Source organism: Terrapene carolina, unplaced genomic scaffold (assembly GCF_002925995.2).
Source record: "Terrapene carolina triunguis isolate 2854851 unplaced genomic scaffold, T_m_triunguis-2.0 Scaffold583, whole genome shotgun sequence".
Taxonomy (NCBI): Eukaryota; Metazoa; Chordata; order Testudines; family Emydidae; genus Terrapene; species Terrapene triunguis.
In genome coordinates, this window is record NW_020664934.1 from 650768 (window position 1) to 722278 (window position 71511).

Below are 71511 nucleotides of genomic sequence, written 5' to 3' on the forward strand. Positions count from 1 at the left end.
CCCGTAGCAGGGTAAAGTGGAGTGACAGTACAACAGTGTAGGACTGATGAGAGTGCAAGCACAATCAGGTGCTGCTTCCTCAGAGTGCCCAGAGCTGTCTGGGGAGTAGAGATCCTGCCTACAGCCTTACCTTTGGGACTCTTCTGGGTGCTCATTGATATCTACTCATTTCCCAGTATACATGGGCAACTTTTTCCTCCTTCATCCCTGGGCTGTAACAGTGAAGCCTCAGAATTTCATCGATCCAGAGATTTTAAGGCCATTGTAAGCATCTAGTCTGACCTCCTGCACAACACAGGCCAGAGAACTTCACCCAGAACTTGGGTTTGGGCTCGATCATATCCTTTAGAAAGACTTCCAGTCTCTAAAGATGCCAGGTGGTGCAGAATGTGCCCAACCCTTTGAGTTATTCCCAAGGTAATGAACCCAATTCAATGAATTGTCAAGAAAAACAGAGATGATTTCAATGAGACAGAAAACTGTTTATTAAGCCTCAGCCCATGGGAAAATCAATACTATTTAAAAGTTTAGACAAAGAAAAAGTGTGAGCTTTTTTTAAAGAAACAATTATAAAATGAAAATATGATTCAGTCTGTAATCATAACAGGAGATGATGTACCAAGGAAGAGAGATTCTTTCTTTTGGAGAATTTTAGTAAATCAGTAGTGTTTTCTGTTTGCTATTTAACTACTTTTGAATGTTAATGAATCACTTAGGTATTCACTGGGGATTTTTGATCTTTACAGAACCCCAACTCATGCAGGCTATGGAGGTGAAATGGTCACGAAGTGCCAGGTTTCTCCTCTCTCACTGTGGTGTAAATCAGGAGTCACCTCACCGAAGTCACTGTAGGTACATGTAAGTGAAAGGACAATCAGGCCCAGTCCCAGCATTGGTTCACAATCACCCGTCCATTGCCTTATTTGTAATCTTTGACTTGTGGCACGCCTGCCATTTACTTTCCCCCTTTGGGGCCCTTGTTGAGATGATGCACAATCCAGTCACTAAAAGGTGGGGGGAGCTCCTTCTTGAGCCCAACAATGATGTTCCAAGCACGAGCCAGAGATGACCTGAGCCCCTCCCTCCCCTTCCTCCCTGGAATTCCCCGCCCCTGCCTGCTGACCACCACAGATCCACCCCAAGCCAGAGCATTGCTCAGTTTTAATATCCCACAGCTCCTCTCCTGAGCTCCTCACAACACTTTCCCTCGGCCCAGACACTCCACATGTACCTCCCTGTGCAGTCCATGTCAGTCTCTACACTGGTCAGGAGAGGGCAAGGGTGACATATGCAGGGCCATCAGTCTCCAGCAGCCTAGCATGAGGCTGCTGGCCTTTTACTGCTGCCAATCATTTCCTTAGCTGGCATTGCTGGTTGCACTTGAATTTGTCCTTCGATATTCCCTGTACCCTCAAAGCCATCCCACGGTACCAGGGTCTGTGAGTGTTTGTGCAGAGGGCAGCCCATTGGCAGGTTCAGCTCCATCTGGATCTTTCCACAGTGTTTAAAGTCACGCTATGCAAACAACAAATCATGGGAGATTTTCCTGCCAGAGATGGAATAGCTAATCCTCACCTGTTCGCACAGCAAAGGAGGATGGGCTGGGGTGGAGGGGATAGGTGGAGAGCTTCTTGTTTAAGAGATGGCAGCTGGCTTGAAAAGAAGAGGCATCCCACATCTTAACAGCTGAAAAGGCAGAGAGGAAGAATCTCGGAGTAGATTGTCAAAGGCACAATGGGAGCTGGGTGCCTAATTCCCATTTGTGCCTTGGAAAATCTTCCTACTGGTTCCGAAATCTCTCCCTCAGGCCAGGCAACCTGCTTCATGAAAAATTTCTGAGCCCTTCTAGGCATATTCCTTGCAGTATCTGAGAGATGGGGAGGAGGAACAACCAGCATCCCGGAGCAATCCAGCCCCCAAACTCCCATTCACACAAGGCCAAGGGAAGGCAGTTCCAACATGGCCAAAAGAGCTCACTCCTCAAAGTTGAATATCTCGGCTTCTTTCTCCTTCCAGAAGGCAAAGCTGCGGTCAATGTACCTGCAGATCTCATCATTGTTGAAGCTGCCTAGCTCAGAACAGTTTCCTGGATCATGTCCAGCCTGCTCAAGAGCAGCGCTCCGAACCCTAACTCTGGACACTGGCTTTAGAGTGCTTTCTGCTGATGCTCTGCTTGGTTCCAGCTCCCTGACTGGGTCCTTGGTGTTACCAAAAAACCTGAACTTAATGTCCTCAAAACCGTCTTTCCAGCCTCGCTTGCCAGCACTGATTTCATCAGTCACTGCCTTGTGGAAGGCTCGCACGGTCTCCCAGGGGTATCTGCCCAAGTGGTCGAACACCTCGAAGCAGAGGAGGTGCCTCATCTTGCGTTCCTCCTGAGGAAGGTCCAGCTCCAGGATGTGGAAGTAGCCAAGCATAAAGAGGTCAAGGGTGAGGCTGTTGTAATTGGTGGGCACCCCATTGACGTGGGGCAGGAACTGCTCTGGGGAATAGATAGCCTGCTGGCGGTTCAGGCGCCGGATCTGTCGTGAGGGCACCTGAGAGATGATGTCCTTCCAGTTGCCAATCAGGTTCTTGATGGTGCTCCTTTGCTGAATTAAATAGCCCAGTTTGCTCATTTCCACCACCGGCTTCTCCTCAGGAATCTGTTCCTTTCTGACCTCGGCAGCAGCCTCCACCTCTCTTATTTTCCTGACTCTCTGGGACTCAAGCGTTTTTCTGGCCGTGATTTTCAAGGAAGGCATGTAAGCAGATTTCTTCCAGTGGCTGAGAAAGAGCATCACTATTCGTTCTTTCCTGAGGCTAGTGGGCTCTGCCACTGGAACAAGAGACCTGCTCATATCCGAGGAAGCCTCTTTGCAGCTGATCCCAGAGTCACTGGCATTCTCCATATCTCCAAACGCATGTTCTTCACAGACTAGTTTTCTCTGGCTCTTACTGGTGCTCCACTGCTTTTGAGAAACAAGATCCTCGCCTGACCAGCACCTTCCTGAGTGTTCCCAAGGCATGGCCTCCACCCCTCGGAGCTCCAAGGCCATTCTTTGTCCTGGGAGAACATGTTTCTCAAAATTACCTCTCAGCTTCCTGACAGAGACGCCACACTCCAGGATCTCCCTCTCTGCACTGCCTCCAGCAGGGCACTTCCACTCACCAGACCCGGATGGTTCTTTAGGGGATGGCATCTCCGCCTCCTTCCTCAGGCCGTTTACATTAGTGAGCAGCACAGACATGCTCTTCACCATGCCAGAGATGCGGCTGCACCAGATAGGGAGTGCCTGGCCATCCTGGTGCAGGAGCTGGCTGTTGACAGTGATATGGACAATGGGGGCAGGAAGGATGGTCTGTAGCTCCTCCACCAGGCGCCCCAGCTCTCTCTCACACTCCTGACATCTCTTCCTCAGCTGCAGATTCTCAATCTGCTTCTCCAAGTAAAGTAGGTCGTCCTCGGTCAGCAGCTCCCCGAAGGGGCCCAGTATACCATTGTGGGCCTGTGAATACCTCCAGTCCCCCATCTCCACCGAACTGCCTCCACTGCTCTGCATGCGGGAGACAGAAAGTGAGAGACTGCAGGAGGTCATTAATGTAATCTTCTAGAGCCAGGGCTGATTCCCTCCCCCCACACACACACACACTGGTGTGAAACAAGGGCACTGATACCCCAGCAATATGATGAACGTGCACAGGATTTGGCTTCCACAGCTCCTGTGGTGATTAGAGAGGTCGTGACTGCTAAAGCATAGAGAAGGCTCCCTAACACACAGGTCCAGGGCTCCCCCTTGCTTTGAGAAGGCTTCTGTGTCTATTGTTCTAAGGGGCACGTTGGCTTGAAAGTCATTTGCATTGTCTGAGTGCACAGTCCTTGCTCTGGCACCACGTAGCTTTCATTGGGTCTGCACTGGAGCTGGACAACATGGTTTTGACTGACAGTTTTTTTTTCATTGAAATAAGCATTTTCGGGTCCTGAAACCTATTTGTCAAGTTGGAGTCAAATTCAGTGAAAGATTTTGGTTGAACTTTTTTTTCAAAAGAGTTGAAAAGTTTGTTTGTGACCGTTTTGTTTCAAAATGTTTCATTTCAGCTCTTCAATTTGAAATGGCCTTTTGAATTGACATTTGGCCGTTAAAAAACAAACACACCAAAAAAGGGTGAAACACTTCAAAAACGGCTGATTCAAAGCACAAACAAACAAAAATCATTTCAAGTTGACTCTAAACATCTCAAGTCAACTAAAACAACTCTTTTACTTGAATTTTCATTTTGAAAAAACTTTGGGGAAAGAAAGATTTTGGTTTGAATCAAACTGGACTTTTCCTCAGAAATGTTGGTTCGGGCCCCCCTCAAACCAAAAATTTGCGAGGCCCTTGTCTGCACTGAGCTTCAAGAATAGACAAAGGCCTGAACCCTGCCCTGCACTAGGACTGTGGGTTGGACCCCCATGTCGTTCTACTGAGGTAACTATACCAGTGATGGAAAACCAGGAGTGCAATGATCTCATGACATTAGAATTCAGGACTGAGGTAAGGCATGACATAGCTGAGAGAAAGTTAGGGAGTGAGCTGGGAAGAAGCAAAGAGGAACAAGCAAAGCAAGGAGAAGCCTATAAAGACTTTCTAACCCAGCCTAAAACAGCCAGTTCTCCTTCAGTCAGCTCAGTACCATACCTTCCTGCCCTTGCCCTCTTCTGCTTCCAGCCGAGCCTGCAGCTTCCTCACCATCACTTGCCGCTTCCACTCAGGAATCGAGTGGCCTTGTTCATCATGGGTGGGCACCAGGGCATCGAGGTCTGATGGGTACAGCTCATCCAGTGTTGGGGAGATGCAGCTGCTCTGCACAGGATCAGCTGGTGCAGTCTTCTCGCCCTGCACAATGATAGGAGTCACAGCTCATGTTTTTCCAGTATAGCTGTTTTTTAAGAGGACTTCATGCAATGTACCAAAGGGAGGTGAGGTAAGAGCACATTGGGTCAGACCCTCCTGCCTATGCTGGCTGGGTTGCTCTGCTCAGACAGGCAAAGCAACTTTGTGTAGGGGCGGCTGTCACCTATTCCTATATAGGAAAGGTGCTGGGGTAGGTCAGGGGGTGGCCTGGGATGGAAGGGACTATGTCTGGAGCGTATTGCAATTCTGGACCAGCAGAGCGGCCACCAGGAGCTGTTCCAGCCACTAGGAGCTGTTCCAGTCAGCATAGCTTAGACTGGCCTCGAGGCTGCTCTAAGATACTCTGAAGGTAAAACTGACCGCTATGTGCACTCCTGACTGAAGGGTATATAGAGGGATTTAAGACACCACCTTGCCCCCTCAGCACAGCTCAGCCAGATTTGGGGCTCTAGCCCAAGATCCAATTCCAAGAGTCTGTCTTGGAGAAATTTGCTCTCTGAATTTCACACAATGAGTGTGCGTTTACACACCCAACCCCTCCAGCCACTCATCAGCACTCCAGACTGGGAGCCCAAGGTATGGAGTGCCCGCCTACTGCCAGGCTGAATTGCTGAGAGCTGGAGTATGTGCAGATAACTAAAGGGCAAGGCTGTGACATGCACTAGCACCATCCAGAGGCCCTGGCAGATGGAACATGCTCAGGTTGTGAGGGACAGGAGCCTCAGGAGCAAAGCATCCTCTCCAGCCACATTTGGGTGTGTTCAGAGCAGGGCAGCACCTTCAGCAGCACAGCAGCCACTAACGCTCTGCTTAAGCACAGATGTTCACAAGCAGGGCCGGCTCCAGGCACCAGCTTGCCAAGCAGGTGCTTGGGGCGGCCACTCCGGAGAGGGGCGGCAGGTCCAGCTATTTGGCGGCAATTCGGCTGACGGTCCCTCACTCCCGCTCGGAGCGAAGGACCTTCCGCCGAATTGCCGCCGCAGATCGCGATTGCGATCGCGGCTTTTTCTTTGGGGGGGGGCCTCTTGGGGCGGCCAAACCCCTGGAGCCGGCCCTGTTCACAAGGGCCGGCAGGAGTTAGGTGCCAAACTCCTCCCGGCACCAGGCCACGGCACCAGCTATGTCCTGGTCAGCACGTCAGCCCTCTGATGTGCTGTGACAACCAGGGTTTGGGGGGATGGAAATGGCCAGTAATGGTTTTGATCATTTTCTTAACACAAATTTTGAAAATAAAATATTGAATGAGGCACAAAAGTGTTTGTGAAACATGTTGACTGTCGAAAGGACAAATGTCTCACATGCCACAACTTCATTCATTCTCCTGATTTCTAGAAGCAATCCAAATAGCCTTGGGGGTGTGGGGGGAGAGGCAAGGAACCTGAGTAAATACTTCGCCAGCGCTGTCCCCTGGGGTTTGTTCTATTGGCTGCTAACACAGATTGCCGCAGTGGTAACTATAATGGGATGTTAGTGTGGCTTTGTGCTATTCCACAGCCAGTCTATGCAGCTGCTGGAGGATCTACCCTCCTTAGGCAGAATCCTCTGGTGGTATAGAGCCACCATAATGGCTTCTACACCACTCCCCAGCCTGCAGCCAGCAGAGGGGCTGGGGCTGGGAGAAAGGGAGTATCCAACTCAGGAAAGATGGGTGATGTCGCCACAGACAACAAATTGTAGCTGAATGGGGATTGTTGCCTTGAGAACTGATCAGAAACCTGGGAAGTTCTGCTGAAGAGGCATCCCTGAAGAGCAAAGGAGAGGCCAAGTGGAAATAGACAGAAAGGGAGAGAAAGTCCAAAGGGAGCTGCGGGGATGAGTGAGCGACATACGGAGTGTGCGAACAAAGCTGTGATCCTGGCCTTCTGCAGGGATTTGCTGAGCTTCGGCTCTGCTATGAGTGGTTTGCTGGGCTCACTGGGTTTCAGCATGTTGAAGGACCTTGTGGCTGGAAGGGAGAGAAGAAATACAGGCTTATGTAAAAGAGGTTCAGGGTAATGGGAAGAGTAGGGGATGCAGTTCTCCATTGAATGGCGACCCTGTCCTTTACAGGCTGTATGCTTGGGGACAGAGAGCAAGTGAGAACAATTTTAAGGGGGTATTTCGCTTTAGCCCTACAGTGATTTGCATTATTAAGAATACAGACTGAGTAATGGTATTCATCAGCAAGGGAAGTCAATACTCTATTAGCCCTCTAGCAAAACCCAGTCACCCTAGAGAACACATTTTAAATTATTACAACATTTACAGCCATTTCCAATTTCGCTGTAAAATGTTTGAAAATATAATACAAACACTTTGGGGCAGTCTTCAGCTGGCGTAGATGATACAGTTCCATGGAAGTCAATTTTCAGTTTTACTGAAGTCAATGGCTTGAGGCCAGTTGACACCAGCTGAGGATCTGACCCATACAGTGCATAAATATTTGCTATTTTACAGTTCCTGTGAACACGGATAGTCACTAGTATATACCACTGAAATACTACAGAATTGCCCCTGGCCATTTAACAGCAGAACAGCCAGGAAGCTCTGACACTCACATCTGTCGCTGAGAGTTTCAGAAGAAATACGAGAGCCTGTACTCACTAGCTATATTCTGGTGTGTGTGGATAATTCCTTCTTTCACCATGGCTAGTGTGTGGCTTACTCCCATCGGCAGAGGATTCACTGGTGCCCGAGCCTAGAAAGACACAGAGAAAGAAGGGCTCTTTCACCTCTGAAAATGTGAAACACCTTTCAGTGTCTACATCTTCCAGTATAACATGGAGCCTTTCTACTGCTTTTCCTTTTGACTCCACCAATTAGAGCAGCTTCATGGCCACTTACTGGTAGTGCCAGTTAGCACAGCAGCACTGTGAGTGTCCCCACAGCTCTTGCCTTCCCAATGTCAGCTGGCATCAAGCATACATAGCTCTGCCAATGTTAGGGGTTATGCACACCCACACAGCACTGCCCTGTGATGAATGTCCACGAAGATTCCAGTCAGGTGAGATTCCTCACTGCTCCTTACTGGGAGATTCAGGACTTGAGTTGATACTCACAGAAAAACAACAAACAACCCACACTTTGATGTTTTTGCCCCTTTTTTTGTTCTCAAATTATCCCTGAACAGAGTTAGATTTTTACAGATGTGTTTCATTATCTGAAATTATGTGTTGAATTATGTGTTCAACTTAAAGATTCCTTGTAAATTACTGGATGAGACTTCTGGTATTTGCCATTTGTAATTCGCTCACATGTCCTGAGTTACTTGCTAGTGTTCCTGTGACCTGATTGGATATTTGCCAGTCCCTCGGCTACTTCTTTTCAGTTTCAGCTCAAGCAGTTGCGCCAATACGTGTTGGCACAAGTATTTGCGAAACTCTCCTGTTCCACAAATGTTCTTGGGAAGAAAATTCCCTACGAAAATGTTCAGGAAAGACAAATATAAAAGGTTGTGAATACTATGGAAGGAAATTCATGGGGCTAGATTCTGCTGTCATTTACACCGGAAGTTCAGGGAGCCGTGCCAGTGTAAAACAGACATAAGCAAGAGGAAAATCAGGTCTAGTGTTGTCATTCAAATAAATGTTTGCAGAATTTGCCCAGCTCTAGTTAAGCAGTTTCTTTTAAGATACCTTTCCACTATTCATTTCTCCAGTTGTGTGCCAGAGAGATACCTATTTCATTATGACACATTCAAACAACAGGAAAGTTGATCCCCTCCAGGAACCTTCCAAAGAAGCAAAGATGAGCTCTGTCTTACACCAACCCCCCCGCAGGCTGTGGGGTACCTTGCCATTCTCCATCCTCGCAATGGCCTCACTTGACATTCTGAGGCGTGCTTGTCCACTCTCCGGTCGGTAGTAGTCACCAGTGTGCTGGCTCTTTATTACTGGGATCTTGGCCATTTGACCCTCCTGGCTGCTAGAAGTCCTCCGCTGAGCAGACTACTGGGACACAGACAGTTGTGAAAGAGGAAACACAGGGAAGCGCAACACCTAACCGTCTATTTGCCCAGTGCAGGGGAGAATGAACAATTATCCCCCAAGGAGGAGTTTGGGAGTGATCCGTCTGTTAGTTTGGCCTCTTCCACAATGGCCTCCCTTAAACCATAGGTTACTGCTGTGAGACAGATCTCATTCTCCTCAGGGGAAGGAACCAGTGCACCTGTCACAATAATGCCACATGGACATTGGTTCTAATCCTGCTTGTCCTCATTTGGAAGGACCGTTATAAAAAAAAAAGCCACAGAGATGGAGTAGCAGAAAACCTCCTGCTCAGCAACACTGATCCCCTGCATAAAGAAAGGACCCTGCACCACACTATAACTCTGACTGATTTCAGCGTGCAGCACAACAGAGCAAGAATGGCAGGTTTTCTGAGAGGGGTGGGAGGGATGTGGGGGGATGTTCCAAAGCTCTGATACCAAAAGGAACATAGTAACAGACACAGAGACACACGCGCCGTTATCCATGTCCCTTCACATCATCAGCGCCAGCAGGTTTAGGCACTAGCCTGTCACTGACTACAGACCTGTCTCTCACTACAGCCCAAATGAATATAGAGTAATTGCTCTAGTGGTCCCTTCAACTCATCACAGGCCATCAGCACCACCCAGCACCTGCACACTGGACCGAACAACCAAAATGAGACCAAAGTCTCACAGCCCCAGGAGACCAGACTATTACATGCCACAGGCAGAGAACAGGAGGACCCAAGGTGTCCCAGTGCCAGAGGACCCCACAGTGCAGGGAAATGATTAAGTGAGATACACCCAGATAATCTGGCAAGTGACCTGCACCCACACGCTGCTGAGGAAGGTGAAAACTCCAAGGTCAAGGCCAGTCTGAGCTGGGGGGAAATTCCTTCCCGACCCCACACATAGCGATCGGTTAGACCCTGAGCATGTGATCAAGAACCAGCCAGCCACACAGCTGAGAGAGAGAATACTCAGTGTCTCCACAGAGTCCTGGCCCATTCCACCGAGTGTCCCATCTCCAGCTGTGGCTGTACTTAATGCTTCAGAGGAAGAAGATAAAAAACTCTCCCAGAATACATGGGGGGGGGGGGGGGATCCCTTCCTGACTCCTGCAGGTGGCTGGCAGAAGTCCTGAAGCATGAGCTTTAGGAACATAAGGCATAAATTGGAAGTGACCCCCCCCAGGGCTGCCAAGCCCTGCCTCGCACCATAACAAACAATCCCATCATGCAATTGCACTCATAAATTTGTCCAAGTCTCTCTCAAAACTGGTTAAGTTATTTGTCCCCATAACTCCTACTGGGAGTCTGTTCCAGAACCTCACCTCTCTGCTGGTTAGAAGCCTTCTTCTAATTTCCAGCATGAATTTATTTGTGGCCAGTTTATACCACTTTGTTCTTGTGCCAACATTACCCTTTAGCTTAAATAAGCTTCACCCTCCCTGGTATTTACCCTATAATGAATTTATAGAAAGCAATCGTATCCCCTCTCAGCCTCCTTTTTGTGAGGCTAAACAAGCCAAGCTCTTCCAGTCTCCTCTCAGATGATAGATCCTCTGTTCCCTTGATCATCTAGTAACTCTTCTCTGCATCTGTTCCACCATCACAAAAGATGGATTTAAACTGTGTGACCAGAACAGTTCACAGTATTCCAAATGAGGTATCCCCAATGCTGTATACTGTGGCATTACCACTTCCCTATCTCAACTGGAAATGTCTTACCTGATACCCCATTTGCCTTTTTTACAGCTGCATCACATTGGTGGCTCACAGTCATCCTGTGATGGACCCCCACACCCAGGTCTCTCTCCTCCTCGGTCACTCCCAACTGATGAGCCCCCCAGCTTGTAGCATAAATTTTTATTAGACCCTAAGTGCATGACCATGCACAGTAGAGCTTTGGAGGGCACCGTAAATCACTACTTGAATCTTTCTGCTGTTCTAATGTATCTTTTCTGCCAGCTGTGCAGTGTTCCAGGCCATGGGCACCCACCCCAGCTCCTACTGGGACTCTCATTGAAGGAGATGGGAGGGGCAGAGGGTACGAAGGACACTGACTGGCTGGTACACAGAGGTACAAATTGCAGAAGCCCTGCGACCCTTTGCATAGCAGTTGCCAATGGGCTCCATCAGTGGCACATTAAGGTCAAGAGATTACCTTGCACAGATTTTTTTGCACAGAATATTCATTTCTATTACCCCAGGTTCTAAGCAGTGATGTAAGACCCCATCTAAGTGTTAGCTAGAAGCAGCACCTGGGGATGAGCCATCCTCCAAGGAAGGAAAGCCAACCTCAGGGAAAGAGCAGTAGGTACCTGAGTCATAGCAAAATGTGGAAAGACTCTAAAACAAAGTCTCATCACACTCGTTGCTTAGCATAGAGTGACACCAACCACAGTGCCTTACTAATGTACCTACCAGGCAATAGACTGTCTGGGCTCTTGACACAATGCAATAAAGTGTGTTTAATTCAGGAAGTAAATGTAGGGTTTTGAACAAATGTCTGGTCCTCATTTTCAGCCAATTGAATGCCTAGAAGTTTCAGTCTTCTGGCCAGGTCTCAGCGTGAAATGTTAATTTGATCAAGTGAACTGTTTGATTGTAACGCACATACAGTTCTGCTACACTAACGAAGCCCTTAGGAGAATACACCACCTGTATCAGGAGTGCTCCAAACCATGATCTGTTATCTGCTAGTGTAGTAACCCTCTGAGGTAGGACATTATGGGTTTGACTCCCTCCAGTGCTGCAGGGGCTGCAATCTGCACCCTCCTGCACCAGCAGGGCAGTTCTAACAGAAGGGTAGAATTCACCCTCTGCCATTCTCTGGCCATTCCACTGTGAATTTATGCATGGGGCACCACAGGAGCATCCAATACTGACACCGACTGGCCAGAGCGCTGGGAGGAGGGCGGAGAGCCCAGCCGGGGCCCCGCTCTCCCCAACCGGCCGGAGCGTCGGGAGGAGGGCGGAGAGCCGGCCGCGGCCCCGCTCTCCCCAGCCGGCCGGAGCGCCGGGGGAGGGCGGCGAGCCCGCTGCGGCTCCGCTCTCCCCGGCGGCCGGAGCGCCGCGGGGAGGGCGGCGAGCCCAGTCGCGGCCCCGCTCTTGGGCCTGAGCGCCGCCCCCCTCCAGGTGCCGCCCCAAGTGCATGCTTGGTAGGCTGGTGCCTGGAGCCGGCCCTGAATTCAGGATAGTGTCCCAGGCAGCATTGGCCCGGCTAAACGTACTTCCTGTCTAAATAAAAAAAAGTGATACATCCTCATAGCTAGGTCCTGAGCAATGCAGTTATAGACATTTTTACATCATCATCATAGACTATCAGGGTTGGAAGGGACCTCAGGAGGTCATCTAGTCCAACCCGCTGCTCAAAGCAGGACCAATCCCCAGACAGATTTTTGCCCCAGATCCCTAAATGGCCCCCTCAAGGATTGAACTCACAACTCTGGGTTTAGCAGGCCACTGAGCTAGCTCTCCCCCTGTCTTTTAAAAGACATGAATCACTATTTGACAAATGTGTTAGACTGAGCTTGTAACTCACCTGAGTTTTTGTAGCAGCAGAGATCTCTCTGATAAGAGTCCTGTAGTATCAGTCAAAATGATGCACTACCGTACTAGGTCAATAAACTCATTAACTATATGATTGACAAGGAACATTCATAATAACCCTTACAATGAACTAAACATGTAAACATGCAGTCTGCTCTTTTCTAGGGCACTAGCCCTTACATGGGGATCAGTATTTACATTGCTTCGTCATCAACTCTTTATAATCTATTGGAGAAGCATGATTATCCCAAAAGGACTGGGAGATCAATTCCTAACATAGTATGCTGAGTGCCCCCTCCCACTCCTCTATGCGGTTTACCTCTGCTGGGAGTTGTGTGCATGTATCCACACACTGTACAGTGTTCTGATTAGACTCCCTTTTAGGCTAGCATTTGGAGTGTTTGTAGAGTCCAAAGAGCTGAGCTGGCGGGCAGAGCACAGAAAACTATGCTGAATAGAAGACTAATCCTGCACAAGAGAGCTCAGCTTGATCAACTAGCTGCTGTCTTTCCTTCTTTCCTTTTACTTTCTATTTCATCCTGTCAGCTTTGGCGCATTTTGTTCTTGTTGCAAAGGAATCAGTATGAACTTTTTTGGTAACATTAGGACCCGCAGTGTCTCAGCTCCAAGATTCAGAGAATTCAAGGCCAGAAGGGACTGTTACGATCATCTAGTCTGAGCCCTTGTTGACCCAGTCCATAGAACGTCATCCTGTGATTCCTGTACCAAGCCCATTACTTTCTCATTCAGCTAGAGCAACTCTTCTAGAAAGATGTCCAGCTGTTCTGGAGCTCAGCTCCCAGTAAGCCCAGAGCAGCTTAGTCACTCCTTCATGTTTGCAGTATGTCACTGAATTTAGAAAGTAGAGATGGAGGAGCAAGGTCCTGTGAACTGCTGGATTATGACGCTCTCTGCCAGTTACTATCCTTTACTGATCAACTAGGAGAGATTTAGCAGGAGTGGGACTCTTTGGAGTACAGAAAAAGCCCTGAAGGTACTAGTCCTGACAAGAACATGCTTCTATTCTCCACTGTGTTTTCAGGTTGAGAACAACCTGATATCAGTGATTCATGTCTGGATCCCGGACAGCACATCCAGAGCACAAAGACCACACTCACACATAACCTGCTTAGGCTGAAGTACAGAAGGCAAACAGTCAAGGCTCTGTCCATGGGTGGGTTGGCAAGATTTTCCTTCTCCCTGGGGCAAGCTAACGGCAGGAATGCAGTCTCACTCAACCAATAGGGGGCACCGTGGCAACAGAGATAAAGAGGAATCTGGTTTAGTGAGGGCCCCTGAGCCAAAACTACAGCCTAAAACTAAATCTGTATGAGAAGATGCTTACCAGTGCCACCCCTCCAGTCCTGTCCAGAGTTCATCTGAAGCACCCTCCACAGGGGAGGAGAGGGTAAATTCTGCTGTGGATCCAGAGCTTTGGAAGCTCAGAATTGGGATGGCCGAGGAATCATTGCTGGTCCCAGGTGGCTTCCTGACAGGAGAAACTGGCGCTCCCAGCCCTTTAGCCTGGAGACAGTCAGAGACTGTATTGTGCAGCAAGAGGAGGTGGCAGGAGCGGAGGTCAGAGCGTCACAATTAGCATTGCATTAATATTTGAAGACTAGGAGTCAAGTGGCAAGCAGCTTGGGATGGGAGGGGCCTGGATCTTTTACCTGAGGCCATTATGGGAAAGATTTGCTTGGCTGCCTCCACTCCCTCCCCTCTGGCTCCCCACTGCTATTTCTGAAAGCTCCTGACTCTACGAAGGGAGGCAGTGCTGCTCTGCCATGCTGGCTGCCGGCTCAGTAGATCCAAGACAGGGAGAGCAGTGATGGGAAGTCAGCCAACAGGACCGATATTTGGAAAAGAGGGAGCAGCCAAGAGGGCTGGGCTCCAGGCACAGGCACCAACACTTGGAGGATGTTGGTTCTTTAACAAAAATCTAAAACAAAGAAAAATAGCAGTCTAAGGGGCGGAACAGAGGAGCAAAGCATGGAGGGTATGCTGAGGACAGAGGCGAGCTCTGGGCTCAATACACCTTTGGCTATCAGCAAGAAGTGAAGGACAGCTGGGGTCATGTGTCCTGTTTATACCCCAGAACCAGTGCCGGCTCCAGGCACCAGCGAACCAAGCAGGTGCTTGGGGCGGCCAATGAAAAGGGGTGGCACGTCCGGGTCTTTGGCGGCAATTTGGCAGCAGGTCCCTCAGTCCCTGTTGGAGGGAATGAACCACCGCCGAATTGCCACTGAAGAATGAAGCTTTATCTTTTCTCCTCCCCCCCCCCCGCTTCGCCGCTTGTGGCGGCAAAAAAGCTGGAGCCGGCCCTGCCCAGAACCCTGTGTGAGGACAAGGGCGAGTGATGGCAAGGCCGCTGCTTTCCAGAAGATGCTGAACTTGCATGCTTGGGCGCATTAATCCAAAGAGTGGGGATCTGCAGGGGCACCTCTCAAAGGAAACAGGTTGGTAACCTGTCCTGTCCCTGGTGCTGATTCCCCCGTTTGCTTTGCCCCAGCCATGCACCAGCTGCAGTCTCAATTCTTCATCTGACCATCGCTGTTGACTTTGCCCTTGATCAGTGTTCCAGTGTCAGATTTCAACAGGCACACAAATCTTGCCATTTGCTATAACAATATTGCATTGACTTCAAGGGGGGAGGGATAGCTCAGTGGTTCAAGCATTGGCCTGCTAAACCCAGGGTTGTGAGCTCAATCCTTAAGGGGGCCACTTAGGGATCTGGGGCAAAAATCAGTACTTGGTCCTGCTAGTGAAGGCAGCAGGCTGGACTCGATGACCTTTTGAGGTCCCTTCCAGCTCTATGAGATAGGTATATCTCCATAGAAGCGAACATTTCAGTGAGGAGCAAAGGGCACTGTGACACCAGATCATCTATTTACTGCAAAATTCAGACCTGCTGTGTGTGGATCATCTGTGGGGAGGGAAGTCAGAGGGTGTTCTCCCTCCCACAGCACACAAAGGGCCAACATGGGGCAGGATACAGACCTAGCACTCAAGCAGCAGGCCCAGATAACATACCTATTCTATTCTCATTTCCAGCTGTGACTAACATCTCTCTCATGTTTGTGCTCTCATCCTCTCCCCAGGGGGAGAACTGAGCATGCAATGGAGTGTTTTGTTTCACCAGGAATGGGTCAGATTCACAGGTGTTGGGTTGAGACTCCTTTAGCATACCCAGGACTTCTTGAATGTGCTGAACTCTGGTTGCTTGGTGGGTTTAGAAGGGGAGCAGATCCATGATGCTTTTTGCTGGGTTCTATTGCAGGCTATAGGCACTTGAGATTGATGAAATGTTTGAGCTCTCTGGCAGCATGGATGGAAGCTGAGAGGAAGGTTCTCTTGATCTGCAGTATAGTTACACTCCTCATCATTCCAGAGCCTTTGCAGGGCATGTTCACCTGGCTACGGAGGGTAGCCCCCAGTGGACATCCTGTCTCTGGCAGTTGGCACAGAGGAGGAACACATGGTGAAGAGTGTTGCTGCGGTGAAGAGTGTTGCAGGATGTTGGTCTCTTAGCCCCCTGAGCCATCCTGCCCTACAGATGCAGGATAGGGGAGAGACTTCCCTATTGCTGCTCCGCTTCCCCTGAAGAGCATCTCGCACTTGCAGGAGCATAATTTTGTCCTGAGGAAGGAATGAGCTGCCGTCCGAACATATGCTACAGAAAGCCAAGACCAATGCTGGCAGGTAACAATGGAAAAGAATCAGAGTCACTTTCTTCTAACACTGAACAAGGAACTTTGTTAGAATAAGGGTAACAATGTTCTCCCTATGGCCCCTCTCTCTTTCTCTGCTTCACCACAGAGGTTCTACCTCTCTTGTTTTGCACTGAAAATACCCATCAGAGATGGAAGTTATGCTGCTTTTTGACAGAGTCTCAGGTGTTAAGATCAGATGAGACCATTATGATCATCTAGTCTGACCCAGGCCAGAGAACCTCACCCAGTAATTTGTGCATCAAGCCCATAGCTGCTTGTTGAACTCCAGTATGCCTTTTAGAAAGACGTTGCCTGCCAATTTGCCGCTTCAGAACCCAACCCCCTAAAATGAGGCTATTATTATAGGTTAACACAAGAACTTGGAGAACACCTGTAACCAAATAACACACACTTAGGAAATCAGAGCTGACATGTCTGTATCTGGAACTTTAACTCGGCATGATATTTGCCTATCTGAGTAATGCCAGGTCCAGCTTTGCTCACACTGCCATCAGTGGGCGTTTTGCCAATACAATAGACCATACAGAATGATATCAGTTGGAGCAGAATCACGTCCTTCGAGACAAAACTGCTTTTATTCCCCGTCCCCCTAAGTGCAGGATTCTTGGAGGGGCTTTCCCCTAACAATGCTCACTGAACTGGAGCTGCCTGCTTACCTGAGTCCTGCTCCTACATACACACGGGAGTAACTTCACTCATAGAAGCAGCCGTATTGACTTCAAGGAGAGCTCTTCCCTGCATCACATTACTCACATGTGTGAATGCTGGCAGGATCAGCCCCTTACAAGGCTCCCATCTTTCTGGAACTGTATCCATTGCTATTTCATCAGAGGGTTATATGTGCTGGTTGGCATTTTCAAAAGAACCCAAGGGAGTTAGGCACCCAGCTCCCATTGAAAGTCAATGAGTGTTGACTCCCATTTGTGCCTTTGAAAATCTCCCCCATGGCCCAGGACAATAGTGAAATCAGCGTTATCACTGTCCTACAGTGTTTGCCTTTTGTTACTGCTACTCTGTGCCTCTTCTCCAGGCCTCCATACATTATACATGGATATAATGGATGTGCAGAGATAGGTTACAAATGTGTAATTCAATCGAGAGGTTAGGGTACAATCATGACCCATGAGATCAAAGCACTCAGAGCAATTATCAGCATGCTGAGATTCAATTACAGATTCAGGTACCAACCTCTCTCCTCCCTGCCACAGGTTAATGCTTTTACAGCATTATTCTAACAGAAGACTCTCCTCCACTCCCTTTGCACAGAACTCTTAGTATATTAGCAGGAGTGGTGTTCTTCAATCGCAGAGATTGGGATGTTCACACTACATCAAAGAGAGTATGTAAAGAACAAGGGTGGTTTGAGATGAGGGGCCAGATCCAAGTCCCAGCTGCCTTGTGCTGTTCAAGCAGCTGGAAAGCACGTGGCTCCAGATCCCTGAGGATGCTCCCTGTTTGGAGAAATCTTTGGGTGGCTTAGAGGCACCTTCCTGCTCTTATACATTCCTTCTCAGCCCCCACACAAGGGGAAGTGGCCAGGCCAATGGCGGCATGGCTAGGCTATCCCTTCACCCCAGCTGCTTCCCGGCTGCTGGAATGGCCTGATCTCCAAAAAGATACGTTAGAACTGGAAAAGGTACAGGGAAGGGCAACAGAAATGACTAGGGGTGTGGAACAGCTTCCATATGAGGAGAGATTAATAAGACTGGTACTTTTCAGCTTGGAAAAGAGATGACTAAGGGGTGATATGACAGGATCTATACAATCATGACTGGTGTGGAGAAAGTAAATAAGGAAGTGCTATTTACTCCTTCTCATAACACAAGAACTAGGGGTCACCCAATGAAATTAATAGGCAGCAGGTTTAAAACAAACAAAAGGAAGTATTTCTTCACACAATGCACAGTCAACCTGTGAAACTCATTGCCAGGGGATGTTGTGAAAGCCAAGACTATAACAGGATTCAAAAAAGAACTAGATAAGTTCATGGAGGATAGGTCTATCAATGGCTATTAGCCAAGATGGTCAGGGACACAACCCCATGCTTTAGATGTCCCTAAACCTCTGACTGTCAGCTCCTAGGACTAGAGAACAGGATGGATCACTCAATGATTGCCTGTTCTGTTCATTCCCTTTGAAGCATCCGGCACCGGCCACTGTCGGAAGATAGGATACTGGGCTAGATGGACCACTGGTCTGACCCAGTAGGGCCATTCTTATGTTCTTACTGTAGCCTGGAGACTGTTCTAATTTATGCTGAGACCTGGATTGCCCCCCTCTGGCTGTGCCCCTTACCAGCTCCAGGAGTGAAGGAGTGTAAATGATGGCTTAATTCTCCCTTCCTTCCTCCCAACCACCAGATCTTTCATTCATATTCCAGTCTGGAACCACTAATAGCACTAGAGAAAATACGCTAGAAGGGTGAGCAGTGCATTAGACATCAGGATTAGAAATCATATGACAAGGCCAGGGCCTCAGCCATCCCAGCAGGGGGCACGCTAGGGAGTAGGCCATTCACTGTAACTCTAGTCCCAAATTCTCAGCCTGAAGGAGCCATAGGTGCTGGAACGAAGGGTGCGGGGGGTGCTGCAGCACCCCATGACTTGAAGTGGTTTCCATTATATCCAGGGTTTACTGTTTGGTTCAATGGCTCTCAGCACCCCCACTATACACATTATTACAGCACCCCTGGAAGGAGCTGCTCTAGGGAATAGCATAGGAAAGCTGGCTGCAGCTGGCACCCAAACCACCTCGTGCCACAGTCTGCCAGTTCAGACATGATGGTAAGGGATGGTGCCTGAGGGCTGGCTGAGAAGGCTTTATAAATACACAAGAAATAAATGGCACAGAGTGGAACAAAGACAGTGCCAGCAAAGAGGAAACAGGAGGGAAGAGGGTGCCAAAGGTACTGAAAAGAACATGTAATTCTAGCACAGGAGGCTGGTGAACAATCCTGTCAGTACACACAGACACATATGTCCTGCGGGTCTAATTACAGCAAGGCCAGAGAGCAGGGCACAACAGCCACACAGCAGCTACCTGCCAATGCACAGCTCTGCAGCCTGTCGCTGAGCTACCTGGACTGCTGCTTGGGAAGCTCTCTTCACTCCACCCTACATTTACAGAGTACATGCTGGTAGCTGCTGGCCCAGACATTCCAGTCACATGCAGGTCCACAGCATTAGACAAGACCTAGATATTGTTATTATTTATTATTATTGCTGGTGCTTCCAAGTAGTACAGGATGGGGTAAATGGAGACATGCTCTCAAACCTACAAGCAAAATCACCACAGATGTGTGTGTGGCACCAGTGGTTGGCACTTCCCATGCCCAGACTTTGTGATCTTTAGTAACAATGCAGCGATGGGGCGGGGGTGCCATCACCCATTTCTCCCCACATCTCCAGATGGAACTTAAACACTCCATGGCTCTGTTTGGAAAGATTAGCTGGTACCAGGGCCAGCTCTAGGCACCAGCCCTAGGCACCAGCCCTCCAAGTATGTGCTTGGGGTGGCACTTTCTAAGGGGCGGCACTCCACCCCCCCCCTTTTTTATTTTTAATTTTAATTTTTTTGCTTCGGGCGGCATTGCCGGGAGCCTGCCCTGGCCCAGCCACTCGCCCTGTCAGCGCACGAGCTGGGATCCGCGCCCCCTGCCCAGCCCGGCGGTGCCCTGCACAGCCCACTCAGGGAAACACCACGCCGCCCTGGGGAGACTTGGAGCGGCAGCGGCAGCAGGACCCCTCCTCCCTCCCTGCATCCCAGGCCCCGCTTCCCTCCCTCCCCGGCTCCTCACTCACTCCAGGAGCTCCTCTCACTGCCGCCGCCACAGCCCGGGCTGTGGCGGCGGCGAGAGGGGCTCCTAGAGTCAGGGCCACCCAGAAGGGGGGGGGGGCAAGTGGGGCAATTTGCCCTGGGCCCCTCAGGGGCCCCCACAAGTATGTCGGAAGCTCCCCCCACCTCCGTCTTCCCCCATCCCCTGGCATCTCAGCTGCGAGCTGCGGCTGAGCGGCGGGAACTCAGGCCCCGCTGGAGACACCACGCCGCTGCAGCGCTGTCCGGGAGAGGGGGTAAGCGGCATGGTAAGGGGCCGAGGCCGGGCACCCCCCCGACCTCATCCCCCACAGCCCTGACCCCCCGCCCCGCGCCCAGCCCCTCTGGGCTGGGGACCCCCCCCCCCCATCACCCCCCCAGCCCTGACCCCCAGCTCCGAGCCCAGCCTCTCTGAGCCGGACACCCTCTGACCCCATAGCCCTGAGCCCAGCCCCTGTGAGCCGGGCACTCCCCAACCCAGAGCCCAGCTCCCCACCCAGCCCTGGGCAACAGCAGCACCACCCCCAGGCAGCGACAGCCCATTGGCACCAACCATCACCATCACCCAGCAACAGCCCATTATGTAATTGCAAATGTATACATACAATTAAAGCATTTAATGTTTTTAAATAATGTATTTAGTGTATTTTCAAATTATTACAAATTAATTTTTGAATGTATTTCACTAGTTATTTTTTACATTTCCAAATATATGTTACTATAGTATTGCAACTTTTTTTTATGGAAGGGGCCCCCGAAATTGCTTTGCCCCAGGCCCCCTGAATCCTCTGGGCAGCCCTGCCCAGAGTGTGTGAGGAGCCGGGGAGGGAGGGAAGACGGGTCCCCTGTAGCTGAGCCCGGGCTGCGGCGGTGGCGAGAGGGGCTCCTGGAGTGTGTGAGGAGCCGGGGAGGGAGGGAAGTGGGGTCCCCTGGAGCTGAGCCCGGGCTGCGGCGGCGGCAAGAGGGGCTCCCGGAGCGTGTGAGGAGGTGAGCGGCCGGCTGGGCTCGTCAGTGCTGAGCAGGTAGCCCCACAGCCGGAGATCCTCGCCTTCCCGCCCGCCGGGGCTGGGCCAGGGCATGGTGAGGCTGAAGAGGAGCAGGTCCAGGGGGCTCTCCAGGTCCTCGGCCGCCAGCATGTCGGGGGTGAGGGCGGTGAGCACGAACTGATCCACCTCGGCCACCAGCAGTGCCGCAAAGCCCAGGGAGGGGGCTGTGTTCTCCGCGCCGCCCCGCAGCCGCACCGCCACCTGGAAGTACTCCCGCTCCACGCTGCCCAGCAGCTCCACCCGCATGGGGACAGAGTCGCGGCTGGGCCAGGGCTCGGCCGCCGTGTGCTGGTAGCGGATCCCACGTTTGTGGGGGAGCCCAGTGCTGGGGCGGCAGGGGGTGTGGGTGGGGGGAGGAGAGAGAGCCCAGTGCTGGGGCGGCAGGGGGTGTGGGGGGGCACTGGTGGGCGGGGGGGGAGAGCTCAGGGCTGGGGGGTGGGCAGCCAAAAAATTTTTTGCTTGGGGCAGCAAAAAACCTAGAGCTGGCCCTGGCTGGTACCCCAATCTCCAACTCCTTGGGCCTCATCCTGTTGTCCTTACTCAGTTGGGAGCTTGGCCAAGGAAGGATGGCCCAATATTTACACTGGTGTGCTGTCCAATACTTTTTGGGACAGTGACAGCAACAGTGATACCAGTAACTATCCATTTACACTGAGGAGTGAGACAGTCAGAGTCCCCTCCAGGATCCTGCACAGCTCAACTGGTCCATGATTCCAGCACAGCAAACACACTGTGAATAAAAATATGTTCCACGAAATGCTAGTGGTATGATCAGAAGGGCTGACGGGGAACCACAGCCAACATTTTGAAACTTATGTTCCTAAAGGCTGGCACCTAAACAAATGACTTGATTTTCAAAGATGCTGAGCACCTGCCTTAAGGAGCTTGGCTTGTTTAGCCTGTCTAAAGGAAGGCTGAGGCAAGATATGATTGCTCTATATAAGTACATCAGAGGGATAAACACCAGAGGAGTTATTTAAGTTAAGGGCAATTGTGATGGGTTGGATCACAGAAACCCCCTTGGGAGCTGCCACCCAATGTACCAAGACTACCCCTGCTCCTGTTTTCCCTGCCAGCTCAGGACTCCAGCACCCTGTCTTGCTGAGCCAGACACTCCCGTCTGGCTCCAGACACAGACCCAGGGTCTGAATCACTTGTCCCAAAACTGCAAGTTTACCTGAAAACAGCTCACAGGAGTGTGCTTGTCTTTAGCACTCAGATGCCCAACTCCCAATGGGGTCTAAACCCAGATAAATCCGTTTTACCCTGCATAAAGTTTATGCAGGGCAAACTCATAAATTGTTCGCCCTCTATAACACTGATAGAGAGATATGCACAGTTGTTTGCTCCCCCAGGTATTAATACATACTCTGAGTAAATTACTAAATAAAAAGTGATTTTATTAAATACAGACAGTAGGATTTAAGTGGTTCCAAGTAGTAACAGACAGAACAAAGTAAGTCACCAAGCAAAATAAAATAAAATGCGCAAATCTATGTCTAATCAAACTAAATACAGATAATCTCACCCTCAGAGATGCTTCAGTAAGTTTTTCTCAGACTGGACACCTTCCAGGCCTGGGCACAATTCTTTCCTCTGGTACAGCTCTTGTTCCAGCTCAGGTGGTAGCTAGGGGATTCTTCATGATGGCTCCTCTCTCCCTCTGTTCTCTTCCACCCCTTTATATATCTTTTGCATAAGGCGGGAACCCTTTGTCCCTCTGGGTTTCCACCCCCCCTCACTGGAAAAGCACCAGGTTAAAGATGGATTCCAGTTCAGGTGACATGATCACATGTCACTGCAAGACTTCATTGCCCACTTGCCAGCACACACATATACAGGAAGACTAACAGGTAAACACAACCATCTGCAGACAATGGTTCTGGTTAATGGGAGTCATCAAGATTCCAAACCATCATTAATGGCCCACACTTTACATAATTACAATAGGCCCTCAGAGTTACATTTTAAATTTCTAGTTTTAGATACAAGAGTGGTACATTTATACAAATCAGATGATCATACTCAGTAGATTATAAGCTTTGTAATGATACCTTACAAGAGACCTTTTGCATGAAGCATATCCCAGTTACATTATATTCACTTATTACCATATTCTCTCTAAAACTATCCCAGTTACATTATATTGACTTATTATCAAGTTGTTATAAAACCATATAGACTGCACAACGTCACAGCAATGTTGGCACAAGATGAGAGGGTTACTCAGCCTGTGCAGTAACTGAGGTTCTTCGAGCTGTGTCCCTGTGGGTGCTTCACTGTAGGAGCGGCAGTGCCCCCTGCACCTGGGATCAGAGATCTTCATCAATAGCGCCCGTCGGACAGAACATAGAGTCATAGAATATTAGGGTTGGAAGAGACCTCAGGAGGTCATCCAGTCCAACACCCTGCTCAAAGCAGGACCAACACAAACTAAATCATCCCAGCCAGGGCTTTGTCAAGCCGGGCCTTAAAAACCTCTAAGGATGGAGATTCCATCACCTCCCTAGGTAACACATTCCAGTGCTTAACCACCCTCCTAGTGAAATAGTGTTTCCTAATATCCAACCTAGACCTCCCACACTGCAACTTGAGACCATTGCTTCTTGTTCTGTCATCTGCCACCACTGAGAACAGCCGAGCTCCATCCACTTTGGAACCCCCCTTCAGGTAGGATCATAGATTATTAGGGTTGGAAGGGACCTCAGGAGATCATCTAGTCCAACCCCCTGCTCAAAGCAGGATCAATCTCCAACTAAATCCCCAAATGGCCCCCTCAAGGATTGAACTCACAACCCTGGGTTTAGCAGGCCAATGCTCAAACCACTGAGCTATCCCTCCCCCCCAGGTAGTTGAAGGCTGCTATCAAATCCCCTCTTACTCTTCTCTTCTGCAGACTAAGCAAGCCCAATTCCCTCAGCCTCTCCTCATAAGTTATGTGTCCCAGTCCCCTGATCATTTTCGTTGCCCTCTGCTGGACTCTCTCCCATTTGTCCACATCCTTTCTGTAGTGGGGGTCCCAAAACTGGACGCAATACTCCAGATGTGGCCTCACCAGTGCCAAATAGAGGGGAATAATCACTTCCCTCGATCTGCTGGCAATGCTCCTACTAATGCAGCCCAATATGCCATTAGCCTTCTTGGCAGCAAGGGCACACTGCTGACTCATATCCACCTTCTCATCCATTGTAATCCCCAGGTCCTTTTCTGCAGAACTACTGCTTAGCCAGTCAGTCCCCAGCTTGTAGCGGTGCATGGGATTCTTCCGTCCTAAGTGCAGGACTCTGCACTTGTCCTTGTTGAACCTCATCAGATTTCTTTTGGCCCAATCCTCCAATTTGTCTAGGTCACTCTGGACCCTATCTCTACACTCCAGCTTATCTACCTCTCCTCCCAGCTTAGTGTCATCTGCGAACTTGCTGAGGGTGCAATCCATCCCATCACCTAGATCATTAATAAAGACATTGAACAAAACTGGCACCAGGACCAACCCCTGGGGCACTCCACTTGATACCGGCTGCCAACTAGACATTGAACTGTTGATCACTACCCGTTGAGCCCGACAATCTAGACAGCTTTCTATCCACCTTATAGTCCATTCATGCAATCCATACTTTTTTAGCTTGCTGGCAAGAATACTGTGGGAAACTGTATCAAAAGCTTTGCTAAAGTCAAGATATATCATGTCCACTGCTTTCTCCATATCCACAGAGCCGGTTATCTCATTATAGAAGGCAATCAGGTTGGTCAGGCATGACTTGCCCATGGTGAATCCATGTTTACTATTCCTGATCACCTTCCACTCCTCCAAGTGCTTCAAAATGGTTTCCTTGAGGACCTGCTCCATGATTTTTCCAGGGAGTAAGGTGAGGCTGACCGGTCTGTAGTGCCCTGGGTTCTCCTTCTTCCCCTTTTAAAATATGGGCACTATATTTGCCTTTTTCCAATCATCTGGGACCTCCCCTGATCACCACAAGTTTTCAAAGATAATGACCAATGGCTCTGTAATCACATCAGCCAATTTCCTCAGCACCCTCGGATGCATTAGATCTGGACCCATGGACTTGTGCATGTCCAGTTTTTCTAAATAGTCCTTAACCTGTTCTTTCACTACTGAGGGCTGCTCACCTCCTTCCCATACTGTGTTGCCCAGGACAGCAATGTGGGAGCTGACCTTGTCTGTGAAGACTGAGGCAAAAAAAGCATTGAGTACTTCAGCTTTTTCCACATCATCTGTCACTAGGTTGCCTCCCCCATTCAATAAGGGTCCCACACTTTCCCTGACCTTCTCGACTTGATGGGAGATGCACCAGGATTGGAATCTAATCCATTTGTGGAGGTAAGTGCATCTAGTCATGTCGCCTCTGCTATTCAAGAGTACTTGTTTAATTGCTTCTGAACAGGTTATTTCTGAATCCAAGAACCATGAAGTAGTCATGCTTTCAGGTGGAGCACTTGTGGATTGGGATGAAGGATGCGATCCATGTCCTGTGAAAGGAGTCACGGAGTCGAATGGAGAGAGATCAGAGGGCATACCTTCATGCGAATGAGGTAAGTCTACCAGATCTGTCATGGCCATGTCAGAGCTATAAGGATGACATGGGCTCAATCCCCTTGTATCTTGTGGAGTACTCAGAACAGAAATGGGAAGGGAGGAAAGACATAGAGTAGCGGCGCATCCCATGTGATGAGGAATGCATCTCCTAGGGATCCATGTCCCAGTCCCACTCTCGAGCAGAATTGAGGGCAACAGGTGTTCTCTGGTGTGGCAAAGATGTCTATGGTGGGGAATCCCCAGCAGTTGAAGATGTAGTGAAGGGCTCGCGTATCTAGTTCCCACTCATGATCGTGGGAAAATCTCCTGCTCAAGGAGTTTGCAGTGGTGTTCTGGTGTCCAGGGAAGTATGTAGCTGAGATGGTGATGCCATGTTGGATACATCAGTTCCATAATTTCAGTGCCTCTGAGCATAGAGAGTGGGACCTCGCTCTGGCCTGCCTGTTGACGTAGAACATGCAGGCGATATTGTCCGTCATGACTCTGGTGCAATGTGCGATCAGTGGGAGAAAGTGTCGGCAGGCATTGCAGACTGCTCGTAGCTCTAGGAGGTTGATGTGCAGAATGGATTTGGTTAAGGACCATATGCCCTGCACTGTATGAGTGTGAAGGTGCACTCCCAAACCAATTTAGGAGGCATTGGTTGTTAGAATCATAGACGGTGCTGGCTGAAGGAAAGGAACCCTGACACAGATGTTCGGGGGCTGTGCCCACCAGAGTAGTGAGTCCTTGACTGTCATAGGCATGGATAGGAGTTTGTGCATGCTGTGTCTCTGAGGAACATAGACTGCACTTAGCCACTCCTGAAGACACTGCATGTGTAACCGGGTGAACTTGACCATGAACATGGCCACTGCTATGTGGAGACATGTTGTCACGGTTCCCTCCACCACGCTGAACTCTGGGGTACAGATGTGGGGACCTGCATGAAAGACCCCCTAAGCTTATATTCTACCAGCTTAGGTTAAAACTTCTCCAAGGCAAAAATTCCTTTCCTTGTCCTTGGACGGTATTGCTGCCACCACCAAGTGATTTACAGAAAAATTCAGGGAAGGGTCACTTGGAATCCCTATCCCCCCAAAATATCCCCCCAAAGCCCTTCACCCCCTTTCCTGGGGAGACTTAAGAATAATATACCAACCAGTTGCCTTAGCAATGTGAGCACAGACCAGACCCTTTATCTTCAGGACACTGAAGATCAATCAGGTTCTTAAAAGAAGAACTTTATTTATAAAGAAAAAAATAAAAGAATCACACCTGAAAAATCAGGATGTAAGGTAACTTTACAGGGTAATAAAAAGATTTAAAACACAGAGTATTCCCCTCTGGGCTCAGCTTCACAGTACAAAAACAGGAATAAAACGTCCTCTGTAGCATAGGAAAATTCACAAGCCAAAACAAAAGATAACCTAATGCATTTCTTTGCCCTACTCACAGTTTCTGTGGTTTCAGATGGATTATTCCAGATATATTTTTAGGAGGTATTGTACCTGCTTGGCTTCTCCCTCCATCCGAAGAGGGAACAACACACAGAACAAAAACAAATCTCCCCCCCCCAGATTTGAAAGTATTTTCTTTACTCATTGGTCCTTCTGGTCAGGTGCCAACTAGGTTATTTGAACTGCTTAACCCTTTACAGGTAAGGCAATCCAGTACAGCTGACAAGGATACATAAAGTTTGCTACTCTTCCCCCTATATCCATGACACATGTCCTGGCTTAGATTTTGGGGTGGGTTCTCACTGTGGATACAAGATCAACTGTAGTCAAAAATCTGTGAGCTGGGAGGAAGGCTCTGGCTTGTATTGCATTCAGTTGTGCCCCAATAAACTCCAGGTGTTGCACTGGTGTCAGTGTAGATTTCTCCAAGTTTATGCGAAGGCCAAGGCTTGAGAAAAAGTCCATTATTATTCAAACGGTGTGAAGGGCATTGGTTTCAGATGAGGCCTTGAGAAGATAGTCGTTGAAGTATGGAAAGATGACAATGCCCTCTTTTGATAGGTAGGCAGCAACTACCTCAAGGACTTTGGAGAACACGTGAGGTGCTGTCGACAGTCCGAAGGGTAGTACCTTCGACTGATAGTGATCAGTCCCCATTATGAACTGGAGAAACCATCTGTGGGCAGGATGTATTTTGATATGAAAATATGTGTCTTGGAGGTCAAGGGCCTAGAACCAGTCCCCCTGGTCCAGTGCTGGGATAATTATGGAGAGGGTAACCATCTTGAAGTGTTGCAGTTTGATGAACTTGTTTAGGTTTCAAAGGTCCAGGATTGGTCTCCACCCACTGGATTTCTTTTGGACCAGAAAATGGGAGTAAAAACCCTTCCCTCTATGCTGGGAGGGGACCTGTTCTATGGCTACCAGTTGCAGAAGGTGATTTATGTCTTCTCGTAGGATGGGTTCATGAGAAGGGTCCCTGAAGAGGGATGGGGAGGAAGGTGTGGCAGGGTGGGATAGATAGGAAAGGGATGGAGTGTCCTTCCTTGATGATCTCTAGAACCCACTTGTTCAAGGTAATCAGCCACCATGATGGAAAGAAAGGGCTAAGCAGTCACCAAACTGCTGGGATGTCGGAGATGGTTGATGTGACTGGAACAGGGGGAGGCTTCTCAGGGCCTTGACCACACCTTCAAAATTGTTGTTTGGTTGACAGCGTGTGAGAGGTAGCCCCTTGAGGAGTCATATGCCTGTGTTTGGTAGAGGGCTTCTGGCGACAGCACTGGGTATCGTATTGCTTCTGGGGAGTGTATTCTGGTGGTCGGAATCATGGGGGAAGTTGGTATATCCCTAGGCATCTCTTCGGTGTTGGTGTGTACATGCTGAGAGAGTGGAGAGTTGCTTGGAAATCATTAAGGGAGTGTAGGGATTCATCCATACATTCAGCAAATAATTTGGGGTCCTCAAAGGGTAGGTCTTTGAGGGTGGTTTGTACCTCCTTAGGAAGGCCGACTTAGCAGAGCGTGAGAGCCATGCAGGGTCCAATGCTGGATGCAGTGATTTCTCCATGAGGAGAAGTTGCAACTGAATGTCCCTATCTTTTCTGGCCCTGGTAGTGAGGTTGTGGCAGTGAGCACACTTTTGGGGGACGTGTCCCTCTCCCAGGAAGTGAATGCACAGTGGCTGAACATCTGTTACCAGGAAGGATATCTGGCAGGAAATGCACCTCTTAAACCCAGGACATCTGGGCATAAGGATGAGGGGAAAAATCTTCCCAGTTCGGAAGGGCAGGAAGTGGGAAAATGAAAACCTACAAACTAATGGAAAGGGTAAGAAGGTGTAAAAGCGGATTTTTTTTTATAGGGAGAGGACAAAAAGGGAGGAATTAACTATTAAACTATAATAAAAGGTAACAGGTAAGGCACTATCTAACAGGGCAAAAGGAGAAGCGGGCTCTGCTGCGGACTCTGTCCCAGACCAAAGGCAGTAGAGAAGAAACTGGGGGGTGGTCAGACCACACAATGCTATATATATGTCCTGCTCATGGCGTGAGACGGGGGAGGTGCGCATGCGCGGTCTGACAAGCACGGCTGATGAAAATCTCCAATCCCAGGCGCAGGAGGCGCTGCCACACGTACTGTGGAACATCCATAGGGACATCACTTGAAGAAGAACAAATGGATATAAGCTGGCCATCAACAAGTTTAGGCTTGAAATTAGATGAAGGTTTCTTACCATTAGAGGAGTGAAGTTCTGGAGCTGGGGGAAAAACCTAACTTGTTTCAAGACTGAGCCTGATAACTTAAGTTTATGGAGGGGATGGTATGGGAGGTTGTCTACAAGGGTATATGGCCCCTCTATGACTACAATTAGCAAATATCTCCAGTGGCTGGTTATGGAACACTAGATGAGGAGGGCTCTGAGTTACTACAGAGAATTCTTTCCCAGGTGCCTGGCTGGTGGATCTCATCCACATGCTCAGCGTCTAATTTATCGCCATATTTTGGGTCGGGAAGGAATTTTTCCCCAGCTCAGATTGGCAGAGATCCTGGGTTTTTCTCGCTTTCCTCTGCAGTGTGGGGCATGGGTCACTTGCAGGTTTAAACTAGTGTAAATGGTGGATTCTGTGTAACTTGAAGTTTTTAAATCGTGATTTGAGGACTTCAGTAACTCAGCCAAAGGTTAGAGGTCTATTACAGGAGTGGGTGGGTGAGGTTATGTGGTCTGCGATGTGCAGGAGGTCAGACTAGATGATCATGATAGTCTCTTCTGGACTTAGAGTCTATAAACTCTTATTGAAGTCTGTGGGATCTGCAGCTGCCTCTGAAAAATCACTTATTTACAAGCTTAAATACAGATTTAGGTACTTAATGTTTGCATCTGACTATGAAATTTTTGACCTGTAATTTTTGATGTTTGTCGTGCAGCTCTTTGGTGATGTAAATCAGCATAGTTACACTGGTTTCAATAGAGCTACCCTGATTTATTCCAGCTGGGGAGCTGGCCCTGTACATCTAAAACCTTACCCATAATGTTACCTTTATATGAATTTTTGCACCAAACTTAGAGAAGTATCCCGAGAATTGGGCCCGGGGCACCAACACTACTTAGCTGATTTCCCCTCACACTTCCCTCCTGTGCCCGGGTCTATCTCTGATAGGGACATTTTAGAGGTATTTAGGCATTGCTGTACTCCATGCTGCAGCACTTAATTGATTTAGGAGCCAAAATCTCATTTTCAAAAGGGATTTAACCACTCGCCCTCCCCTCAGCTTACTGCTGGTTCTCCAAATATTTCATTCTGCAGACCAACAGGAAAGACTCTGTGGTCCACTGGTGTGATCTGTGTCCCACACTTTGAGAACCTCTTCTGCACAGAACCTCGGTGCTTATCCTGGTACAGAGTCTCCCGGCTGGAAGTGTTGTAAGGAATGGGATAAGCTGTGGAGCAGTCACAGTCTCCTCCAGTCACAACCACTCTCATCAGAAAGCAATGTGTGCTGTACAAGTACCGGCTATGGGGAAGCTCAAAGCTCGTTCAAACACAGCTTTTTCCAACAGGAGCCTTAGGGAACAATGTGAGAGCCCTGGTTCTGTGATGGGGCATCCTTGAAGAAGGTGACAGATGAGGAGCTCAATCTTGTGGAACATGTACAGATCGAGTCGGGGCAGGGGAGGTCACATTAAGAATTTGGTAGCACTGTCTGATGCACGTCAAGACCCACTTAAAAGAGTCTTTGAGCTGATATTGCTGAGCCCTTGGATCTTTCCACGACAGAGATGAAAAGTCTAGGGGACTTCCGGAAGGCCTTTGTCCTATCAAGGGAGAAGGACATGGATCTTCTGACATCTAGGGTATGTAGTATAACCTCCCTATTGTCTTGGTGAGGCTTGGTGTAGAAGACTGGAAAGTGAATTGATTGATTCATGTGAAATGGGGAGGTTACCTTAGGGATGCACTTTGGATGTGGTCTCATTGTAATCTTGCCTGGAAAGAATAACGGGGGGCGGGGAGGAGGATGCACCATCAGAGCTCCTATTCTCCTAGCTGAGGTAATCGCTATCAGGAAGGCCATTTACATTGATAGATACATAAGTGAACAGGTGGCCAATGGTTCAAAGGGCCTAGTCAATCCTTTCAGTACCAGGTTGAGGTCCCATGAGGGAGTAGGGAGTCGAGGTTGCAGGAAGAGATACTTCTTAGTGGTTGGGTGTGACAGCACTGATTATCCCTCAACAGGTTGGTGATGTGACATTGCACTCCATAATGTTTTATGGAAATATGCTTATGAGTGTAAATATGATGTAACTGGTATATGCTTTATGCAAAAGGTCTCTTGTAAGGTATCATTACAAAGCTTATAATCTACTGAGTGTGTTCATTCTATTTGTATGCATGTATCATTCTTGTATCTGGAGCTAGAAATATAACATATAACTCTGAGGTACTATTGTAATTATGCAAAGTGTGGGTCATTGATGATGGTTTAGAATCTTGATGGCTCCCATTGACTAGGACAATTAGTTGTAAATGGCTCTGTTTACTTGCAAGCCTTCCTGTGTTCATGTAAGCTAGCACAGGAAGAATGGTGGAATCCATCTGAAATCTGGTGCTTTTCCATTTAGATGGAGGGGTGGGGATCCAGAGAGACAAAAGATTCCCACCTTGTGCCAAAGCTATAAAAGGGAGTGAAAGAGAACAAAGGGGGTTCCAGTAATGAGAAAGCCCCTGCTTTTCACCTAAGATGCCTGCCAGAACTAACAAGGACTGTACCACGGGAAAGGATTGGGCCCAGGCTAGGAAGGAGTCTAGTCTGTGAAAGAAGCTTATTGGAACATCTCTGAGGGTGAGATTTACCTGTAATCTGTTTCTTAATGTATTAGGCTTAGACTTGTGTGTTTTGTTTTATTTTGCTTGGTAACTTACTTTGTGCTGTCTTTTATTACTTGAAACCACTTAAATCCTACTTTTTATACTTAAAATCACTTTTGTTTATTAATGAACCCAGAGTAAGTGATTAATACCTGGGGGAGCAAACAGCTGTGCATATCTCTCTATCAGTGTTATAGAGGGCGGACAATTCATGAGTTTACCCCGTATAAGCATTATACAGAGTAAACCGGATTTATTTGGGGTTTGGATCCCATTGGGAGCTGGGTGTCTGGGTGCTGGAGGCAAGTAACCTGCTGAGCAGTTTTTGGTTAAAGTCTGCAGCTTTGGGGGCATGGACCAGACTCTGGGTCTGGGTTGCAGCAGGCTAGTGTGTCTGGCTCAACAAGGCATGGTTCTGGAGTCCCAAGCTGCCAGGGAAAATGGGCTCAGAGGTAATCTCGGCATGTCAGGTGACAGTCCCAAGGGGGTCTCTGTGACCAAACCCATCACAGGTGAAAAGCTGTAATAGCTGCTAGGTGGACCCTGAGAGAGCTTACAGATAGACCCAGTCTCTTTGGGTCAATGCCAAGGGAATGCTGACCCATCCCCACTCTGGAGCAGTAGCATGGACACTTCTTTGTTCAGGTGAGTGGTGAAAAGGTCTCTGGAGGGTGTCCCCCAATGTCTGAATACATCATGAAGTACTGTCGGATCTATCTCCCACTCGTGTTCATGTGGGAATTTGTGACTGAGACTGAGGTAAGACTGAGACTGAGATAAGCTGCAGACAGAGTAAAGTTGTGGGAGATGCACCAATTCCATAGACTCATTGATTTAGTGCATAGGGAAGGCTATCTTTGAGGAGAAAGAAGAATGGAGGATGTCAAGGAGTCGATGATGAGTGTTCTTGACTTCTTCCATTGGTATTTGGAGAGTGTCTGCAACTCTCTTTGCCAACTCCTGGAAGAGATGAAAGTTGTCTGCCAAAGATGGTGGGGAAGAAGGAGGATATGGTCCTTGGCGTCACTTCTTCCTCGGGACCACCTGCCTCTTCCTCCATGATCTCTTGTGGAGGTTCCGAAGCTCTGGATGTTGTGGCTGAGGGGTATGCCTCAAGTGTTCTTGGATGAGGCTGGGAGCCCGAAAGGCATGTTGGTGATATGCTGCCCATGGGTCCCAGTAAGATCACTGGGGGGGTGGTGGCATAGAGCCTGGTGGTGTTGCCCATGGACGGCTGTACCAGGATGGCAGTGGCAGGGCCATCTGTGGGCCTGGGCCTTGTTGGTACTGAGAACCATACGGAGCCTGAGCGGAGTACTGTGACGCCACCTCCTCTGGTTCGCTGTCTGAATTCTCACTAGCAAGTGGGGGAGCATGGCATGGCAGCAGTGATGATTCCCATGCCAAGCAGAAGCTCGGTGTGGAGGTCCCGGTACCAAGAAGTGGGGACTCCAGTATGTCTGGTATGCGGATTTCCCTGGAGTGGCGGAATTCCACCGGTGCCAACCATCTCTGTGTCTGTCGGTGCTGGGGAGGATGAAGATCTTGTCTGTACTGGCTGTTCTGGTGCTGGATGAAGCATCAATGATGGTACCGATGAAGACTTGCATACCGACAGTAAGCCTTTTTAGCAGAGTGCTTACTCCTGTGCCTCATTGCTGATGACTCGGTGCCCGTGCCCATCGGGTCCATGGAAATGTCAGTGGTACTAGCTGCTGCCAGTTTACATGAGCCATGGATACTGGACTGAGAAGGTCTCGGTGCCAACGGGGTCGAAGATACCGAGCAAGACGGAGACCACTTACGGCTATCTCAGGGCTCATTATGGGGACTTCCCGCTCTCTTCTTAGATAGCTTGTGAGAGGGGTGAGCAATCTGTTTCTTTGTCCCAAAGCCTTTAGATGTAGGGGGCTGTGGGGAAGACTCATGTTTGCCAGGTGACTCATAGCGCAGGTCCTGTGAGGGCCTGAGAGATACCCCCATGAAGATAATCTTCTGCTGGAGCTCTCTGTCCTTATGGGATTGTGGCCAGAGTTGCTGGCAGAGACCACAGTTCTGCTGGATGTTGTCTTCCCCAATGCAGCGAATGCACTGGGAATGCTTGTCTGCAATCAGGATCGCCTCCTTGCAAGTGAGGCACTTCTTGAAGCCCAGTGAACTGGGCATACCCCATTGCAGGGGGAGGAAGAAAAGTGGAAAAATATTTTTTTTAAATTCTTTTGGGTGAAGAACAAAAGGGGTAAAGACTAAAACTAAACTATACTATACTAACAGACTAACTAACTATATAAATGCAAATAGAGCAATGATCCAAATGGACTGCAAGGGGCTCCATCTCTAGCCAGGGCGATTCAGAGGGAACTGAGGTGAGTTAGTCCACATGCGCCAGCTAGCCTTGTGACACAGCATGAGGCGAGACAGTGCATCTGTGGGCCCAATGGACACTGCTACCAAAGTTCTCCAATCAGCAATGCAGGGAGGCAAGCACACATACAGTGGGGCACCTACAGGGACACTACTCGAAGAAGAAACACCTGTTTATTATGGAATGTTTCCATAGTTATTAAGGTTGAAGCTAGTTCCCCATTACAAGCCAGAGTTCCACAGCCCTTCACACTGCCCAAATGGCTTGAGGAGACTGGCTGGACACCTAACCCATTCATTGCCAGACTCTCTGGTGCTTGGGGTAGAAGAAAAGGCCCTTGTGTTTTGCGTTTTCACTGGACTTCACTTTCAATCTTAATTCTTTCTAACAAAGTGTTTTGTTTTCCAATTGCAGCTCGGAGAGAGCCTTTGTCCGATGCACTGCATTGTAAGAGTAACATGCATCAGCTCTGTGTGGCCAGGTGAAGAGGAGACTGGAAGGTGACAGCTCTTTGTTGGAAAGGTGCCTCCTACTGGCCAATTTACAAAGCAGTATTGAGGTGTGTCTGAGGTAAGGCAGCTCACTCCCCTGGTTACGCTGTAAGGAATGACCCCCAGCCAGCAGGAAGGGCTCTAGAGCGAAGGAATCAGCATAACCTGATGAAAGTAGGAGTTGGGCGAGCCAGTCTTGGATCAAATGCAAGGCTTTGTGGTTTGCCGTTATAGAGCGTGAGCAAGAGGGAGAAGAGGAGGAAAGCTACAGTGAGCCAGAGTCCTTGAAGCCAGGCCGAGGCAGGGGCATGTGGACAGCACAGTATTAATCAGTCAGTGTTGAAGAGTTTGGTGGAGAGATTTTTCCCATCAATATTTCAGCTTGAAATTCAGCAGTGACAGAGGGCTCCGGTTTCAGAAGTGCCCACTACAAATCTTGGGCCATGGCAAGTATTTACCACACTTTGTTCAGGGAACTATTTAGAGGAAACCTGAGAGCCCGATCAGGATTTCAGACCTGGCTTCTCAGGTCGCCTGCTGTGAGATGATAATGCCAATTCTGCAGCTGCCATTCTCTCCTGCTGCCAAAGAGCAGAGCCAGGGACAGAGACAAAAGTGTTCCCATCTATTAATAGCAAGCCAAGAGAGGGAGAGGACATGGAATTTCTGTGGCTGGGTACCAGGTGGGGCAGCACGTTCACCTAGCAGGCTGGCACTGCCATCTTCCCCTGGCCCCTGCTGGTAGTGAGGACAGTAAACATGTGACTGGCGCATTGCCATTTCATGGCTGGGGCTAGTGGTGCCCCAGGGGGGAGAGATGGAAGGGACTGGGGTGTCAGAGGACAGAGACTGGAACCCTAATGGGTGGCCAGGGTGGGGAGGAAAGGTCATTGCACCCCCCCCACACAAAGGTCATTGCACGCCCCCACACACAAAGTGGCAAATGTCCCTAATCAAACTCCTCCCCGCTGAATGATCCATCCATACATCTCCAAGGCGCAAACCCCTCTTTGCTATCAAACTGTCCTGTATCCTGAGGCAACACCCTTTAAGAGGTAAGCCTTACCACTAGGGTGCTCCCTTGTGCCTGAGCACAGCGTTGCAGGGGACTTTGCCTCACACTCCCTCTGGTGGCCACTTCCTTGACTGCGATCCTCAGCACCAGCTCTGTGTTGCACAGTACACTGGGTTTCTTCTTACCTTAGGTCTGCAGCGACCAGCAGCTTGAGGCAGGTCAGGTCCCCCTTGGTTGCTGCATAGTGCGCTGGCACTGCTCCTTTGTGTGTCTCCATGGCTGCATCATAGCCTGCCTACAGCAACCACTGCACAGCCTCTGCATGGCCAAAACAAGCAGCCAAGTGCAATAGAGAGGCCCCCGAGGCATCCTGCTCCTGCAGAGAGAGGGAGAGCAGAACTCCAGGGGCTCGGCTGGGACATACCTATTGCCTCAGAGGGGCTGAGAGGAGGCAGGGCCATGACTCACTCTATCTGCCTGACATGCTGGGGAATTGAGGGACTGCTCCTGAGGCACTGGGGCAGCCTGCACACCCTCCAGCCTAGCAGGGAGCTATGGGAGCATTGTGCATCCCTGAAACAAAATCCCTCTCCCGCTTCCTCTGGGGTGGGGCAGCTTGTGAGTATCAGGTACAATGCAGACCTTGGTCAGGAGTGTCCTGTGGTCACAAAGGATTGGCTGTGACTGGGACTGCACCTGTGCAGGGGCATACAGGCAAGTAAGAACTCCCAAACACCTGCACAGGCTACCCAGACCTTGGGTCTGGATGTACAGGAGTAAGGAGAACTGCACACCTACCTACCTCCCAAGGACAGACTGGTGGAGAATGAACCTTAGTTATTTCTCCACAACACACCAGCCAGCAATGCTGAGTCAGGATGGGGCAGTAATTTGCTGTTGGCAGCCAAGAGCAAACAACTATGTCCCTGGAACAAGGTGAGAACAGGATAGGAGGCTGTGGCTTCCTGAGCCACAACCCCTTCCCAGGGATGCTCTTGGGATGGGGAAGCCATGCATTGCCCTTTACCATGACCTAGAGCACGGGAAGGCAACCTCTGGCATGCGTGCCGAAGGTGGTACATGAGCTGATTTTCAGTGGCACTCACTCTGCCTGGGTCCTGGCCACCAGTCCTGGGGGCTCTGCATTTTAATTTAATTTTAAATGAAGCTTCTTAAACACTTTAAAACCTTATTTACTTTACATACAACAATAATTTAGTTATATATTATAGACTTATAGAAAGAGACCTTCTAAAAACGTTAAAATATATTACTGGCACGCGAAACCTTCAATTACAGTGAATAAATGAAGACTTGGCACATCGCTTCGGAAAGGTTGCCGACCCCTGACCTAGAGACACAAGCAAGCCCAACATTTTTAGCATGGATTTTCCTCATGGCTTAGGCCTATCTTTAGTTCTGATGCACCTGTTTCTCAGGGAGAATGCTATTTGTCCACATAGTGAGTCATAAGATACTAGCTTTATGCCAGAATCCACCTAGAAGCCTTTCCTTCTGCCTCTTCTTCCTCAGTCCTGTATGCACAAAGAGAAAGAGAAAACAGAGAAATATATTGGCTGCAAAACAATGATCCTGAATTACCCAATTTGTCATCTAGGTTTGCACCATGGCAAACTGATACTTATCACCCAGCTGGTGGACTTAACAGGTAAGTACCTGGTTGTTTTTGACATTAATTCCTGCTCAGACACAAAGGTGAGCCAAGGGGATTCTCTGAGGGTATGTCTACACTGTGAAATTAGGTCGATTTTATAGAAGTCGATTTTTTAGAAATCGATTTGATACAGTCGATTGTGTGTGTCCCCACTAAGCGCATTAAGTCGGCGGAGTGCGTCCACAGTACTGAGGCTAGCGTCGACTTTTGGAGCCTTGCACTGTGGGTAGCTATCCCACAGTTCCCGCAGTCTCCACCGCCCATTGGAATTCTGGGTTGAGCTCCCAATGCCTGATGGGGCAAAAACATTGTCATGGGTGGTTTTGGGTACATGTCGTCAGGCCCCCCTCCCTCCCTCCCTGAAAGCAACGGCAAACAATCGTTTCTCACCTTTTTTCTTGGGTTACCCGTGCAGACGGCATACCATGGCAAGCATGGAGCCCGCTCAGCTCACCGTCACTGTACGTCTCCTGGGTGCTGCTGGCAGACGCGGTACTGCATTGCTACACAGCAGCAGTTCCTTGCCTTCGCAGCAGCAGACGGTGCAGTACGACTGCTAGCCGTCATCGTTGTCTCCTGGGTGCTCCTGGCCGACCTTGGTGAGGTCAGTCGGGGGCGCCTGGGCAGACATGGGTGCTCCTGGCAGACCTCAGTGCTCCTGGCAGACCGCGCCTGGACATAAATGGGAGTGACTCCAGGTCATTCTCTTCTTTAAGTTTCATCTCATGGAGATTCAGTCCTGCCTGGAATATCATGCGAGCTTCTGCCTCAGGCTGCTCTCCCAGCTGGCAGCACCGCGAGGTCGCACCTACCCCAGCCTACCCCTTACTCCCATGGCTCATGAAGCCTGGACAGTAGTAAGGAGCAGTTCAACTATAGGCTGAGCAAGTGCATAATGGTGGTAGAATGTGACTTTGGACGTTTAAAAGCTCTCTGGTACTGTTTGCTGACTAGGCTGTTTGCGATTAGAAGAGCACAGCAAGGCATGCTGCGCATCACAGAGGCTTTGAAAACCAGTTTTATGACTGGCCAGGCTTCGGTGTGACAGTTGTATGTGTTTCTCCTTGATGCAAACCCGCCCCCTTTGTTGATTTTAATTCCCAGTAAGCCATGTCGTCAGTCGCCCCTCCCTCCGTGAGAGCAACGGCACACAATTGTTTCGCGCCTTTTTTCTGCGCAGACGCCATACCACGGCAAGCGTGCAGCCCGCTCAGCTCAGCCGCCGCTGTTGTGTCCTGGGTGCTGCTGGCAGCAGATGGTGCAGTAGGACTGCAAACTGTCATCAACAAACGACCGCTTCCGCTGCCACTCTGCTCTCCTGCAGACGCCATACCATGGCAAGCATGGAGCCCGCTCAGATCACTGCGGCAGTTATGAGCACTGTAAACATCACGCGCATTATCCTGCAGTATATGCCGCACCAGAAAGTTCAAAAGCAGGCGAGGAAGCGACGGCAGCGCGGTGACGAGAGTGATGAGGACATGGACACAAACTTCTCTCAAAGCACGGGCCCATGGTGGTAATGGGGCAGGTTCATGCCGTGGAATGCCAGTTCTGGGCCCAGGAAACAAGCACAGACTGGTGGGACCACATAATGTTGCAGGTCTGGGGTGATTCCCAGTGGCTGCAAAACTTTTGCATGCGTAAGGGCACTTTCATGGAACTTTGACTTGCTTTCCCGTGCCCTGAAGCGCAAGAATACCAAGATGAGAGCAGCCCTCACAGTTCACAAGCAAGTGGCGATAGCCCTGTGGAAGCTTGCAACGCCAGACAGCTACCGGTCAGTCGGGAATCAATTTGGAGTGGGCAAATCTACTGTGGGGGCTGCTGTGATCCAAGTAGCCAATGCGATCACTGAGCTGCTGCTATCAAGGGTAGTGACTCTGGGAAATGTGCAGGTCATAGTGGATGGCTTTGCTGCAATGGGGTTCCCTAACTGTGGTGGGATGATAGACAGAACGCATATCCCTATCTTGGGACCGGAGCACCAAGGCAGCCAGTACATAAATCGAAAGGGGTACTTTTCAATGGTGCTGCAAGCACTGGTGGATCACAAGGGACGTTTCACCAACATCAATGTGGGATGGCCGGGAAAGGTACATGACGCTTGCATCTTTAGGAACTCTGGTCTGTGTGAATGGCTGCAGCAAGGGACTTATTTTCCAGACCAGAAAATAACCGTTGGGGATGTTGAAATGCCTATAGTTATCCTTGGGGACCCAGCCTACCCCTTAATGCCATAGCTCATGAAGCCATACACAGGCACTCTGGACAGTAGTGAGGAGCTGTTCAACTATATGCTAAGCAAGAGCAGAATGGTGGTAGAATGTGCATTTGGATGTTTAAAAGCGCGCTGGCGCAGTTTACTGACTCGGTTAGACCTCAGCAAAACCAATATTCCCATTGTTATTGCTGCTTGCTGTGTGCTCCACAATATCTGTGAGAGTAAGGGGGAGACGTTTATGGAAGGGTGGGAGGTTGTGAAAACCAGTTTCATGACTGGCCAGGCTACGGTTTGAAAGTTCTGTTTGTTTCTCCTTGATGAAAACCCGCCCCCTTGGTTCACTCTACTTCCCTGTAAGCCAACCGCCCTCCCCTCCCACCTTTGATCACCGCTTGCAGAGGCAATAAAGTCATTGTTGTTTCAAATTCATGCATTCTTTATTAATTCGTCACACAAATGGGGTGATAACTGCCAAGGTAGCCCAGGAGGGGTGGGGGAGGAGGGAAGCACTGGGTGGGGTGGTGGAGGAGGGAAGGACACTTCAAAATTTATTGAATGTCAGCCTTCTGTTGCTTGGGCAGTCCTCTAGGATGGAGTGGTTAGGTACCCAGAGGCCCCCCCACCACATTCTTGGGCATCTGGGTGAGGAGGCTATGGAACTTGGGGAGGAGGGTGGTTGGTTACACAGGGGCTGCAGCGGTGGTCTGTGCTCCTGCTGCCTTTCCTGCACCTCAACCATACGCCGGAGCATATCAGTTTGATCCTCCAGTAGCCTCAGCATTGCTTCCTGCCTCCTCTCATCACGCTGAAACCACCTATCATCTTGCTCCCACCACTTCTCCTCTTGCTCCCGCCACCTGTCCTCGTGTTCATTTTGTGCTTTCCTGCACTCTGACAGTGTCTGCCTCCATGTATTCTGCTGGGCTCTGTCAGTGTGGGAGGACTGCATGAGCTCAGAGAACATTTCATCACGGGTGCGGTTTTTTTGCCTTCTAATCTTCGCTAGCCTCTGGGACGGCGATGATAGGGGGAGCATTGAAACATTTGCAGCTGTGGGAGGAAAAAAAGGGAGAGTAGTATTTAAAAAGACACATTTTAGAGAACAATGGGTAGACTCTTTCACGGTGAACCAAGCTGTTAACATTACGTAGCAAGTGTGCTTTCTTTACAAGGTCACATTTTGCCTCTTATATTGAGGGCCTGCCGGTTTGGTGTGAGAGATCATGCACACAGGGCCAGCGGGCAACAGAATTCAGCTTGCAGACAGACATGGTAAGCCACTGTCTTTTGGCTTCTTTAACCTTCATAACATGTGTGAATGGTTTCAAACAGCAGCGCCCTCATTTCCCATACTAAGCACCCATTGGGTTGGCCATTTAAAATGGGTTGGCCATTTAAAAGGATGGGCTGTGGTTTTAGGGTTAACGTGCAGCACAAACCCAACTAACCCCCCCACACACACACCCAATTCTCTGGGATGATCGCTTCACCCCTCCCCCCACCGTGTGGCTAACAGCAGGGATGATTTCGGTTCAGCTACAGGCAAACAGCTCAGCAGGAACGGCCATCTCTGAATGTCCCCTTAATAAAATTCCCCTATTTCAACCAGGTGACCATGAATGATATCACTCTCCTGAGGATAACACAGAGAGATAAAGAACAGATGTTGCTTGAATGCCAGCAAACACCGGGACCATACGCTGCCATGCTTTGTTATGCAATGATTCCAGACTACGTGCTACTGGGCAGGCGTGGTAAAGTGTCCTACCATGGAGGACGGAATAAGGCTGCCCTCCCCAGAAACCTTTTGCAAAGGCTTTGGGAGTACATCCAGGAGAGCTTCATTGAGATGTCCCTGGAGGATTTCCGCCCCATCCCCATACACGTTAACAGACTTTTCCAGTAGCTGTACTGGCCGCGAATCCATCCCAAGTATTCAGGGCAAATTAATCATTAAACACGCTTACTTTTAAACCATGTATTATATTTACAAAGGTATACTCACCAGAGGTCCCTTCTCGGCCTTCAAGGTCCGGGAGCCCGCCTTCGGTGGGTTGGAAGGGTACTGGCTCCAGGGTGATAAACAGTTCCTGGCTGTCGGGGGAAAACATCTCCACTTGCTTGCTGTGTGCTATCTTCAACCTCCTCCTCCTCATCTTCCTCGTCCCCAAAATCCGCATCCCTGTTGCATGAGAATCCATTGACAGAGTCCACGCACAGGGGTGGGGTGGTTGTAGGGGCACCCCCTAGAATGGCATGCAGCTCATCATAGAAGCAGCATGTCTGGGGCTCTGACCCAGAGTGGCTGTTTGCCTCTCTGGTTCTTTGGTAGGCTTGCCTGAGCTCCTTAAGTTTCATGTGGCACTGCTGTGGGTCCCTGTTATAGCTTCTGTCCTTCATGCCCTTGGAGATTTTTTTCAAATATTTGGGCATTTCATCTTTTGGAACGGAGTTCTGATAGCACAGATTCCTCTCCCCATACAGCAATCATACAGTACCTCCTGTTCGGTCCATGCTGGAGCTCTTTTGCAATTCTGGGACTCCATGGTCACCTCTGCTGATGAGATCAGCATGATCACCTCTGAGCTCGCCACGCTGGCCAAACAGGAAATGAAATTCAAAAGTTCGTGGGGCTTTTCCTGTCTACCTGGCCAGTGCATCTGAGTTGAGAGTGCTGTCCAGAGCGGTCACAATGGAGCACTCTGGGATAGCTCCCGGAGGCCAATACCATTGAATTGCGTCCACACTACCCCAAATTCGATCCAGCAAGGTCGATTTCAGAACTAATCCCCTCATCGAGGAGGAGTACAGAAATCGATTTTAAGAGCCCTTTAAGTCGACAAAAATGGCTTCATCGTGTGGACGGGTGCAGGGTTAAATCGATCTAACGCTGCTAAATTTGACCTAAACTCGTAGTGTAGACCAGGCCTGAGAGAAGCCAAGTTTTCTGCCAGTCTCATCTAGTCTGCAGTTGGTAAGCTGGGTACTGTTTCCTGTTCAGTGGAAGCCTATCAGTCAAATTTAGCAGAAAACTGGCAGGGGAGGGGATCTGACATAATGATGAAGGGTCTGTCTACACTAGAGATGGGCAAACTACGGCCTGTGGGCCACATCCAGCCTGTGGGACCATCCTGCCTGGCCCTTGAGCTCCTGTCCGGGGAGGCTAGCCCCTGGCCTCTCCCCAGCTGTTCCCCCTCACCCGCAGTGCCACGTCGCCAGTGCTCTAGCCCACCGCTCCTGCTGGGCAGTGCGGGCGGAGTGGCTGGCTCTGGCCGGATGGCAGGGCTGCGAGCTCCTGCCACTCTGAGCGGCATGGTAAGGGGGAGGGGAGTGTGGGGGCTGGATGGGGCAGAGGTTCTGGGGGGGCGGTCAGGGGACGGGGAGTGGGGGGTTGGATAAGGGGCGGGGGGTCCCAGAGGGCAGTCAGGGAACAGGGGGCGGTTGGATGGGGTAGAGGTTCTGGGGGGGGGGCAGTCAGGGAACAGGGGGTTGGATAGGCATGAGAGTCCTCGGGGGGGGCTGTCAGGGGGCAGGGGTGTGGATAGGGGGCGGGGCAGTCAGGGGACAAGGAGCAGGGTGGGTTGGATGGGTAGGAGGTTCTGAGGGGGGCAATCAGGGGACGGGAAGTGGGAGGGGGCAGATAGGGGGCAGGGGCCAGGCTGTTTGGGGAGGCACAGCCTTCCCTACCCGGCCCTCCATACAGTTTTAGAACTCCGATGTGGCCCTCAGGCCAAAAAGTTTGCCCACCCATGGTCTACACTGCAGTAAAACACCATGGCAAGCCCATGTCAGCTGACTTGGGCTTGCGGGGCTAGGGCTGCGGAGCTGTAAAATTGTGGCAGAGCTGGCCCTAGACCAAATGGAGCCCCCCCCCCATTTGTTAAACTTTTAAATACCTTATTTTTTATTGCATTTGTAGCCTATTTCATGACTATGATGCACAATTTGCATGCATGATTTATCCCTGTCATATAAGATGATAACTTGACACACTAGGACCTTTAAATCTGTATTTATTCATGCACAGCACCTTGAACCCAGTGCCCCCCAAGCCTGGCACCCCAAGCAGTCACCTGGGTTGCCTGCCCCTAAATCCGGTCCTGAATTGTGCTGTAGACATTCAGGCTCCGGCTGGAGCCCTGCAACCAGAGCCCCGCGAGCCCAAGTCTGCTGGGACAGGCCAGACATGTGTGTTTTACTGCAGTTTAGACATACCCGAAGGGACCTGAGGCTCACAACAGGGGTTGCGGCAGGGTCTATGGGCTATGAAGTGTTGTACCCACTGCTTTGAGACCCAGCAGCGGGCTATATATGGGCTTCAATTTCAATTAGGAGAAGGTTAGTTATTGGTCTTTGCTTTTACTTGTTTATATCTCAGACTTACTGTAGATTTTTGCTTTTTATTTCTGAGTTTTCTTTGCATTTTGATGCTGGTTTACAAATTATGATGAGTGGAGCCTTTGGACAGGGCCAGCTGAAAACACTGCAGGAAAGGTGGAAACTGGGACATTATCACAACCCAATGGCCCCCTCCCCTTAGCGAGTCCCCTGGGAAGGCAGATCAGCACTGTATATTGCTAACGCTGTTGCAAGCATCGCAAAGCATTTTGGGGAGGGTTAAAGGTGTGTGAGTGGAGAGTGGAAGGTTTCTTTGTAGGTTACAAGAGGCCGAAAAGGGGGGAGAAGAAAAAGAAAAAAGCAGAGAACAGGTTAACTCAATACTGCAATTAACAAGCTCAGTCCAAAGAGAAGAGAACTCCAGCCCAAGGCCAGCTGCTACCCGCCAAGACAGAAGTGGGGAAGTCCAACCTCCCCCCCCCCCCGACCAGCTGTGAGAAAAGAAGAACTAAGTGAGACACAGAGCTGCAAAGATAACAGTGAGACTAGTGAAGGCCAAGACAGAAAAGCAAACAGTCTCCGGAGCCGGGATGTTTTGGAAAAGGAAAAGAGACCATAGCAAGCCTGTTTGGACCAGTACAAAGAGCACCAGGAACAGAGGGCCCTGGACAAAACCACCCCCAAAGAAGCCCAGGACTTAAAACCCTTTTGAGAACTTGAGCAACTTGGAGAACACAGTGGATTCTTGGATGACCTGGGCCCAGGACAGCACTCCCACTCCACTCCCCTCCCACTTCTTCTGACGCTACACCTAGACTTGGCCAGTCTGGGTAGTGCAGGTGTGAGTATGAAAGTGGGTTAGGGCCTGGGGGCATTAATGCTTTCTTTCTTCCCCTGAGTGACGTGGGAACAGTCTCAGCACTCTCTGCTGTTATTTTATTATTTTATCAATAAAGCTTTACAATCTAGACACTTGATGCGTTTCGTCATCCCCTCCCCAAACGATCCTGTGGCATCAGCCTGATCAACTGACGCTCCAGGCAGATTGGTAACAAAAATCTGTCACAACATTAGAGGAGATGGGCATATCATGAGAGGACTCTTACAAAGTGGGTCCCAGAGAAAGAGCACTCTGCTAGGATCTGCTCTTTGTTGGTGAATGGTGACACTGACCTGCATTAGCAGCTCGTTATGAGACATTGCAGCCCCCAACTAAACATGGTCACAACAGTGATACTATTAGTTCTGAACAAATTCAGTTATAAAAATACAGTATAAAAAGTTACTTTGCTTTGACACTTTCTACACTTCATTTTCTTCAATACTGAAAGTCCCTGCAAGATTGTTGGCAAAACTTTTTGTCAATAAGCTGTTTGGGGGGAGGGGAGGGATTTGGGAGTCTGCTCAAAACAATTACACAATTCAGTATTATCTCCAGAGCCCTTGGCTCGGAACAAAATGCAAGCGCACTGAGCTGCTCATCCTTCCCATCATGCTGCCTCTAAACAGCCTTGATATTCTGGATTCAGCTCTAATTCCCCTCACCCTATTTACACTCTTCCCATGGTTTTCTCTCTAATGAAGCGAGGATTTTCCTTTGTTATGTTCTATGTGAGTCTTACTGTTTTGCATGAATACTTTGTGCGCCGCAGTTTCCCTGTGTGCTGCACCAATGCCTTGGTGGTGGGAATAAGGATGTGTGACATTGGCTATGACCTCTGGGGCAGGTGAGGCTGCTCCAGCTGCCTGCACATATGCTATAACTGGTGCCCTTTGTAACCTGAGACCCAGGAGGGAGATGCAGCCAGGTGATGACCAGGTGACTCTTTGCCCGGCGAGACAAAGACAAGGAGGAGGAGCAACGGGGGGTCTGAGGTTGGGCCAGCTGGAAGCTGGTAGTCTGCTTGGGGGCATTGGAAGAGGAGGATTCCAGGGCTTCTGGCCCAGGACTCCCCAAGATGGACTTGGCTGAAAGTCACTAATTTCTGTGCTAACAAGTTATGTCCTACGCTGTGTTCCTGTCAACTAATAAACCTTCTGTTCTACCAGCTGGCTGAGAGTCACATCTGACTGCAGAGTTGTGGTGCAGGGTCCTCTGGCTTCCCCAGGAGCCCTGCCTGGGTGGACTCACTGCAGAAAGCACACAGTGTGGAAGGGGATGCTCCGAGGCCAGACCCAGGAAGATCGAAGCTGTGTAAGCTTCTTGCCCTGGCGACAATATGCTCAGCGAGAGGAGGCATGCTCCCCCAGACTGGCTTCATATGGAGTAATTCCAGAGCATCGCCCGGTGACTCCATGGCAACGGGTGGCAGTGGTGGGATAAACTGCACCCCATGGATAGAATGTCCTGCAGTAGAACGAAGGGGAATTAGTGAGAGACGGGTGTGCTGAAGGCTCCAAGAGGCACAGTTCCAGGAGGTGGAGGAGCCTACGGCTTAACCCCAAGAGAGAGTGGACCCCCGAGAAGGACTGTTGCACTGAAGACTTTCCTCCCAGGGACCGTGGGGAGCTGAGAGAGCACAGGCCTGTGAGTCCGTGACCACTTGGGAACAGTGTGGAGATATCCTATAACTATCTCCTTAAAAAGGACATTATAGAGCTGGGCGGGGGGCGGGGCTGCACATTGGAAAGCTCACCAAGGCACAGCTAATTGCTCAGTTGGAGGAGAATGATCGCTCTAAGGAGCTGGTTCCTGACCCAGCTGGGGGCATGAGAGAGGCTGGGAGCAGCCAGGCAGCCCCAGGGCCCTCATTGGGTCCTGACCCAGCTGGGGGCACGAAAGAGGCTGGGAGCAGCCAGGCAGCCCCAGGGCCCGCATCGGGTTCTGACCCAGCTGGGGCCATGAGAGAGGCTGGGAGCAGCCGGGCATCCCTGAGACTTCCAACCAGCAGGGGGTCTCCTCTGGGTTTCCCATCAGTGGATCTGAGACGGATGGGATTGGAGCTAAGATTGAAGGAATCAGAGGACCATGAGAGAAAGGGAAGGCATGAAGCAGAACAGCAGGAAAGACAGTGGCAGCATGAACTGGCGGTGGCTGAGCTGAGAGGCAGAAGGACCCATCCAGGGGATCCAGGCTCTGCTCCTGTAATGGCTGAGGATTTGAATTTGAATCCGGGAAACCAATCAGCTGAGACTGAAGTGGTCAGTGAAAATGCAAATGACCTGGCTGGCAGGGCGGAGGAGCTGCTATGCTCAGGATACCTGCTTGTCTGTAACCAGAGCCCTGCAGCTGAGTGGGACAGAGACATACTTCCCACCCCCCTGCACGGGGGGAGGCGGCTCACACTAATTCTGATGCTGTGAGCAAAACAGCGGGCTTGCTGCCTGGCCTCACTGGGACAGCAGGGACAAAGCTGAGCCCAGGGGGATCAGAGACTCCAGCGGAGTGTGGGGAACCACAGCCAGGGCGGGACAGCTGCCAACCAGGGCTGCCTTGTCCAGAGGTGCAAAAGGCCCAGGACAAGGGTAAAGCAGCCTTGAGACACCTGCCTGTCATAGAAGAGCCTTTTCAGAAGGTGGCCCTGGACTTGATGAAGGATGGATGGTAGGGGAAGGCCTCCCCCAATGGAGAATCAGTGGTGGAGTATGTACTGACTTTCTGAGAAAAGCTCACTGAGCTCATGGGTCTGGCCAGGGAGAACCTAGCCAGGGCCCAAGGGAGGCAGAAGGTCTGGTATGACCGCTCAGCCTATGGCACCAGGGACCAGGTGAGGGTTCTCATCCTGGTGAGGAAGAATAAGCTGTAAGCTGCCTGGCAGAGGCCCTTCAAGGTCATCAAGCAGCTGAATGAGGAGAACAATGTGGTGGAACTGCCCAACCGGGCTCACAGCCACCGAGGGTACCAGGTCAACATGATGGAGCCGTACTGTGACAGGGAGAGGCTGGTACTGGCTGTGTGTGGCCAGTGGGAGAAGGGGGAAGAGCCCCTGGTGGGTCTCTTCCCTCAGACAGGAGCCAGCCCCTTGCTGAAATTAATTCCCCTCTCTGATAACCCCTGCCCAGCAGGCAGAGATTCATACCAACAGCTGTTTTCCAACCAGCCTGGGCTCAATAATTGAGCTGTCCACTGGGTGGAGATCGGAGCCAGCTCTCTAATCCAGGTGTTCCCCATTCAGAGTAACTGGGAACACAGCCCAGGCCCTGGAGAGAGAGATCAGAGACATGCTGGCTTTAGGGGTGATCCAGCCATCCACCAGCTCCAGGACCTCTTCTGTGGTGCTGGTCCCCTGGAAAGATGGGTTGATCCGATTCTGTGTGGCCTATCGGAAGCTCAATGCCATCACCATGTCGGAGGCCTGCCCCATGCCTAGGCCTGATGAGATCCTTGACAAGTTGGGGGGGACTCAGTAACCCCGACCAGGGATCTCACCAAAGGCTTCTGGCAGGTGCCTTTGGATCCAGATGCCAGGTTGAAACCTGCTTTTGTTACCCCTTTGGGGCTGTACAAATCCCTGGTCCTACCTTTCGGCCTCAAGGAGGTGCTGGTCACCTGACAGCACCAGGGGGATCATTTACTGAGGGGGATGGAGAGTTTTACTCTAGTGGACATTGATGATATTTGTGTCGCTAGCCAGACCTAGGAGGACCATGTGTCATAGATGAAGAGGGGTCTGGGTCACCTCCAGGATGCAGGGCTGACTGTAAAAGCTGGCAAGTGCAAGGTGGGGATGGCAGAGGTGTCGTACTTAGGCCACAAGGTGGGGAGCGGCTGCCTAAAGGCAGATTCGGCCAAGGTGGAGGCAATCAGAGATTGGCCTGCTCCCCAGACTAAGAAACAGGCCCACGCCTTTATTGGGATGGAGGGGCTTACCGGAGGTTTGTGCCCTACGTTAGCTCTGTGTCGGCTCCCATCACTGAGCTATGCAAGCAGGGTAAGCCAGACAAGCTGGTCTGGATGAGGCAGTGCCAGAGGGCTCTCTGCACACTGAAGGAGGATCTGGTCACGGGCCTGGTGCTGGGAAACCCAGACTTTGACAAGCCCTTTATGGTGTTCACTGATGCCTCAGACACAGGGCTGGGTGTGGCGCCAATGCACACTGATGCAAAGGGGGAGAAACACCCCATCATGTACCTGAGCAGGAAGTTGCTGCCCCGGGAGCAGAGCTATGTGATCATAGAGAAGGAATGCCTGGCCCTGGGGTGGGCTCTTAAAAGGCTGCTGCCGGATCTATTTGGACGCCACTTCACTGTGTGCACTGACCACTTGCCCTGCCATGGTTGCACCAGATGCAAGGGGCCAATGTCAAGCTTCTGAGGTGGACTCCGTCCCTCCAGGAGTATGAGATGGAGGTGGTCCATGTTAAAGGGAGTGCAAATGTTATAGCTAATGCTCTGTCCCGGAGAGGGGGATCCCGAACTTCCCCAGGCCATTGGCTAAAGTGACTCCGTTCAGTTCAGTCTCAAAGGGAGGAGAGATGTAACAAGGGGAAATCCCCACTTCGTCATGTTGTATGTGAGTCTTACTCTTGAGCCTATGTGAGTTTTACTGTTTTGCATGAATACATATGTTATGACCAGTGCTCTTTGTAACCTGAGACATAGGAGGGGGATGCAACTAGGTGATGACCAGGTGACTCTTTGCCCAGGAAGCGAGATAAAAACAAGGAGGAGGAACAACGGGGTGTCTGAGGTCAGGTTGCTGGAAGCTGGCAGTCTGCCTGGGGGCACTGGAAGAGGGGGAGTCTAGGTCTTCTAGCCCAGGACTCCCCAAGATGGACTTGGCTGAAAGTCACTGATTTCTGTGCTAATAAGTTCTGTCCTACGCTGTGTTCCTGTCTGACTGCAGAATTGGGGCGCAGGGCCCTCTGGCTTCCCCAAGCTTCTGTGTAAGCTTCTTGTCCTGGCAACAGTATGCCCAGAGAGAGGAGGCATGCTCCCTCAGAGTCCTGACTGGCTTCATATGGAGTAGTTCCAGAGCGTCGCCCGCTGACTCTGTGACAGTCTCTCACCCTGGCTTAGTGGCCCTCTGCATGATTGACCAAGTGTAACACTCTCTATAAACCACCCCTAAATATCTGTTACAGAAGAGCTCTATATCAGTCAATGGTTAAGAGATAAGGGGCCTGCAGAAAACACTCAAGAATTTGTAACATAGTTCCTGGGTTTTGCAGGACCAGTGAAACTTCTTGTGCCCTGCAAATGGCTTCCTCTGTGTCACTCACACTTTACATCACGATGTCAGTACATACTGAATAAACAAACAGCATTCTTCCCAAGAAGCACCTGCACCAGAACTGGCGATGGGCCTGAACTAGAGCTCAGATTCAGATCCAAGCTTTACCCTATGCTGGGCAGGTTTAGATTTGGGGTTACAATTCAGGCAAATGACAGGGACAAGCCCAAATCAGGGTGCTGGTTCTGGATTCTACCATCCCTAAGATTCCTGGGTGGGAATGGTCAGATCTGATGTCTTCTGATCTGGGCCAGTGTCTAGTCAGAAGAGTAAAGAGAACAAAAGCAGGATGTACCATTTTGCTCTGCCATGTTGTCCTGGTGTGTTCTCGGTGCAAACGTAGTCAAGTATGTTTATTTAAATAGAACATTAGTTGCCTGAGAAATAAAGGTACCCTGAGCTTCTGGATTCATTAAGTTTCAGAAAAGTTAGAAGCAGTAAGAGATGGCAGCAAATTAGGTTCAACTCTCATACTCAAAAGTGTCTTAAAGAGAATTTTAACTGTAATATAACAATAACTCCTCCCCGGTGCTGGTAGCAAGATGCTGCAAAGAGACAAGAGACCACCATGCTGGTGCTGGGGGTGAAACGCCAATGCCAGCTCAAACTGAAGGACTGTACAGACGTGCTACTGACCCACTCTGTTTAGAACACTGCTCACTCTGCCCTACAGCTCCTTGGGTAAAGCACTGGAGCCACACGAGCCATTACCCTAAAACAAACCCCTATCTTGCTTCTGTGCTCCTGAAACCTGATTCTCCCCACCAATCACCTACCTGTAAGTTGTACCTGCCATCCCTGATCAGCCACTGCAGCTCTGCTAGGTTCCCTGTGGATGCTGCACTGCGTGCTGGAGTCACAGTGTTGTTGGTTCTCTGTTTCCCCGGAATCTTGGCTTGCAGTACCAGGAACTTCAGGCACTCTAAGCTCCTCGCTGTTGAGGCATGGTGGACCAGGCCCACTCCCAAGGAGTCTGTGATGTCCCAGCCCAGAGTGCCATCTGTGTGCAGCTGCTCTAATGTTGTCAAATTCCCTTCCTTGGTGGCTAAATTTCCATGGGAAGCTCCATCCTCTCTCTCTCTGAGTCTCTTGATTTATGTGCAGAGCAGAAGTAGCCTGTCTCTGGTTACCCAAGAAGGTACAGCTGGGGGCATATGTAAAGCAGATGGGGCTAAGCTGGGGTAGGAAATGCAGTTATCCATCGAGCAACCTGCATTATGGCAAACATACTCAGCTGGGAACAAATAAGATCCAAAACTGTATGGGGAATTGCTACATAGACAAAGCTTTTCCTAGCTTTGCTCCCCAATTTTGCATTCAGTCCCAAACTATGTTAAAGCTCAACTAAACAGTTATTGTAAATAAACATATAACAAACCAAACCAAATTGTTAACAGAACATATGGGTAGACTCATGAGTTACAAACTCTCCCAACAGTATTCTGATCCACTGAAAAACTATTTTCCTATTGAACTGCTCTGAATGTGCCATAACCCAGTTGACACCTCATGGCTTTGGTTTTCAAATCAGCCATCTGGCAAGCAACTGCCATGGAGATTTCATACCAGGAAGGCAGTATGTTTACTTCAAGCTACTCATAAAGCTACAGGGCCAGATCCTAAGCTGGTGTAAATTGATATAACTCTGTTAGCTTCAGTAGAGATGTGTTCATTTACACTAGTTGGGGATCGTGCCCAAAGATAAAAACCTAAAGCATAATTATGCAGCAACTTTAAAATATCTACACTTATGTGGCTATTTGCATGGCCACATCTAATAAAGAGAGCCTGGAGCACTGGTCCTGGTGCAAGATCTGAGGCCTGAACCAGAGACTGTGAACCAAAGTCAGACCATGTATTAAAGCAGATGCTTTCAAGTTCACTGTCCAGTACATGAACTTGGCAAAGTTGTTGCTAGTGTACTAGGCCGTAGATATTTATGTAAATATATTCTAGCTAGTACAGATACACCCCAATCTAATACAAGATAAGATGGTTTGACAAAATAATGAATAGGGATGTTTTGTCTAAGAAATCAGGAACAAGGGGTGGTAACAAACAGATGTCATGAGATGCATAAGGTAGTATGGAAATTGTATATGTTAGTTGTTTGTTTTAGTCTATAAACATAGGGATACTTCGCCTTAATTCTTTGTTTGGTCGAAGGAGCAGCAGATAGTCCAGCTGCTGACTGAGCCATTCCTTGCCACGGGGCACTCATGTCTTAGCATACCTGTAACAAGGGAGCCAGCATGCTAGGACCGTGTCTTGACACCAACAAACCTGGCTGAGTGCCTGTCACTGAACTGTGCCTGTAGTCTTTCTTTATAAGGCCTGGTCTACACTACGGGATTAATTCGGATTTAGCAGCGTTAATTCGAATTAACCCTTCACCCATCCACACAACAGAGCCATTTAGTTCGAATTAAAGGGCGCTTTAAATCGATTTCTGTACTCCACCTCGACGAGCGGAGTAGCGTCAAAATCGATTTTGTTAATTCGAATTAGGGTTAGTGTGGCCGCACACAACCGAATTAATGTGATTAAAATAAATGGGGTAGTGTGGCCGCACACCACCGAATTAATGTGGTTAAAAACCGAATTAATGTGCTTAGTGTGGCCGCGCACAATCGAATTTATACAACCTGTTTCCCAAATTCGAATTATCTAAATTCGGATTAATCCCGTAGTGTAGACATACCCTAAGTAACTGTGACATTGCACTCCATTTGTTTTATGGGAATATGCTTATGAGTGTGAATATGATGTAACTGGAATATGCTTTATGCAAAAGGTCTCTTGTAAGGAATCATAAAAAAGGTTATAAACCACTGAATCTATTCCTCCTATTTGTATGCATGTATCCTTCTTGTATCTGAAGCTAGAAATATGAAGTATAACTCTGAGGTCCTATTGTAATTATGCAAAGTGTGGGCCATTAATGATGGTATAGGATCTTGATGGCCCCCATTAACAAGGACAGTTGGTTGTAAATGGTTTATTTACCTGCAAGCCTTCCTGTGTACGTGTGGGCCAACCCAGGAAGAATGGAGACTAGGGGTCTTACAGTGACATGTGACCATGTCACATGATACTGGAATCCATCTTAATCCTTGTACTTTTCCACTGATGAGGTGGGGCTGGGGACAAGCACGACAAAAGATTCCCGCCTTGTGCCAAAGCTATAAAAGGGGGTGGAGCAGGACAAAAGGGGCTGCCAGTCATGAGAAAACCCCTGCTTACCACCTGAGATGTCTGCTGGAACTAACAAAGACTGTACCAGGGAAAGGATTGGGCCCAGATTAGGAAGGAGTCTAGTCTGTGAAAGAAGCTTATTGGAACATCTCTGAGGGTGAGATATTACCCGTAATCAGTTTCTTAATGTATTAGGCTTAGACGTGCGTGTTTTTGCTTTATTTTGCTTGGTGACTTACTTTTTTCTGTCTAGTATCAGAGGGGTAGCCGTGTTAGTCTGGATCTGTAAAAAGCAACAGAGAGTCCTGTGGCACCTGATGAAGTGGGTACTCACCCACGAAAGCTTATGCTCCAATACATCTGTTAGTCTTAAAGGTGCCACAGGACTCTCTGTTGCTTTTTTCTGTCTGTTATTCCTTGAAACCACTTAAATCTTACTTTATAAAATACTTTTGTTTATTAATTAACCCAGAGTAAGTGATTAATGGGGGGGGGGAGGCAAACAGCTGTTCATACCTCTATCAGTGTTATAGAGGGCTGACAATTTATGAATTTACCCTGTAGAATCATAGAATATCAGGGTTGGAAGGGACCTCAGGAGGTTATCTAGTCCAACCTCCTGCTCAAAGCAGGACCAATCCCCAACTAAATCATCCCAGCCAGGGCTTTGTCAAGCCTGAACTTAAAAACCTCTAAGGAAGGAGATTCCACCACCTCCCTAGGTAACCCATTCCAATGTTTCACCACCCTCCTCGTGAATAAGTTTTTCCTAATATCCAACCTAAACCTCCCCCACTGCAACTTGAGACCATACCTCCTTGTTCTGTCATCTGCTACCACTGAGAACAGTCTAGATCCATCCTCTTTGGAAACCCTTTTCAGGTAGTTGAAAGCAGCTATCAAATCCCCCCTCATTCTTCTCTTCTGAAGACTAAACAATCCCAGTTCCCTCAGCCTCGCCTCATAAGTCATGTGTTCCAGCCCCCTAATCATTTTTGTTGCCCTCCGCTGGACTCTCTCCAATTTTTCCACATCCTTCTTGTAGTGTGGGGCCCAAAACTGGACATAGTACTTCAGATGAGGCTTCACTAATGTTGCATAGAGGGGAATGATCACATCCCTCAACAGAGTAAAGTGGATCTATTTGGGGTTCAGGCTCCCAAAAAGGCTGAACACTGGGTGCTAGAAAAGTGCCTGTTAACTGAGGGGCTCCTGGGCTGAGTGAATCTCAATTTCAATGAACTGCAGAGAGGCGTGGCCCAACCGCTGGGTCTGTGCTGGAGCTGACTGGAGTGTCTAAGTCAGCAAGACAGGAGTGGAGGGGCACCTGTTCTGGCAGGAGGGTTGTTCTCAGTGGTATCCCAGCTCATCGAGTGACAGTCTTGAGGGGAGTTTCTGTGACCGAACCCATCACAGCAACACCAAGGTCTGACGAATTAACATGCTGCACTATCTATTAATAGCACTAAAGCTTCAAGGATAGAAGCACTGGGCAGCCCAAACTGCATTACCAAAGCAATAATGTTCCAGCCTTCAGCACTTATCAACACTGGGTAGTACTATTGAGGTCTGCTAAACCAGCTGTCTGAGCAGAGCTGGGACAGCACGCTGAAAGAACACATGCACACACAAGCCAAACTGACAACACTGTGTAATCACATTGTATGCAGGGCATGGCATAGAGCAACCAGGGTTGGATTCAGACCAGGCATCTAGCAGCGAAAGGCAGTAGGCTCATTTCTCCAAGACATCTTGTTCCCTCCCTTAATTATTTGTTTTCCAAGTTTGATCTCACACGAGACCATTCCACACCTTGACTAAGGGTCTTGGATTTCTCTCAGTGTTTGTTTATTGATAATCAAGGAGGACACTTTTTGTAGCCATGTTTTGGATTAATTTCGTGTGTCACTAGTGTGAAATTAATTCAAATGTCAAAAAACATATGATTCAAGGGACAGAAATCAAGATTGTGGTACCAAAAGAGGCCATTTTTAAAAATCATAAGCAGATATTTATAGCTACATTCTGCTCTTAAAGGTGACATGAAAAAAAATCCAGTAACTGTAGTTATAGGCTTAGCCCTTCAAATGGCAAAGGGCACTCAGCATTTACATTTACCTTTCCTTACAGCTCCTTCCTGACCCCAATCCTGATCAAATGAAGTCAATGGAAGTTTGACCACTGATTTCAATAGCAGCAAAATCAGGCACCCAGAATGCAACTATGGCCCTGTAGTATTTGACACAGAACTCCACAGCAGCAAGGAGCGGCCTTAGGAATGGGGGCGGCTTTTTTAACATATTGCACAGTTTCACAAAGTTTCTATGATTTCTGTCACAAGGTTATAAAATCATAGTAATTAAACAGGACACCAGTAATGTTATTAGCACAGGGGGATAAATGTTATCAGGATGCTCAGATCTAATCTGTAGTCACTCGGTAAATACTTCATTCCAGTCTAATTTTGTAATTAAGCAGTTTAGGAGGAGTCTGAGTGTGGAATCTTACATTCAAACACAACTTGCATGGAGGTTTATGCCTGCTGCTGCATGTTGGAATGGATACATTCGCGTATGTCTGATTTATGTCCAATTCATAGTCATCTCACAGCAATTCCAAAGGGAGAGTATATGGCTCAGAAGGGATCTTTGCCCATTAATATCCCCCAGTTGCATGGAAACAGCCGCCCTCGCTTCATGTTATCCCTCTCAAAAATGTTGGTAGCTGTAAGCTGAAATGTGGTACCTAGTGTAGTAGGAAGAGAGCCTGAGATGTAAGTCCTTGTATCAGAGGCCTGGTATGAGGCAGGACCGGTTCACAGAATCTGGCAAGAACAGGGCTAATATTGCAGAAATGCACATTCCTAAGGAATGCTAGTCACACAATACTCACGTGAACACATCCCAATATCAAGTGGTACCTGAACATCCTGATACCAAGGATGGTACAAAAACTTTCCCCAAGGATAACAGGAACCCAGTGATCCCTCCTAAAAGATAAGGTCAGGATGACAGTATGTAATAGAGATGTTTTAATCGAACCTATATGTACAAGGATGAGTGATAACTAGCCACGTCAGGGGGCAGTAACTACAGTAACTATGTCAGAGGGGCAGTAGTAACTTGTTTGTATCAGGGTATACAGATGTATCTCAGAGGGAGTATCTTTGTCTGGCCAAGGGAGGAACGGAAAGTCCCGCCGTTCACTGAGCTAGTCCATTGTTACGGGCATACATTTATTAGCGGTCTGGTAGAGTCTGCGGGATACTAGTATCATGCTTCGTCGACAATAAACCTGGCTGGGTGCCTTTGTCTCTTAATGGATCTTGTGGTCATTGGGCAGTTCACTTGAGGTCTGCCGTGCTGGAGTGGCACACAGAGGGAACACACACGCAGCCAAACATCTATCCACACCTGGAAGGGCATGCATACTTTCTGCAGACCCTTATCATGTCATCATATGTGAAGAGACATGGCAGCCTTTGAAATGCTCTCAATCAGAGTTGTCTCTTCCACCTCCTTTCACCATGGTACTTGCCAGCCTAACTGTCCCATGAACTCCTGGGTCCCCAACATAAAACAGAAACTTCTGAAGGAAAATGCGCTTTTAATTACGTTTCAGTTTAACAGGGTTAACTTTTACTATCTGTGAGAACATAGACATATTAGTCCTTCCCCATCTCCTCACTTCACCCTGCCCCCATGATGAGTTACTGCTTTATCATTTTATTTCTAATCCATTGATTAGCAGTAGGAATAGAAGAGCCACCTGACTGGCCAAGTTCTGTTCTCCATAGGAGCAGGTGCATAATAGACAGTGCATTCCCTTCAAAGAATTCACAGCTGAATGCAGGACCTGCTCCCTGGCAGGAGAAGTAATAGGAAGAATGCACAGTCAACACCAACAAGAGTAACCAGTGCAGGTGCCATAAGGACGATCAGAAAAGAGTTTAAGGAACACTTAAAAGTAGTATTCTAATTCCTTCAGTACCAACAAATCCTCTGAAACATCAGGTATTGGCCAGTCGGAGGCAAGGTACCAGCCAAGGTACCAAGGATCTAATGTGGTACAGTAAATGTTATATTCCTGCCTTTGAGAGATGCCTCTAACAGCCTTGTTTGGCAACCTCCTTTCCTGGAAAGACACTGATTTGAAACAAAAGTTTTCCTAATTTCCATTAGTCCTGGAAGGCCTGTTTCCTTCATGGGGAAGTTAAAGCGAAGATCTTTAATGCTCATAACTATGTGCATGTAGAGTGAGTATGTGCACATCACAGATTCTACAATTCTGATGCTCAGAAAGGCGGGACTGGCCAGATGTGACAAAATGACACATGCACGCTCACTCTTCCTCTGAATGCACACACATCCTGTACACTAGCCCAACTACCTCCTGACTGCACACACGCATTCTAAGATTGGCACCCTTAAGACATACATACACCACCCTATGCATAAATGCAGGCATTCTGACACAGCCTCCTATGTGCAAATACAGGTATCCCAGGAACACATACATGCCTTCCTAATCCCTCAGAGAGTTCCTGAATGCAAACTCCTACTCTCATTCCTCTGTGCTAGCCCAGGCACACCTGTGCACAATTACAGCCGCTCCCCTGGATACAAACACACCTGAATACATTAACACCCCCCCAACCCAAATGCAGTCCCCAAACCCAGAGTTTTTAACTTCTCAGTAGAACAAGTGAGCGTTCAAAAGTTCCCCAAACATAAGCAGTGATATTACTTGCCACACTCCAATGTCCTAAAGGAATGAACATGTAATAACAGCTGCAGTCCTCCCAGCACAGGAAAGCCAGTTCTTCAGGAATGGGAAGAGTCTAAAGGTCTGATTCTCTGTTGCCCTGCACCTTCTGCAGTCATTTACACCAAGCCAAGGCAGGTGTAAAACATTACTGTTCTGACTGGACAGCTTGTCACACCCAATAAATGACACACCAGGTACAGGGCAGGGGAGAATCACACCCCAGGAATCTGTTTCTTTCAAGGAAATCTCTCCTCTCAGTTCCCCATCCTGATCCCTGATCTCTAAGTGACTCTGTTCTGTTCTAGCTGGGCCACAGACTGCTTCAGATCTTCCACTATCACGTCCACATCCTCCTTGGTGGTGTCCCGCCCCACACTGAGCCGCAGGGCATTCTGAGCAACTTCATAGGGAATCCCACAGCTGAGCAGTATAGAGGACGGCCTGGAAAACAACACAATGAAAGCAGGGTTTAACCTTTAAACATCAAGAAAACACATTCCTCTCCTGTAAAATTTACTATGATAATGAAAACAAGTATCATTGTCTGAGCAGTGGCAGTCCCCTCCTCCAAGAAGATTATACACTCTCCCCCTCATTCTGGCTGAAAGGCACTGGATTCTTCTAGGAGTTGGTCAGTGCTGTTCAATCTAATCAGCTGGAGGTGTCAAGACAGTGATATGAAATACTTGCCCTTGCCTCTGCCTACTGGAGCTAAACATGCTGATTTCACAGTACTTTTGGCCTGCAGTATTTCAGCCAGCCAGGAGTAAGCCAGTGACCCATGCCACAAACTGGGATCAAACCCATCTTCCATATGGCAGTCTATAGCACTAAAAATAAAGACACTCAGGGTATTCGATCTCTATGATTCTATGAAAACACCAAGGTTTCTTACTCAAATTTTGGGCTCTGAACAATCTGGAATCTTCTAGCCTCGTGGCTCAGCTGGTCATGAGGTGCCCTATCTTTCCAGTCTGACTGCTCTCATTCTGACCCTGCAAATGCTGAGCTCCTCAGGTCAGCTTCCCTGCTTTCCACGTGCTCTCTGCATACCATCTGTGACATGGCACACAACAGCAGGAGAGCGAGTCACCACCTGAGCACCTCACTGCCCTGTCTATTCAGTGAGAAACTACCCAATGTCACACTAATCCCTGTTACTCAGTGACTCAATAGTTTACTGTACATCCTCAACCTACTCCTGGGGGTTACTCGGGACCATGTGGAAAGCACTAATCTTCTTGTGTGATCCCAAAGGAGCTGTTTGAAGGAGCAATTATTTATGAGAAACTATTTCATAAAGGTGCAAACTCAGTCCCCTTCAACTTGACCTCTCTCCTCCCAGGAGAATGACTCAGTATCACAACATAGATTGCTTACTGGTCACCCTTCTCCGAATGGCATGCTGCACCAACACTGGCGAGTAGAGTCTTGCAGTGAGACAGCACCATCCGCCCTGCAGAAGAGACAAAGCACAGGCCCCGCTCAGCACAGAATACTTACCAAGCTGAATGACAGCACAGGGACCCTTCTTTAAACCTCCCATACACAAATGACCAACCTACACTTCAAACAACCCTTTCAGCACAAACTCTGAGCAATGTTTTGGAAAGGTCATTTTCCTCTCTGCTCAGGGTAAGAGGTCCATGCCTGGCCCTGGCTGGCCTGACATGCTTCTTCTCAGATGAGGGGACTCTGGTGATTCAGTCCTGTGCCTGGTATCCTCCTGCAAGATCAATGAGCCGCTGCTCTCAGGCTTGTGCGGGTCTTCTGGCATCCTGCTCCATGGCGGAGGTGGCCATGCAATACGTCTTCTTCAGAGTCTGATAGCACAAGAGGAGAAGCAGCGGGCTAGAGTGAAGGGGAATTGGGGGCCCAGACAGACATGTAAAGGATGACCGTGGCTGGGATAGAAGAGAGATACCTTGCAGCCCTGGCCCCCAAACAGAAAAGTTACAAGTGTTGCAGAGCCGCTTGGCACCTGGAAATTGATTGTTAAAGTGGAGTCTCTGCTTTCCAAACGAAGCCTGGAAAATAAAATAAACATTAACAGCTCCATGAATGCAAACTGCTCTGCCCTGGGTAGGATGAAGCTGGGCAGGAGGAACACACCCTAGAGCCCCTATAAGCCTTCATCTCCACGCGCCACTAGGGCTTTGGGGAGACCTCCTGGGACTTGACACGTACACAGCCCAGGCTGATTGGTAATTTGAACACTGAGCTGGCAGGCTGGGACAGACAGCTCTAGACTGTTTCTAGGGAATTCACCACTGTGCCATGGACACTTTGCTCTGGCTACACTGGTGCAAGGGGGCTCCAAGGCCCCCACAGGAAATAAACCAGTATAGGAGTCACCCTAAGGAAGCTGCAGACCCTGCTCTGCTGACTCTACACTCCCACCGCCATTGCAAGAGGCCCTGCTGCAGACAGAGTTCCAGGGTGGGTGAGTAGCATGTTGTGGAAGTGACCTGGCCAATCCTGCCTCCCCATGATTCCTGCACCCCTTCAGAGGGCCCTAAGGGCTAATGCAGAAGGACTACAAGTTAGGGGCATCAGGGGCAAAACAACATCCAGCATCTCTGAATAGTGGGGACGCACGCCACCGAATCAGGAGGAGTCATGGCCACAAACAAAAAGCCAGTGAGAAGGGTTGCCACTTCCTTCTACAAGAAAGCTGGGGAGGGCCAGTGTTGGCTGAGGAACTGAACAATCTGAAAGTGGGGGAGAGGGGTCCCATTTCACCCCCTTTTTTATCTATTATCTAGGTCAGAGGTGGCCAAACTATGGCCCGCGGGACCGTCCTGCCCGGCCCCTGAGCTCCCGGCCAGGGAGGCTAGCCCCTGGCCTCTCCCCAGCTGTTCCCCCTCCCACACAGCGCCGCACCGCCAGTGCTCTAGCCCGGCGCTCCTGCCGGGCAGCACAGCCGGCGTGGCTGGCTCTGGCTGGGTGGCAGGGCTGCGAGCTCCTGCCGCTCTGCGCGGCATAGTAAGGAGGCGGGAGTCGGGGGGCTGGATGGGGCAGAGGTTCTGGGGGAGCGGTCAGGGGGCGGGGAGCGGGGGATGGATAAGGGGCGGGGGGTCCTGGAGGGCAGTCAGGGGACAGGGGGCGGTTGGATGGGGCGGAGGTTCGGGGGGGGGCAGTCAGGGGACGGGGCTGTGGATAGGGGTCGGGGCAGTCAGGGGACAGGGAGCGGGGGGGTTGGATGGGGGTGGGGTCCTGGGGGGCGGTTAGGGGCGGGGGTCCCAGGAGGGGGTGGTTGGGGACAAGGAGCGGGGGGGTAGGATGGGAAGAGGGTTCTGAGGGGGGCAGTCAGGGGGTGAGAAGTGGGAGGGGGCGGATAGGAGGCGGGGGCCAGGCTGTTTGGGGAGGCACAGCCTTCCCTACCCGGCCCTCCATACAGTTTTAGAACTCCGATGTGGCCCTCAGGCCAAAAAGTTTGCACACCCCTGATCTAGGTACTTACCTGGCCCATGTAGTGTGTGACCACCTACCCTTCTCAGTCCATTTCCTCCTCCCTCTTTCTTCGTGATCACATATGCACTCCCCTGCTCAGCTTGCTACATCTCAACTACTTCCTCCCCCCATTTCAGTGCCCACTGATGGTGTGAGCTGTGTGTCTCCCTGCCAGATGCTTTTGTCACAGTTCTTCCAAATTGCTGGTGCTCTTGAAAAACATGCTCTTTTCTTCTCCTCCTCTAAGAAGCTTGCTGTACAGACTGCCCAGAGATCAGGGACTCCAGCAGGGGCATAAACATAATAGGAACGAGGTATGCTCACTTCTAGCCTCTCCTCCAAGTAATCCCGAACCTCCTTCATGTGAGCCTCATAATCCTCAGAGTTCTTGTCCACCAGCTCAGCGGCCTGAGTGCAGAGAAGAAAACAAATCGGACGCTATATTTCTCAGCAACTGTTACACAAGACCTGGTCACAATCATGTGAGAAGAACAATAATCCCCTGGAAATGTACCATAAAAACAGCCATACTGAATCAGACCAATGGTCCATCTAGCCCAGTATCCTGTCTTCCGATAGTGGCCAATGCCAGGTGCTTCAAAGGGAATGAACAGAACAGGCAATCATTGACTGTCATCCACTCTCAGCTTCTGAGTCTAAGTCAAGGTAGGCGTATGTTTTACCTTTACCAGGAACTATGGATATGGGTGTACAAGTACTAACAACCAATCAGAATGGAATCATTTCCTCTGCCTCATGTACCTGTATATAAGCCAACTTTTCTGACCTAATAAGAGGCACACTTGGGGGTGGAAGGGCTTATATATGAACTAATTCCACCAAGGTGGAATTTGCATTGGCCACTGTCGGAAGACAGGATACTGGGCTAGATGGACCTTTGGTCTAACCTAGTATGGCTGTTCTTATGTTCTTAAGGTGCCTAGCCCCCAATCCGGAGAAGAAAGCCACCTCGAGGGGGATGCTGGGACCATCAGTGGGCACAAATCCTAGTCTGGTGAAATGAAGCCCAAAGTCCACATGCTCTGGGCCCTCACAGCATTTCTCCTCCAAGGGGCACTTTTAGAACCCAGGTACCAGCACATTTCTGTGGTGTGGGGCCAGATTTCACAACAGCTCTGCATTCGGCATACTGAGCACTTCGAAAATCTGTCCCCTTATTTCGATGCCTAAACAGGAGCTAAGGACTCCTTACAAAGTCCTTACAAAGTCCTGGCCTTAGTTTGGCATATTTATAGGACAATTTGGTGCAGCCTTCAGATTCCTGGTGACTTGCCAAACCAGTGCTAGGCACTATGCAGTTTGTTCACCTTCTCTGAAGAATGCTTCCCGGATATCAAACTGTGCATGGGCTCTTAGTTTTCCCCAGCCTGTCTCACAAACTTGGTATAGAGATCCACAGGGGGCGGGGAAGTCCCCTAGCTCTAACTTTTCCTAATCAGAGCTCCGTACACCAGAAACCACTAAGTAGTTTTGGCCTCTTTATAAAAAAATCTCTTCTTGGTGATATAGTTTTCAAATGTGCTATTACTCCACAAGTGAATGCAAACATGTTGTAGCAGTCTTCCCCCAAACCCTGACATGAGTGCTGGGGAACAGAACTGTATAGGTCACAGAAGGGGAAACGAGGGGGAAGTAGAAGGAATAGCAGATCATGCTGTGCTTTATTACAGATCTTTCATGAATTACAGAGGCCATTTTTCAAGATCAAGACTACACTGCTAAAAATAACAATGCAGTCGTGGGAGGCACTGCTTGGGCATGTAGATAGCCTTGTAGGTATACACCCTAGGATTCAGGGGTGTAGGGCACTCTGCTTGTCTAAGCTGTGCCTCAGCCTCTACATTGCTGGTTATAACAGTGCTAGCTGGACATGTAGTGTCTGTACTCTAAGACTCATATCCACCACACTCAACTTTCCCCTCTTCCTGTGAAATACACACTTATCCCAACATCCTCAAAGCATTGTGCAGATTTAGCTGGGTGACTCCCATTACTGGCATGGGAAGTTATTCAGCTAAATCTCCCAGAACCACTTTGAAAAATTTCCTGTGGCTAATAACAGAAAACAAGGGTTTACACTGCTGTCTTGTTTTACTACAAATTGACTTTTCTTTTTTAGTTAGGGTTTTTTTTAAAGAGCTTGGAGCACAGCAGACAAGTTAGTTACTTATCTATCAGGCACCATTAATGTTTGACTCACACTCCTTTTTCTCCCTTGATTCCTTCTGAACTCACCTTGCCAAGGCCAGCAATCATTGGCGTATTCTCTGTCCTGAAAGAGAAGCATTTGTACAGAAATTATTTATTTCCATCTTCCCCAGGAAATCAATGGGTGCCGAGAGCCCCATTTTTAAAAGGCAGTAGCCCCACTTGCATACACAAGTAATGTGAGCACAACTGCAAGGCAACATGTGGGGTAATTACCACAACAAACAACTGTGTGCACAGGTGGCCAGTTAGGTGCTTAACTCCCTATTTGTTCACAGCTGTGGTAAAGGAAACTGATATTTTTCAGTTAGTCAAGAGAATCGATGTTGCCTTTTTCTACATGGAAAACTCTACCTCTGGCTGCAAAAATCAGTGACTAGCTTGAAGCTGTCACTGAGATGTCTGCAGATGGCTTTTAGGAATCCAGGAGAACTTCAAAATGGTCTTCTCTTTGTGACTCCAAAGAAATTTGACATGTGGCTTACACAAAGTCAGTGATACTGTATTCAGAATGCATTTAGTCAAGAGCATAACAGACCCCAATGTGTATACGCCAGCAGCAGAGTTCTTCTCCCACACCCACAAGAAACCTTACTGTCCTTTGTACAGTTCTTACAGGAGAGACAGGCTGGGAATAAAATGAAATGTGTTCAATTATCAGTCTAATTATACCCTAAATCTGGCTGGCTGATCAGATTGTTCCTTCCAATGGGGAAAGACTTCCAACCATGTAGACTTTTAGGGTACATCTACTGATGCGGTGGCATGTAGAGTACAGACACCACATGCCCAGCTAGCACAGGTATAAACAGCAATGTAGATGCTGAGGCACAGCTTAGGCAAGCGGAGTGCCCTACACTCCTGAATCCTAGGGTGTATACCTACAAGGCTATCTACATAAGAACATAAGAACGGCCGTACCGGGTCAGACCAAAGGTCCATCTAGCCCAGTATCCTGTCTACCGACAGTGGCCAATGCCAGGTGCCCCAGAGGGCGTGGACCTAACAGGCAATGATCAAGTGATCTCTCTCCTGCCATCCATCTCCATCCTTTGACAAACAGAGGCTAGGGACACCGTTCCTTACCCATCCTGGCTAATAGCCATTAATGGACTTAACCACCATGAATTTATCCAGTTCTCTTTTAAACGCTGTTATAGTCCTAGCCTTCACAACCTCTTCAGGTAAGGAGTTCCACAAGTTGACTGTGCGCTGCGTGAAGAAGAACTTCCTTGTATTTGTTTTAAACCTGCTGCCTATTAATTTCATTTGGTGACCCCTAGTTCTTGTATTATGGGAATAAGTAAATAACTTTTCCTTATCCACTTTCTCCACATCACTCATGATTTTATATACCTCTATCATATCCCCCCCTAGTCTCCTCTTTTCCAAGCTGAAGAATCCTAGCCTCTTTAATCTCTCCTCATATGGGACCCGTTCCAAACTCCTAATCATTTTAGTTGCCCTTCTCTGAACCTTTTCTAGTGCCAGTATATCTTTTTTGAGATGAGGAGACCACATCTGTATGCAGTATTCGAGATGTGGGCGTACCATCGATTTATATAAGGGCAATAATATATTCTCAGTCTTATTCTCTATCCCCTTTTTAATGATTCCTAACATCCTGTTTGCTTTTTTGACTGCCTCTGCACACTGCGTGGACATCTTCAGAGAACTATCCACGATGACTCCATGATCTTTTTCCTGACTTGTTGTAGCTAAATTAGCCCCCATCATATTGTATGTATAGTTGGGGTTATTTTTTCCAATGTGCATTACTTTACATTTATCCACATTAAATTTCATTTGCCATTTTGTTGCCCAATCACTTAGTTTTGTGAGATCTTTTTGAAGTTTGTCACAGTCTGCTTTGGTCTTAACTATCTTGAGCAGTTTAGTATCGTCTGCAAACTTTGCCACCTCACTGTTTACCCCTTTCTCCAGATCATTTATGAATAAGTTGAATAGGATTGGTCCGAGGACTGACCCTTGGGGAACACCACTAGTTACCCCTCTCCATTCAGAGAATTTACCATTAATTCCTACCCTTTGTTCCCTATCTTTTAACCAGTTCTCAATCCATAAAAGGACCTTCCCTTTTATCCCATGCCAGCTTAATTTACGTAAGAGCCTTTGGTGAGGGGCCTTGTCAAAGGCTTTCTGGAAATCTAAGTACACTATGTCCACTGGATCCCCCTTGTCCACATGTTTGTTGACCCCTTCAAAGAACTCTAATAGATTAATAAGACATGATTTCCCTTTACAGAAACCATGTTGACTATTGCTCAACAGTTTATGTTTTTCTATGTGTCTGACAATTTTATTCTTAACTATTGTTTTGACTAATTTGCCCGGTACCGACGTTAGGCTTACCGGTCTGTAATTGCCAGGATCACCTCTAGAGCCCTTTTTAAATATTGGTGTTACATTAGCTAACTTCCAGTCATTGGGTACAGAAGCCGATTTAAAGGACAGGTTTCAAACCTTAGTTAATAGTTCCGCAACTTCACATTTGAGTTCTTTCAGAACTCTTGGGTGAATGCCATCTGGTCCCGGTGACTTGTTAATGTTAAGTTCATCAATTAATTCCAAAACCTCCTCTAGTGACACTTCAATCTGTGACAGTTTCTCAGATTTGTCACCTACAAAAGCCGGCTCAGGTTTGGGAATCTCCCTAATATCCTCAGCTGTGAAGACTGAAGCAAAGAATCCATTTAGTTTCTCCGCAATGACTTTATCGTCTTTAAGCGCTCCTTTTGTATCTCGATCATCAAGGGGCCCCACTGGTTGTTTAGCAGGCTTCCTGCTTCTGATGTACTTAAAAGACATTTTGCTATTACCTTTGGAGTTTTTGGCTAACCATTCTTCAAACTCCTCTTTGGCTTTTCTTATTACATTCTTGCACTTAATTTGGCAGTGTTTATGCTCCTTTCTATTTGCCTCACTAGGATTTGACTTCCACTTTTTAAAGGAAGTCTTTTTATCTCTCACTGCTTCTTTTACATGGTTAAGCCACGGTGGCTCTTTTTTACATGCCCAAGCAGTGCCTCCCACGTCTACATTGTTATATTTAGCAGTGTAGTGTCCCGTTACCTCCCTGTTGCGGTGAAAGGCTCCAACAGCGGGAAAGGCAATGGGGAAGGGCTCTGAGCCTTTTGTTTAAGCAGAGAAAGCCACCGGCAGCCCTCCACCAGCACCTTTTCTCTCCACAGTTAAAGGCTCCAGCAGCAGGAAAAGGATCTGGGAGGGAAGAGGCAGTGGGGAAAGGCTCCGGCAGCTCCCCTTTCACGGTTCTGTGTAGGTACATACCGTCCTGAGTGTGGATGCAGCCTTCCTTTCAAGCAGGATGTAGCTACATGTACCTGACATTTCGCCCTCTACTGGAAGGGATTAGAATTGCTCAGCTGAGCATCAGGCCCCACACAACTAACAGAGTTTCTCAGCTCAAGTGCTGGATCAGGAGGTTCTGGGTTCTAGCCCCATTGATGCTGTGAGGCTCTAACTGTGGCATGGAGCACAGTGATGGAATCCTGGATGGCCTTCAATGCTTACAATTTTGTGTTTAGTATTTATATGACACTTGACATCTTCAGTGCAATTAACAAACTAACTCATTTTTTCTCTAAGCATCTTACAACTTGTCACCCCAGAAAGACCAATGGAAGTGAGTACTCCACAGCTTCTCACAGGGCGCATTCACTAAATAGTATAGCCATCTGCTCGCTTAGACAGTTCTCTAAATGTACTGACCCAGTGAAACATCTGCTCACCCATCCGACTATCCACCTTACCCAGGACGAAAATTCTGCTCCTGTCCCCCTCCAAAGAGCATGGGATGCAGAGGAGTGGTGACCCCAGGCCCTCGAACGTACAGTGCTCCAATCCGTGGGGCATAGAACTGCAATGAAAAACACCACCTCTAAGAAAGGGAACTCAAGGAAACTTCGTAATTCCCCCTCCCCACTTCACTTTGCACCTCTTGGAGAGGGTTTCTGGATTCTATCCATTCTGATCCTTCCCACTTTCACTTTCCCAACAATTTATAATAATAATACTCATCACGTACCCTATACTCTATTCTTTTCCCATTCCAAGCAATTTACTATCTCTCTCCAGTTAGTCCTCACAACAGCCCTGCACAGTCCTAGTCAATTCTCTACTGTTGCAAACTCCGGTTCCTCCTTCATTGTGGTTCTTTTGCCAACAGGATACCTCCAGATCAAGAAGAAAAGCCTTATCCTCCATCTTCATCTTACTGATGGCCTAGGAACCATGGAACCCTCTCATCTTTTGTACCATCTTGCTCTGGGGATAGTTATGCAGACACAAGTCTGTCACAGGGTTACAGAGTGTTTAAGAAAAGTAAAGTAAAGTACTGTATAACTGGCTGTCCATTGTCCATGTCCGCACATCACTGTACCACCTGTGTGCACACATTGTATATATACACACACGTACAAAAGACAGCTGGGTACAGGAAAGACTATCTCGAGAGTGCCATCTAGTGAGAAGCTTTAATACTTGAACAAAAGTCTAATGCACTAAATCCTCCAAAGTAGAAAGAGTGACTAGCTGGACTGCCTTATTCCCTCTCTCTCTGTGCCACAGGGAGATGAGGATGCTCTGTATGTGAGCCATACACAAGTAGATCAACCCAAATCCTGAGTTACTACCTTGACAAGAGAAGAACATTCACCCACATGCCTCGTTTGGAGTCAGAAAAGCAGAGAGCGTGTGGACAGCATTTGGATTCCCAAAGTCCCTGCCACGATATTGGTTGGGGTAACATGTTCTAGCCCTGATGCAGGCTTCTCTGAAGGATGTTTTTTGTCCTCCGGACTTATACTAAGAAAGTTGGCTTTTCCTTTCCCTTTTGTAAAAAATTAGAAAACCGCTTTCTATCAGCAGCCATTCTTTGGCCAGATCTAAGGCAGAGAATAGGAAGAATTCTACTCAGAAGATGCAATAATTCAGAAGAGAAGGTTCTTGTATTGAAAGGTGATTTAAATATATGGACAGCTCCAGTGTGAGATGAAGAGAGAAATCCAAGGGGAATAGAGGCATACCTTGTGTCCCACAATGGTGAGGTAATCCACTCCCAGATCCTGCCCATCCACTCGGCCCTTCCCTATCATCTGGGCTGCGTCTGTGTGCATCAAAATCCTGGGCAGGCCTAATGCCATTCTGTTCTGATTCAGGATCTGAATCCGCTGGCTGAGCTCTGAGATGGGCTGGCGGGCGAGAACACTGTCTCAGGTGACTGGGGTCTCAAACTCTTCACACTGTGTAACACATCTTGTTAGAATGTCTCATGAACACCTCCCCTCCCATTTGTGACTGCCTCCCTTCCTATTCACTATACTGCAGGCCACCTTCCCTCTATTCACTATTACATAACATCCCCCTAAAGAAAGAGCTTGCATGGAAAAGTGACCTTAAATACTTTTGTAATAAAAGAATCATAGAAATGTAGGACTGGAAGGATCAAGACGTTATCTAGTCCATCCTCTGGCTGAGCCAGGATTAAGTATACCTAAACGAACCCTGACAGGTGTTTGTCTAACGTGAAGTGTAGCCAGTGGAGGAGAAGCCAGCAGCAAGTGACCAGCCAAATCTTTGAAGGCCACCAAAAAATGCTCCAGTTACCACAATCTGAGAACCACTGTTTTAGGCTGACAGACAGAAGGGGAGAAAAGGAGCAAAGAAGAAGATAGGGATATGATAAAGGGGTGACAAAGAGGGAGAAAATAAAAGAGAGATAGGGAAAGAGAGACCAGGACAAAAGACCAGGCAGGGGAAGCACCTCAGTGCACAGAAGATGCCAAAATAACAAATGTTAAACAGAGTATGTAGCACAGATTTGATCCCCCTTCCCTCCAATCCATGGTAAATAAAACCCAGGGACCAACTAACCATGATTACCCCAGTCTCATTATTGGCCAGCATGATGGAAACCAGGCACGTGGTTGGACGGATTGCTGCGATGATATCATCAACTTCCACTTGCCCAGTGATCTTGGACACTGGGACAAAGGTGGCTTCTGCATGGCAAGACACGAGCAATTAGATTCATCATAGACAACAACAAGAACTTAGAGTATAGTCTAGCAGTTGGCTTGATAAAACTGTGCTTGCATATTGCGCAGGGAAGGTGGGTGGAATGTCAGAAACTATTCAGGGTCTTGTCATATCTTGAGGAAGGAGACACTTGACTAGATGTTAGGATAATGCCCCCAGCTTTTAAGCAATGGGTGAAATACACATGCTATAACACCAGCTAGTGGCCACATGAGGAATGTCCTTGCAGACGTGGTGGCTGCTTGCCTTCCTGACCATACACAGTGGATGCAGGATAGAGAGGACAAAGAGAAAAGGGGGCAAGAGGCCCAGATTGTTGAGCTAAAGCCTTCAGAGCTGCCACTAAAATACTACATTTACTGACCAGGGAAAGCAACACTTGGTCAGGTCAGAGGGTGAGGGAGATGCAATGTACCCTTCACTGAGGGATGGAGAAAACAGCACAAAACATTGGACTTTTCCACTGTAGTTTAAAAAAAGAGAAAATTACCTTGGTGCTACCATCAGCACCTCAAACTCTGTGCTCCCTGCAGGACCTTGATCATAATCATCTGACAAAGTAACTGCAGTGACTACACTGCTTGAGATTGCTTTTGCCAGCACCCCATTCAGAACCGTCCATTTCATGCACTGGGAAAAGTCCAGTGTGCAAAGAAAGGAGACTTGTATTTATTATTTTGAAACAAAAGCTCCTGTGAAAAGCAGCTCAACAGAGGGCCTGTAGGTGGGGAGTATATATCAATGACACTCCCTTGCAATCCCCTGCAATCCACATGTACTCACCTGCCGTGTGCTCTTTCACAAGGTGCTCCAATGGCAAACGGACCGAGTCATGTTCCACATTAGATGTAATGAAATGAGGAGTGGCCCCGGCTGCCCTTTTGTGATCCTCACCAGGCCCATCCTGTCCCAGCACCTGACTCTCTCTAAAATGCCTCAGTGCCGTGTGGATAACTAAATTATTTGCCTGCAGAAAGGTAAGAGGGAAACCGCCAGAGCAGGGTATAACCAAGGGCACTGGGTAGGGCGCAGAATCCCTTACTTTCAATTTCTCACTTATCTGCATGCAAGTAACAGCTTAAAATGCTTTTTGTGAAAACATAACCGTTAGGACAGACTGAAAATGTCAATGGGAAATGAACTTCTCTAACAGGTCCTTTAACCAGGGGCATTGGGTCATCTTCAGATTGTGAGAGGAGGGGTCATATGTGTTCATCATCTCTGGGTAACAGTTTTCACTCCAGGGTCTCATTTCAAAACATGTCCATTTACAAGTTATAAATAAGGAAAAAGGTAGGGTGACCAGATAGCAAGTCTGTAAAATCAGGACGGGGGTAGGGGGCAATAGGCACCTATATAACAAAAAGCGCCGAATATCGGGACTGTCCCTATAAAATCGAGACATCTGGTCACCCTAGAACAGGAGTCGGCAACCTCTGGCATGCGGCTCGCCAGGGTAAGCACCCTGGCAGGCCGGGACAGTTTGTTTACCTGCCGCGTCCGCAGGTTCGGCTGATCGCAGCTCCCACTGGCCACGGTTCGCCGCTCCAGGTCAATGGGGGCAGCGGGAAGCCACGGCCAGCACATCCCTTGGCCCACACCGCTTCCCGCAGCCCCCATTGGCCTGGAGCAGCGAACTGCGGCCAGTGGGAGCCGTGATCGGGCGAACCTG

At 48.9% G+C, this 71511-nt stretch overlaps 2 protein-coding genes across 8 annotated transcripts in view; both read right to left on the bottom strand.

Moving 5' to 3' along the window:
• Nucleotides 1-1973: 1973 nt before the first annotated feature.
• Nucleotides 1974-52371, bottom strand: ESPNL (espin like). Its single transcript, XM_029913324.1, is given in 9 exon segments — nucleotides 1974-3536; nucleotides 4662-4859; nucleotides 6707-6822; nucleotides 7461-7554; nucleotides 8648-8803; nucleotides 20866-21295; nucleotides 35894-36084; nucleotides 50894-51205; nucleotides 52351-52371. Coding segments are annotated over 9 exon segments (3081 nt in total).
• A 4773-nt stretch (nucleotides 52372-57144) lies between these two features.
• The window catches only part of SCLY (selenocysteine lyase), a 24993-nt gene continuing 10626 nt past the window's right edge, over nucleotides 57145-71511 (bottom strand). For 4 of the 7 annotated variants that reach the window (XM_024218594.2, XM_024218590.3, XM_024218593.2 and 1 more), the window contains exons 5-13: nucleotides 70623-70806; nucleotides 69675-69802; nucleotides 68828-68992; nucleotides 67553-67659; nucleotides 63789-63825; nucleotides 61857-61940; nucleotides 60004-60106; nucleotides 59460-59535; nucleotides 57145-58520 (exon numbers count right to left, since the gene is read on the bottom strand). In XM_024218594.2, coding sequence (XP_024074362.1) covers nucleotides 58361-58520; nucleotides 59460-59535; nucleotides 60004-60106; nucleotides 61857-61940; nucleotides 63789-63825; nucleotides 67553-67659; nucleotides 68828-68992; nucleotides 69675-69802; nucleotides 70623-70806 — 1044 coding nt within the window. In that variant the 3' untranslated portion in view covers nucleotides 57145-58360. The remainder of the gene's footprint in view (nucleotides 58521-59459; nucleotides 59536-60003; nucleotides 60107-61856; nucleotides 61941-63788; nucleotides 63826-67552; nucleotides 67660-68827; nucleotides 68993-69674; nucleotides 69803-70622; nucleotides 70807-71511) is intronic. The other 3 variants (XM_024218591.3, XM_024218596.3, XM_024218597.3) reach the window with 3 other exon arrangements.